This window comes from Lygodium microphyllum, chromosome 16, assembly GCF_053477565.2.
Source record: "Lygodium microphyllum isolate KBCC chromosome 16, Lygodium_microphyllum_v1.1.10, whole genome shotgun sequence".
Lineage (NCBI taxonomy): Eukaryota > Viridiplantae > Streptophyta > Polypodiopsida > Schizaeales > Lygodiaceae > Lygodium > Lygodium microphyllum.
Window position 1 is genome coordinate 125,562,188 of NC_141150.1, and position 72,089 is coordinate 125,634,276.

Sequence of the window (72,089 nt, forward strand, 5' to 3'; positions counted from 1 at the left end):
GAGCGGGAGGATCAAGCTTGCTTGAAGCTTGCACTTGGATCGTGGAGCTACCAGAGTGCGCGCGAGAGGAGGTAACTCGAACGGCACGGAGGTAAGCTCACTACACCTGTAGATATGGATGGCGTGTCGGTTATGTGAGAGGTAGCCATTAGTGCTCGGCTTGGAACGCTTGAAACAATAAGCAGTCTGTGGGTCTTGGCGATTGAGTAAAAGCTCCCTTCATTTTGGTTCCATTGCCGGGACCAACGGATTCAAGCCTTGAGCGCTTGCGCTCTTCGAATCGAGCATTGAAGTAGGGTTTTCCCCGAACCGGTGCTTGAGGTAGATAGGTAGGAAGCGAGGGAGTTTGAAGAGGTATTCGATTTCCTTGGCAAGTAGGTTTTTGGTTTTTTGATTTGGGAAAGCATGTTGGAGTAGTGCAGGTGATTACTTTGTGATTTGTATGCATTTAGGGTAGGAAAAAAAAACAAAGAAAAAGAAACAAATAGTAGGGTTTTCTGTTGCTGCATAACAGGCTAAAATAGGGAAACAGAGGACCAGATTCAAGTTTCTGGGTGAGACAGGGACAGAGAACTGGTTGTAAGGTTCTGCAATGCTGGGAAAGGACCTTAAGGGGCAGGGGAGACCGCGACATACCCCATTTCCTCGGTTGGCCTTGTGAGAGAGAGAGAGTGAGAGAGAGCTTCTGGTTCATAGGACGAGGAACCGCTACCCCGATTTCTAGGTGCCAGCGATTCGTGCTGCTCCAGGTGAGTCCGGTGTTCTCCAATAGTGCTCTAATCAGATCTAGGAAGTTTGTGGTGATTATGTGCAGCAGACAGTAAGAAGGGGTCAAACGTGCCGAAATCGCGACAAATGCGCGAGAATCGCGCTCGCCGCCGACACTGTCGGACCAACTCGCAGTGATCCGAAACCCTAAATCGGACCACTCGTGCTCTGGAGTCAGATCGTCCGACTAAGAGTGAGTCGGATCAGTTTGGTCCAATTACGAGAATCGGACTAGCCCGACCCGACGTGCCACATGGCACTCTGACTGCCTTTAGAATCGGACCACTCGGACCACTCAGATTCGGACCAACTCATCCGACTCAGACACTCAAACACTCAGACCAGTCCGAAATCAGACCAGTTCGAAATCGGACCAATCCGAAATCGGACCACCTTTTGATCCAACTCCCAGAATTAGACGTGACCAAAATTGGACCACTGAGCCGATCGGACCAACCCAAAATCTGACGTCCGATTCTGATAATCGGACTCCTGAAAATCGGACATCTTAGAATCAGACCAAAAACTGTCAAAATCGGATAGGTATCCAGAACACAAATTCTGATGCATCTAAACCCCAAAATTGACCCCAAAGACCACGTAGAGCTAAATGCACATCACAGATCCATCACTGGGATGAAACTTAGAGCAAGTAGTTCAAATTTGGCTATGAACGGTCCTCCAAATTGCACATGGTGTTTACCGTAACGGCCTTGCGGGCTGGGGGGGACTACCCCCCCCGGACCCCCACAGAGGGGACTCCTCCGCACCTCCCCCAAGTAGGTTGGAGAGAAAACACGCGCGGTGACAAGTCCTCCAAATTGGACCCTAGTGTAGTAATGGCTCTACACGAGCATGGATTCTCACCTGCAAAAGAGCAACCAAGAGCCCATACCCAAACAGAGAGAAACAGAGACCCTAGAACATCAATGGGCCAATCTAGCCATCAAGGGCAAAAAGGCCACACCACGAGAACACAAAGACATTGTGTTCATACCATGTCTAGTCAGAGCAAAATGCAACATCAGTAAGCTACAAATGCCAAGATGACTAGACACGACACTCTTGTCAAGAGATATACCTTGAGCAACACTGCACAGACAACCCAAGACATTGGTGGAGAATCCACATCTGGTCATGCACGTGGGGACTCAAGGGCATTTGTCAGAAGGCTTAAATTTACAAGCCAAGACCCGGAAGATGAAGACATATTCGACACGCTGAGTCACCCTATCCCGTGGTCGCTAATGAGAGCTACATTTTAGGAGCCGACTTTAAGCCGATCTAGAAGCGGTTCGAGCTCATTTTAAAGAGAAAACATGGCTGGGACGAGTCAACGAGCCAATTTTCATGAAAAAACAAACGGTGGAGGATGGCCAAGCTAGAGTTTTCCTAGATGCATTTCGACATCAGGAATCCAACGCTAGTCTCGGTTCGTCAATCGGAGGTCGTTTAACTCCCCATTTAACCCTCACAAGGTTCAGTATTATAAACTAGCTATCACATCGGGAAGCCATTAAGTGTGTGGGAGAGGCTAGATTGATGGAGTTTGACGTCACGAAGTCGCTTGTCCAATTAGATTGCAAATCAGAGTTCATTTGGGCCTTCAAAATTGAAAAATCCACACTCAGGACAGTGTGAACACAAAAAGATGAACCAATCATTTTAATTTTTTAAACTTTAGTCTTAATATACATAATGTCACTTCATGAGGATAAGAACCAATTGTAGAACTCGGGGTTGTACTGGAGCGTGGCACATGCATCCAGCACTCGTGGCAGCTTACTTAGTACTGATAGATATTTTGCCACATCGAGCAGCATGGACCCTTGTCCGAGTCTACTGGCAATATGTAACTCCTCCGCTGTGAGAACCTTATCAAATAGAGAGTTTTCTTGGCTAGGTGGTTCAGCCAAGTCCCTACCCCGAATGGCAGTCAACACTCATAGGGAAGTTGGTGCCACATAGGTTGGGTCTCTTTGAGACCGCCATTTGGCCAATCGCTCCTCAGAGACTGTCATGATCTGAGCCCCTAGTTCAGCCATTGCAACGCTGCGTTCGCACCAACGCTGCTCAAATTGACTTCGGCCCTCTGTTAGTCGCTTTAGTTGCTCTATGTCTATGAGATTTGGTCGGCAGAGCACTTCATTGAACATGATGGTTAAGCACAGTTTGTTAGCCTCCTTGTCACAGATGAGTTGCATGCGTTCATGTAAGAGCTTGTTATAGTGCTCGTCAAGATGTTCTTGCTCTTCCCAAGATAAGGGGAATGGCAAGTAGTCTTCAAGCTACTCCTTAGGGCATGCGCCCATGTCCGCAAGGACGTAGATACGTGCGAACACTTTGAGCTTAGCATCCAACTCAATTAAGCATTTTGTGACACTTCTATGTTCAATGAGGGCTTGCTTGGTTGCCATCTCATGCAAGGTTCTAGGAGTTTGCCTGGGCTTTAGCATAGCTGGGGGCTCAGGCCTAGATGAACAAAATTGGTCAACGTTGGAATTGCTCATGCCCTTGGGGTTTCCATGTTTCTCTAGAGGCTTTGTTGTTGCATTATGGTTCTTCTTGGATATGACTAGTGTGAGCTCGTCTCCTTGTTGTGACCGTGTTGTATCCACTCTTGATTGGTTGATGTGGGTTCTATTGTCAATGGATTGAGCGTTGAAAGCAACTGTTGATGGCAACAGTTGCTTTGATTTTTTAGAGCACACGGATGTGTCTGAGGTTTCACCACTATTAGGGGAGACATCTATGGGTTCATTGGTGGATGGACTCGATGCTTTATTCATTAGCTCTCCAACACTCTTCGTCCCAATGTTCTTGGGGTCTGCAACTACCTGCAACAGTTGTTGTTTTTGCTGTTTTCTCCTCTTTTTCTTGGTCAACGCAGGAGAATCTAATGTCTTAGGACCCTGGGCTAGGTTGACCACTGATGTGCTTGGTTGGTCCTCAGCGTTCTCCCTCTCTAGAGTATCCTTACGGGACATGGCTGTGGCCTGCTGAATAGCCTCGCTAGGTTATGAGAGCACAACTACCTCCCTTTTCGGAGAGTCTAGCCCTTTAGCCAACTCCCTTATGTTTAACTCCTCCAACCTAGGCTTTAGGCACTTGGGGAGTGTTGGAGTTGTCAAGGAAGATGGTTGTGACACCTCCTCCACAGGTAAACTACTAAGGACATGTTCCACAATGGGCATTGTCAGGGCCAAGGGCTATGACGGTTGTGATTTCTGATTGGAAGTAGTGGTGGCTAGTTCAGTGGACTGGCTACCATTGGTAGCTTGCGGTGTCAAGTCTTTAGGCAGATTAAAAGTGGTGGTGCCTTTTGTTGCCCTTTGCATATTCACTTGTGCAGATTGAGTAGCGGTTGAGCTAGCCATGGTGGATTGCACAGGCACATCCTTCGGTTGAGAGCTAAGGTTGGTGTCGTGTCCTACCTCTTGGACATTTGGAATCTCTGATGTACGTAGAGATTGGGATTGAGTAGCCTCACTTGACGAGTGTTGTGCTTCATGTGTCCGTTTAGGGGAAGAGGGTGTAGGAGGCTTGGGACTCCTAAGTGGCTTTGACACTGGCTGGGAGATTTGATCATGGCTATTAGATGATTGTGCTATTTGCTTTGTTGAGCATTTAACCTTCCCCTGAGCAATGTTGTGCCTATGATGCTTGCTATCCTCTTGGGGAATCAAATGCTCCTTAGGCACTAGCGACTTCTGCGTATTCTCAACGATTACATCTGACATCTGCTTGTCAAGCATGATAGGCCGAGGATCTACTTTTCGATAGGTCATGTTTGGTTTCTTGACTTCAATCGTGTGGAGCTCAATCACTCCCATATTTTTGGTTCGAGACTTGGATTTTCGTTTAGGTTTCCTCCTACGCCTCCTTGCTTTTGACATAATTTGGGCGTTTGACAGAGGTGGTTTAGTAGGGGGTTTTGGTACCCAAATCCATCGGTTTCCTGCATAATACCCTTGAGCACGAAGCAACGCCTTGGATATCCATCGTGGCATTGTGCTAGCTCTCCATCGATGCCTTCGCCTATGAGGCTTGGGCTTCTTTGGTGGTCTTCTACGATATTTGTGAGTCCAAACCCTATCCTTGGCCTTGTCTCCTAACCTTTTTGTTTCAAGCATGGCCTCACTCACTGGTTCTCGTTGCTCGACCTGTGCTTGTATCAATTCTTCCAACAAGTCCTTACTCTTACTAATGGGCTTGACTGCTACATCAGCACCTTCCTTGCCCTTCCCTCGAGGTTTACTGAGGTCACCCTTCCTAAAGGTCGTGGCTATCCTCACACCTGGTAGTGTCAAGTGTATCCTTTGAGCTACGTAGTCAGCCTCACACTTGGTAGCCTTTTTGAAGGGCCTTCCTAGAAGGATGTCCTTTCCACCATTCTCGCTATTGGGAGGAACATGAAACAGGACTCGCAAGCTTTCTGTTTCAATAGTTACAAGGATTATGCACTTCCCTAGAAGTGCTTGTGGGTGTTCCCCATAAGGGTTAAAAGTTGCATCAGTCGGTTTGAGCTCTAGTTGACCTAGTAGAGTCCCTACTTCATAAGTCAAGATATTGAAATCTACTCCTTCATGAATGAAGCGTCAACACTATGCTCTCTTTCTGTGGTGAGTTTGACCCTAAGATAAGCAGGTGGTATGACAAGTGGATGCAGGATAATACAGGTTCTTGTGCGAAAGTGTTCAATGCCCGATCACCGCAAGACCATTGATCCCACAAAGAGCCGCGACAAAGCCACGCTGCCAAAAGCAAAAATCACCCTTGTTGACCACCCACATCGCATAGCCCAAAGCATATTCATGGGCTACGCTCTCTTTCTGGGTCAAGCTCTATAGTTGGCTCACGGCAGTCGTTACCTCAATTGTACCAACATCGGATGTGTCGCAAGGAGGTTTGCAATATCTCAAGTGTATCTCTTCATCTCAACAATAGTATGAAGGCTGGTGATACAATCATCTTTGTACTATCAATTCTTCATAGCCTTTGAATCCCAACATTTCTCAATCCAAATGAAAGGCTAACAGTCTCAATGTATGGCATTGATTGTATTCACTTTTTCCAAAAAAAAAAAAGCACACACTCACAGCACCGCACCTAGGGGTCCTCAAATTAGGTACGCCCAGTGACCTTGGTCGACTGGCTTCGTCCCTAATTCCCTAGCCCTTTGTACATCCCCCACAATGGTTCAGGGCACGTGAAGGGCAGGACATAACGAGGGAGCTCGCCTCGCCTTTGGTTAGACTTGTCACCCTGAACCACTTGCCATTTCTTTTGCACTCCATCTCAATGCCATTACAATCAACAGTGGTAAGCAAGGCATGAAAGACAGTGGAAAGTACACTATACTTTTCAAGCACTACGAGTAGCCACTAGCTACCACAAGCTAAGACATCATAGAGCTTAATTGTGCTACATTGCCTTGACAAGACCATAATGATGTCTCAAGCAATCTTCAAGTGTACTCCCTGTCTTCATCAATAAATTTTTCCATCAACTAAGCCCTTGCTTCACTGACCCATTGCTATACAAAGAACCAGGCCGACAGTCTTCTAACTAAGTAATATCTAAGTATACACAAGCACTCACATAATCTCTGCACCGAAGTATATACACAGTTTGGGTCCTCAAGTGCAGGACAATTCTCTCAGCTTGCTTAGAGTTCGACATGTCTCCCAAGCTAATCAAACATGTCTTGTGCATGATAAGAAGACTAGCACTATCCCTTAGGGAGAGACCACACGAGAGGTTTTCAAATTGCAGGTATTGAAGCCTCCAATGACATTTCAATCACTCTTTAGTGACACCTAACTCTGAATGCTTATCCCTTACCATCCGACAAGCCTACAAAGACTCGTCATGTGCACCAATGCAATCCCCACACAGAATAGCCCTACCACCAACTCCAACAACCTTCCACCAGCCACCTTGGCCACCAACAGGCCCCTAGGACTTGCTTTCACACCACCACCAACACTCCTCCATGGAAACCACAAGCGTTCTTGTCACCCATATCTTCGGTGCATGCTAAATGCTTGCTACCTACGACGGTGAGTGCCATGGGACTGGCACTCGTCTAGGAGGGGGATAATGTTAACCCTAACATGAAGAAAGAAAAAGGAAATAAAAAAGACGTAGGGCAAAGGCGGAAAAAAGGTAGCCCGACTGAAGAAAGAATAGGAGAAAAGGCCAAAAGCGCAAGGGCAACCTTAAAAGGCCAAGGCAAATACAAAAGGGGAAAGGTGCATTTTAAAATAAAAAGGCGCACCCTGAAATATTGTAAAAGAGCGCCAGGCTCTCACTCGTGCAATTTGTAAATGTAGATGGGCGGTGGAAAGGAAGCTAGGAAGATAGAAGGACAATGGGAAAAAGGGCCTAGGCTACGGCCGGCCATGTAAAGGGGAAAAGGGGATGACTGCCCAAAAGGGATTTAGGGTTTTGTATATAAAGTTGAAAAGTGAATGAGAAGCTCATTCTTGTGTGTGGCCAAAAGTAGCTCTCCTCTTCTTCTTCTTCTTCTCCTTCTTGCTTGCTTGAGCTTGTGCTTGAGAGAGGGAGTGTGAGAGTGTGAGGGAGCGAGTGTGTGAGGGTGAGGGACCATGCTGTGCAAAACTACGAGCTGCATGCATGTCCCACAATCCAGGCCCTCCAGCCCATCTCCATCAAATGGTGAGCTAGCTAGGAGTGAGAAAGCAATTGATCAAAAAAGCACCAAACCCATAGAACCTCAACAAGTCTATCGACCAAAACTTCAGCCTGATGCATCCAAACAACTCAACCTGACACTTCCAGTGTTTCCACTGCTCCACAATTTGCAAGTAGTACATCAACTGAGCTGCAACATGAACCCATCACACGAGTGGTTGACAAGCACCCCACTAAATAGCCCAGAAGATAGGCATCAATAGTGGAGTTATCTAGTCTAGTCAAACCCCAACCTCCCCCATGGGCCTCAGACGTTCCTATAAGAGGAGTTCCATCCTTGCCTTAGCCTTAGACCTAGTCACAAATATGAGGGATGACCTCGTCACATATATCATATGCTTGGATGCCACATTCACCATTCTAGACAAGAGCTATGAATGGCTAAACTTAGGCATCCTCGATAAGACATTGGCAATGAAAGTATACTCCTTGTTATGCACTTAGGAGGAATATGAGTTCGTGTTTGTCAAGATTCATGAAATGGCTAAAGCCTTGATTAATAGCAAGATCTCTTGAGAGCAAACTTGCACACAACGACTGATCACATCCTATCATAGGACCAAAGTCTCTATAATAATGGATATCCCATGAGAAGAGAGCGCTTAACTTGCTTAAATATGAGGTTTACTTGCTTACATTGTATGTTTGGTATATTTGGTCAACATTGGATATTGCATCATTGCTTATAATGTGAGCAAATTATCTAATAATTGCACATGTTATAATTACCAAAAATTGTTATTTTCGCTATTTGGTTTTTGTTTTATATATGGATTCCTTTTCTACTTGCACTTGACACATCATAAGGATCCTTTTTGTATTTCCTCACCATAGTAACATAAAATTTGAGTACAACAAAGAAAGGAAAAAACTATGTAGACCATTGCCATATCACACTCTGTTGTAGGATCAATGGAAGTTATGCCGAAAATTAACATGTGTTTTGGTCTTAACAAGAAAAGTTAGGGATTGTGAATCTAGTCGTACGTAGAGGCAATGAATCGCATGCTTACGTGAATTGTGACGTACTGCAACTAGTTTTCCCCTTTTAGACCAAGTTAGTATCTCTAGGAATGCTTCCTCCTTGTCGCAAGACAAGTAGATCGAATTACCTAAATCACCTAACCCACAAAGGATTCGCATAGGATGGTTCAAGTGATACAATAAATACCCCAAGTTCTAACTAGGTTTTAGCACCACTATAAGATATAGGCCTTATAGCCACGTTAAAAGCGACGAAAATGCAAATAACAAAAATTGCCCCCGTTGTCGCAAAAAGCGTCGTTATTGGCGACGCCATAAAATAGTCGGTATCACCATCGCTATCAGCGTCGGTATTGGAGTCGCTGCTAGTGATGCAAATACCGACGCTGATAGTGATGCCAATACTAGCACCGACGCCAATACCAATGGTTTGCAAGGTAAATAATGATGCCAATAACAACGCAAGTAGAAAAATTTGCGACACTAATAATGACGGTAACAGGGAAAAAAATTTGTGGCAGGGCAACAAGCTACCCTGTCACATATAGCACTATGTGCTTTAGTAGAGCCATACAAAATAGTTTCTGCACTGTGTACAATGCGCTTGCAAACAAAAACAATGTATACTGAAATCATAACACTGATACATAAAATAAATACATGATCGCATAATAAGCGATTGGTATAATCATGAGAAGATATCACTAATACATAGAAAATGTCTACATAGATCAGGTGATCCAAAAATAAAGGTGTGTGAGCTCTAGGGATCCAAGGGCGAGCTACATATCCTCGCCCTCTGAAAGCTCATTCTACTACAAAGAAGCATCGAACGGACTCTGCAAAAAAAGAAACAACACATCAGTCCACCATACAATAATGCATTTTAATTAAACATGGTAACTACGGACAAGAAAGATGAGTGACTTACAGGGCCGCCACGTCTATACAATCGGTCGATCAATGAAGTGAGACCGTGCCTCTCTGCATATCGAGTCTCAAGGCCAGTCGGATCGCGATTTATAATGGAGTGATGCAAAGAAAACAAAATGCTAACTATTAGAAACATGATTGTCAGTACAAAGGATATTGCAAAAAAATAAACAAGCAAAACAAAAGAAAAACTTATAAAGTCCTCCAAATATGTCCTATGGCCGCCACTTCCAAGATGATGGACCACTCCGGCCTCGAGTCGTGCCCTCGCCGCCTTGCACTGTGACTCCAACATCCTGGAGAATCTGTAGCCTCCTCCCTTAGTCGGTGCCAGTCGTCTACATCTAACCACTCGGGCTTTGCAGTCCCACTCTTGATTGCCTTGCATGCGTTGGATCGTCTGTGTGACATATATGCACGCATACAATCCATCATCCAGCCCATAGAGAATCTATCTACTGAGTCTGGAACCAGAAACTCCTCATGCAAGGATGCTACTATGTAGTCCTTTCTCCCCTCCGGTATGTTCTTCCAATGATCTAAGACATTGTGCCAAAAAACTTGTTGGCACAACTCTCTCATGCGAGCCATCACCCTCCTCCCCTCATCATTCATGATGATGGCTCCTGACCTACTATCGACTAGATATCCATATCCCCCTGGCATTTGCCTAAGATGGATCCTCTCCCATCTGCGTCCACGCTCCTGGGTATATCCAGGAGACCCTTCTGGATCCAATGTACTGATCAGGGTAATATCTCTTAGAGTGGCACCCATAGGGGTGCCACCTGCTTATGGCTAAGCAAAAGCCAGAGACACCATGTTCGTGCCTCCACAGCATCCACCTGAGCCTGAGCCACACTTCCTGGAAGGGCCACAAGAGCGAGGAGTCACACCTGTATCCCGTGTCGACCGCAAGCTCACTGCATCCGTATCTCTGCAGCATCACCCTGACCCCGAAGCACTCCCTCCCTCTGGCCCAAGTCTAGAGCATTGAGCTCATTTTCTTGAAATCAAAGCATCCGATTGCGCTGAAATAGATCTAGCAGAGCGCCTTGACGAAGATCGAGACAGCTCCTAGTCTGCCATATCTCTCAATCTTGTGATCTGGTCTAGAGACATGCGTGTGAAGATATCCTGTAACTCCTCATCGCTCATCCCTCGACTCATCCTGAAAATGTCACCTACACAGATAAAAAATGATGTTAGAATAATTAATTTAAATCATACAAAGTATAGTAATATAAATCCTTTTAAAAAAATCTCACTTAAAATGCATATCTTATGTACCCTTATAAGCAATTGGTCAACGAATTGAGTAAGTGGATGCTCCAAGTATAAAGTATCCTATGGTCCCATGTCAATCTCTTAACACAACTCTACATATACTAGAAGGTCGATAGACATATCACCACAAAAGGATGAGTCCACCTTGTTCTCAAAGAATTCTTGGACTCCTGTATTTCCATCATTATTAGGCGATGCTGGCTTCAAGCTTTCCATAGCCTCCACCCCTTGTAATATCAACCCCTCTATTTGCGTATTATCTTCATCTATGCTCGGAACATCGCTTTGATCATATACTCTCACACTTCGGGGAGTTGAAGGTATAACATACCACCATCGAGATTGTCAGGGGTTTGGATAGAAGATTGCCTGCTCACAAACACGTACAAGAGAGTTCAAACCATTGTGACATAAACCATGTCGTAATATAGTTAGCAAACAATTGAGTCCATGCACCTGTTCACAATGGACCGGAAACACAAAGTACCACTTTGAACCACTGCACATCGAATAGTATCATGAAGAAGCTACGGTAATCCACTGTAACAATACTTTACAAGTTTCCAAAATACTCCATCTCATCCACAACCGTGTTTGGATCCGTTGCTCGTCGCCGGCTCCCTTGCTCAAACCTTGCCATGATACCACATTCCATTGTGGAGCGCATTTTGTCAATAGCTCCATGCGAAAATGTCGTCCGTGCGACCATGCTGCACTATATATTTTGTACTGTACATTGAAACACTCAAATTAGATGTCGCATATAAAATTTAGATACAACAAATTCTAAATCCCTAATTACCTTTGGACCACATCCCCTCGAGAATTCCCACTCCTCCATTGAGACCTCTGTCCCTTCGCGAGATGTTGCGATCAAAGTTCCATGCAACCATCGCATTGACATGAACCGTGGCATCTCCTCCATGTCTTCGAGATATCGAGTCGGTCTATGACGCATACTACCTCAGAATTCAGCTCGCGTTTCCTCTCGATCTTGCCTAGCGATTTGGTACTTGGCGAGCCACGTCTCCATAGAGGCATGGTGCAACATTCAAAAGCGATTCACCTTCTCCTCCATTGAGGCATCCATTCTTTTTTCTACCCCATTTCCAACCACCATATCTCCAGTCAGTTTATCATCGTCCTTCAGTGACCATAGCATTTAATTGTCTGGATTCACCGTTGGTAGCCATTGTGAAATATGCACTAGTGCCTCAGACACCAACCAACCTTCAGCCATGCTACATTCTGACCGAGCTCGTTGTCGCACAAAGCCTTTCAGGGTTTTCATGAAGCGCTCCAAGGAGAACATCCATTGTATATGGATAGGTCCAGCAATCTTCACTTCATCTACAAGATGCACAATAAGGTGGATTTGTATCGTGAGCATGCTAGTGGGCAAGTATTTCTCAAAGAGATAGACCGTCTCCACTGCTCCCCGCCTCGATGATTCAATAGATGACGTGTTAATCTCCTTTTGTGAGATCCATTGCACCAAAGTCGACAACCTATAAATGGCCCTGCGTATTTCTGGAGTAAGACATCCTACGATTGCGATCGGTAGTACAAACTGCCACAAATGAGAAAGCATTATGAATAATGGCTACACTCTAAATAGCAAAATGCGCATGTCAATTACAAACCATTCGTAGTACAAACTTGATATATCTTATGCTAGTTATGGGATTTTAGCCCTGATAAAACAGGTCGTCTTTAGAAAATGCAGATCTGAGAGAACATATCATACCCGTCGGAGTGTGGATAGACTTGACTACTTGCTTCACAATGCGCTCTTCTTTAGTGGACAAAACCCAAGGAGTGCGAGGAAGCTACATGCGACTATCAGTACTTGACTGCGGCCAAAGCGCCTCCATCTTACCTACCTCCTTCAAATCCATTCGTGCCCCTATAGTGTCTCTCTTTCCTGTGATGTGGTCCCATAGCAAGCTGCCCACATTCTTGAAAATATGCATGGGATCCAACAAGTGGTTGACCTGTAAGTGGGTCCAATATGGCAACTCGTAGAAAACTGAGAACCACTGTATTTCGTTTGGATGTGATTCCGCGTGGACTATTTTTAGCTTGTACCAGCTTGCGGCATTCATACGTGTTGGAGGTTGTCTAAGGAAACATTTCTTGAGTTCATGATCCTCTGGCAAGAAAGCAGAGTGTCCCTGATATACCATCTTCTTCATGGTTCATGACCTTCGGGAGTTTAACCATGGCCCGCATAATGGACATGCATGATAACCTGAGGTAACCAGACATGTTCTAACACCACAACCCAGTAAATACTTTCTTGAACGAGATAAAATATAGATATTACCAACGAGAACGAAGGCCTGTTCACCTAAGCACTCTCCGAATCCCGAAAATTCATGCATCGTCCATATAAGAATGGCTCGAATATTGGCCAACCGCCGACCATCGCACCTGCTCATGTCTTGCATGGTGACCTCCTCCTCCCACAAAATCTTAAGCTCATCGACTAATGGATGAAGATACATGTCTATATTTTTGACTTTGTTGCGACCGAGGACGAGTAAGCTAAGGATGAGATGTCCTTTCTTCATAGAAATCCATGGAGGGATATTGCAGTTGATAAGGATTATAGGCCACACACTATAAGAAGTTGAGCGTAGACCGAGAGCGCAGACCAAATGGGTTCATGCCATCCATTGCAAGATCGAGCCAAAGATTCCTTGGCTCTCGGGCAAAGCCTAGGAAGGTAGAGTCAATGTAGCTCCATGCGCGTGAATCCACTGATATTCGTTGAACTCCATCTGTGGACCTATTCTATGCATGCCATGTTGTCAAGCTCGCCGTGCTGGACATACGATACATGTGGTTTATGCGGGGGATAAGCGAAAAGTGTCTGAGAACTTTTTGAGGGATGGTTTGGCCTTGCAAGTCCTGTCGATACCTATGAGTACCACACTTTGGACATGTCTCCATAGTCTCATATTCGCCTCAAAACAATATGCAATCATTGATACATGCATGGATGTTATTGTAGTCCATGCCAAGCTTTCGTAAAACATGTCATGCATCATCACGAGACTCAGGCATGGTATTTGTAGGTGGTAATATATAATATTTTAATAACCTAAAAAAATTTATAAATACCTTGAAAAAGCACAAATATTTGTAATAATAGTGTTGAAAAAAAATCAACGAAGCGTATGTACAAGGTACCTAAACAACTTGGTCACACTCGTATCGCTCCACCCGTATTTTGCTTGCACACTCAAGAGTGCAAGCAGTATCTTCAGGCGAGATACTCGGCACCCACCATATAATGGTATGGATGCTTCCTCTCTAAGTGGATCAGAAGTCTCGACATCCATGGAAATCAATGCATCAATCATTGCCTCCATCTCAGGCTCCAAGATTGTAGGTAGGTCTAGAAGGTTGCCTATCTCCTATGGCATTGACGGTATAGATTGACCTTGCAAGTGGTGAATTGGCTCCTACACTCCATCCTTCGCATGCCCATGTACTCTTCTAATTGGTTGCAAAGGGTGCACTCCTCCTTGGGATAAGACATCACCTCCCTGGATATAAAATTTACCAGCGAGACCTAATCTTATTGTATATGGTATTCAATTAGCTTGCCAGTACAATGCATGATTGATATTAACTTTTCTTATCGTTTGCTGAAAATCCGCATGTTGAGATATCGAGCTCCACTCGTGATACGCCAGGGTGACCATTGTGTATTTATGTCACCGACTTGTCAGTTGCAGATGCGGTTGGTACACCGCCCCTGAATAATAGCTACATGATAGCTATCCTTATCTACTCTAGTTCGTGGCTCAGTTAGTATGCCACCTTAGTTAGTTGAGTTTGGTTTGAGACCCATATCTAGGGTTCTTCTATTTCTTTGTACTTGAGTTCTTTTTGGCTTACACAACTAAGAAGAGGAAAACTGTTTTCAGCCTCCACCCTTGTGTGTCTTCCCCCATTGTGCAAGCAAGAAAGCTTCAAGTGAGACTCCTTCCTTCTCTCCCACAATCTTGACATGGTATCAGAGCCTTGTTCGTGGTAAGGAGCTCAAGAAAGCAAGCCAAGCTCGCGGTGTTCTGGTAAGAGGAGTAGTGTTGCTTTCATTTTCTGTTTCGGGAGCAGATCTCTGCAGGTAGCATAGCCGGAAAGTGCAGGAGTGCATTGTCTCAGGTTGAGACGCCTTTCGCAGTGAAGCAAGAGGGCAGTATATGCTGCGGGAAAAGGCTTTAGCCCTCGGCGACCTTGTTTTTTTTATTTGAGGCAGCCATTGTTCTACAGGTCGGTGAATAGTTACTGTAAAAATTGCATTGTATGCTTGTGCACAGAGACATTGGGAGTTACTGAATCATCCCTGTTGCCTGTTGATGCAAAATCGTCACTAGGAAGTGACTGTGTGGTCAAATACCACTTTCACCCGTTTTGCAGATTTTCCCTTGTGAGAGTGAAGCTGTGGTTTTTGCAGTGACAGAATTTTTTGCAGTCTTTTGTAATGGCATTTGATTCTCTTGCACAGATTGTCACTAAAAAGCTTGACAAGAACAACTTCCAAGCATGGAAGTTTAGAATGACGAATTTCCTTATGGGAAAAGGATATTGGGAATTTGTTGCAGGAAATGAAGAAGAACGAGTTCTTCCTGATATTCCCAATCAACAGCAAATGCAGGCATTTAAAGCATGGCATGAGAGAGCCAAGAAAGTTATGTATTGGCTGTCTATCAGCATTTCAGACTCTATGTTTGTGCATATTCAGGATGCAAATACGCCAAAGGAGGCATGGGATACTTTGTCAAAAATGTATAGCACAAATACGCAAGCCAGGAAAATGCAGCTCAAGCAAGAGTTGCACAATGTGCAAAGAGAAAATATGAGCATCAACGACTACCACATGAAGGTGAAGAAGATTGCAGATGCACTTGCTTCCATTGGGTCACCAGTGGAAGATGATGATTTAGTTTCTGTGACCTTGAATGGTCTAGGAAAGGATTATGCACAGTTTCGGACATCCATTTCAGTTCGTGAAAGATTTCCTGATTTTGAGGAGCTGATTGCTCTTCTAATTTCTGAGGAGCAAAGAAATGGTGGTGCATCTTCTTCAGGAGGAACTTCAAAAGAAGCTGTCTTCTACTCAAATGCTGGAAGAGGTAGAGGCAGAGGTAGAGGAGGCCGATATGGAGGCCGTGGTAGAAATCAGAATATGCAGTAAACTCAAGAAAACCAGTCCTATGGAGGAGGACCTGGTAACTCTAGAGGCAGGGGGAGCCAAAGAGGTCGTGGTGGATGGCAAAGAGGCCAAAATGCAAACAGTAATGTTGAATGCTACTATTGTGGTAAAATGGGTCATATGGCTAAAGACTGCTATAAAAAGCAGAATGACATCATGAATGGAAAACTGCAACAAGGAAATTATGCATCCTCTAGTAGACAGGGTGATGACAGAAATGAGCATCTGTTTATGGTGAAACACATGAACAATTCTGTGACAAGTGCAGAAGAAAGCAACGATGTATGGTATGTTGACTCAGGTGCATCAAACCACATGACAGGTCATGCAGAATGGATGGAGGATGCAAGGAAAATGGAAAAACCAGGATTTGTGGAGACTGGTGATGATACTGCACATCCTATTGTGCAAATTGGAAAAATTCCCTTGTCTATGCAGGATGGAAAAAAAAAATACATGTCCGATGTATTTCATGTCCCGAATATAACCAAGAATCTGGTTTCTGTTGGTCAAATGGTTGAACAGGGCTTGCAGGTCAAATTTAATCCTCATGGATGCTTTGTTGAGGATATGAAAAATAAAGGTTGCTTGATAGCAAAAGGAAAGAAGAAGGGCAGAATGTTTACATTGGATGCAGACATGTCTAAATTGAGTGCAGCAATGTTTGCACATGGGACCGGTGTAGTTGCAGATATTGATATCTGGCATAAACACATTGGTCATGTCAATGTACAGCGACTTAAATCAATGCAGGCCCAAAATATTATTGCAGGATTGCCAAAATTCAAGGTTGCAGAAATGCATAAGGTATGTGAAGCCTGTCAGTTTGGAAAACAGGCAAGGAAACCATTTCCTAGACATGTTCAAGAGAGTGAGAAGCCATTGGAATTAATCCACTCTGATGTGTGGACTACTAAAGCTGCATCTCTTGGAGGCTGTCATTATTTTGTCACTTTTATTGATGACTATAGCAGAAAAGTTTGGGTGTATTTTATGAAAAAGAAAAGTGAAGTTTTTGGGCATTTCAAAACCCTTAAAGCTATGGCTGAAAAAGAAACAGGTCTACAAATAAAATGCCTAAGGTCAGATGGAGGGGGAGAGTACCTCTCAAATGAGTTTACAAAGTTCTTGCAGGAGCATGGCATAAAGCAGCAATATTCATGCAGTTATACCCCACAACAAAATGGAATTGCAGAAAGGAAAAACAGGCATATTGGAGAGGTATCTCGTGCCATGTTCAATGAAAAAGACTTGCCAGATTTTTATTGGGCTAAAGCAGTTGCTACAGCAGTCTACATAATGAACAGGACTCCCACTGCAGCAATACATGGAATGACTCCACAGGAGAGGTATACTGGTAGGAAACCAGATATTTCTCATTTGAAAATTTTTGGTTGCATTGCCTATGTACATGTGCCAGATGAGCTGAGATCCAAGTTGGATCCAAAAGCTGAGAAGTGCATCTTTATTGGTTACTCTCTGCAGCAAAAAGGGTATAGATGCTATAACCCTTCTACTCGTAAGTTTACAGTGAGCAGAGATGTTGTTTTTGATGAGATGAGTAGCTAGTATAAACCAGTAAATGTTATTGATGATGTAGATGCATAAAATGGTAATGCTGCACAGAATTTACAGTAGCAGTCACAAAATATTAGTGGACCTGGAGCGTCCTCTAGCAGTGGTTCACATTCTTCGCCATGGACAGGCAGATTGAGATCACGAGAATCTTCTCAAAGCAATGCAGATAGTGATATGCAGGTATCATGAAAAGGAAAAGAGAAGGTTGATCAGCCCATGTTTGATGTGAATGCAGGTCACTCTTATGTGGATGGTGAATCCAGTGGCTCAGAACAGAGCATTGATGATGAGTTGGGTATTCCTTCTATTGTTACACCTCGAGTAAGGAAGACCAGGGATGTTTTGAGGGCACCTGGGAGTGAACCTACTTTGCGCAAGTCTACGAGAGCTAGGTATCCTGTGGATAGGGTGAAATATGATGGATTTACAGCCATTCACTATGCATATATGGTCAAAGTGATACAAGAACCAGAACCCACATCTTTTGAGCAAGCCATGGGAAAAGAAAAATGGGAGAAAGCCATGGATGAAGAAATGGATGCCTTGGAAGAAAATGCTACATGGGAGTTAGTACCTTTGCCTAAAGGTAAGAATGCAGTGGGCTGTAAGTGGGTTTATAAGGTGAAGCACAATGCAGATGGTTCTGTGAACAGATACAAGGCAAGATTAGTAGTCAAGGGGTATGCACAAACATATGGCATTGACTATGAAGAAACATTCAGTCCAATTGCAAGGATGGCAACTATAAGAGCAGTCATTGCTATGGCTGCATCAAAGGGATGGTCTTTACATCAGATGGATGTAAAGAATGCATTCTTACATGGTGATTTGCAAGAAGAGGTCTATATGGAGCAGCCACCAGGTTATGTGCATGTTGTTCATCCTGAGTTTGTTTGCAGGTTGAAGAAAGCCTTGTATGGCTTGAAGCAAGCACCTAGAGCATGGTTTGACAAGATAGGACAGTATCTTGTCACTATTGGCTTTCAGATTTCCAAGGCAGATTTCTCATTTTATGTGAGAAAAACAAAGAAAGGTATTATGCTACTTGTCATTTATGTTGATTATTTGATTATGACAGGTGACAGTGATGAAGATATCCTTCATGTGAAAATGCTATTGAAGCAGAAGTTTGAGATGAAGGATTTGGGAGAGCTGCGTTATTTCTTGGGCATTGAGGTGATTAGATCACCAATTGGGATACAGCTCTTGCAGAGGCAGTATGGATTGGACATGCTGTCCAAATATGGGATGACAGGCTGTAAGCCTATTTCAGTTCCTTTGGAGCAGAATGTGAAGATGAGCATAGATGCAGGTGAGCTTCTAGAAGACCCTACTATGTACAGACGCATAGTAGGAAGTTTGATTTATATGACTATTACCAGGCCAGATTTGAGCTATGCTGTTGGATTGGTAAGTCAGTTTATGCAGGCTCCAAGGAAACCACATTTGGATGCGGCTAGACGCATACTCAGGTATGTGAAGTCCACATTGCAGTATGGACTATTTTATGAGACTGGGGTTCATATATAGTTGCATGGATACACTGATGCTGATTGGGCTGGTAGTATTTCTGATAGACGATCTACCAGTGGATATGTGTTCTCTTTTGGGAGTGCTGCAGTCACTTGGAGCAGCAAGAAACAGCCTACAGTTGCCTTGTCGAGCACAGAGGCTGAGTACAGGGGTGCAGCAATGGCTGCATGTGAGGTAGCTTGGTTGCATAAGCTACTTTATGATATGCATCGGCCTACAGATGGGCCAGTTGTCATTTATTGTGACAACATGAGTAGTATACACTTGGCAAATAACCCAGTCTATCATGCTAGAACAAAGCACATTGAGGTGCATTATCACTATGTGCGAGAGAGGGTTTTACTAGGTCTTATTGATCTAGTTTATGTCAGCACAGAGGATCAGGTAGCTGACATATTCACGAAGGCATTGGGCGCAGAGAAGCTGCGCAAGTTCAAAGACCTGCTTGGTGTGCAGGAATTGGGATTGAGCTCAAGGGGGAGTGTTGAGATATCGAGCTCCACTCGTGATACGCCAGGGTGACCGTTGTGTATTTATGTCACCGACTTGTCAGTTGCAGATGCGGTTGGTACACTGCCCCTGAATAATAACTACATGATAGCTATCCTTATCTACTCTAGTTCGTGGCTCAGTTAGTATGCCACCTTAGTTAGTTGAGTTTGGTTTGAGACCCATATCTAGGGTTCTTCTATTTCTTTGTACTTGAGTTCTTTTTGGCTTACACAACTAAGAAGAGAAAAACTATTTTCAGCCTCCACCCTTGTGTGTCTTCCCCCATTGTGCAAGCAAGAAAGCTTCAAGTGAGACTCCTTCCTTCTCTCCCACAATCTTGACACCGCAATCGCCTGATCAATTATCTCAGATTGAAACTTGCCAAATTTTCATACATGTTCTATAGACAATCGGAGTTTTCGTCTAATTGCAAACTTGCATTGAGAGCAAGGACATGGGACATGCTGATTAAGATACGCGATCTTGAACAAGAGGACCTTCTTCGTTTTCCATTTTGTCTATGTTACAACAAACAATTTGTTTTTGTTATCATTCTTTTTTTTTTCTTAGATTGTTATCCTCTCCTTCCATCTCTCTCTTTTTCTATGACCACGATTACGACTACAACCACGACCACGATCACGACCACGACCATGACCATGACCATGACCACGACCATGACCACGGCTACGTAATACCTAACATATAGTACCTAGTACCTAGTACCTAGCATATGGTATCATAGAACACTAGTATTTAGTACCTAGTACTCAGTACCTAGCACATAATATCATAGCATCTTAGTATCTAGCACCTAGTACTCTAGTATCATAGTGCCAAGTACCCAGTACTATGATACTATGTAGCAGGTGCTAGGGTACCTTAAGCATTATGTAGTAAATGTGAGGTTCTAGGGTACTATGATAGTATGTAATAGGTACAAGGTAGTACATACTAGGGTAGTATGATACTATCTATCTATCTATCTATCTATCTATCTACCTTCATAATACTTGGGTACAATAGCAAATATGGGTAGTAAAGAAGAAGAGAAGTTGTAACACTGACTATTATACCCATATATTATTACATTTGTCTATTTGACTTCTCTTCTGTCTATTTTTATTTGTACCCTTTGTACGTAGATGCATACACAAATATAGAGAGGGGAAGGGTGAAATATGATGGTACCCTTGTGCCAACACAAGTGGAAGCTTCTATAATGTAGTTTCTAGGATAATGTATTTGTACCATTTGTACTTAGATGGACCCATTCTTAGTGAGGTGAATCGCCAATCCTATTCTTAGTGAGATGGACTCATTCTTAGTACACACTATCATAGTACCCTAAGCTTATTGTAAGGTCCTATTTACTTTTCTCTCTTTCTCTCCCTCTGTCATTTCCTCTCCCTCCCTCACCCTAACCCTCTCTTTCTCTCTTTCCCTATTAGGTTTAATGATTTTTATCTCTTGTCTCTCTCTCATATTTCTTTTTATCTCTCCTTTCCATCTCTCATTTCCCTTTCTCTCTTTCTCCCTCTCTCATTTCCTCTCCCTCTCTCACCCTCACCCTCTCTTTCTCTCTTTCTCTATTAGGTTTAATGATTTTTTCTCTTTTTCTCTCTCATCTCCCCCTCTCATTTTCCTTTCTCTCTTTCTCCCCCTCTCTCATTTCCTCTCCCTCCCTCACCCTGACCCTCTCTTTCTCTCTTTCTCTATTAGATTTAATGATTTTTTTCTATTTTTCTCTCTCCTTTCCCTCTTCATTTTTTTCTCTCTTCTCTCCCTCTCTCATTTTCCTTTCTCTCTTTCTCCCCCTCTCTCATTTCCTCTCCCTCCCTCACCCCAACCCTCTCTTTCTCTCTTTTCTTATTAGGTTTAATGATTTTTTCTATTTTTCTCTCTCCTCTCATTCCTTTTTCTCTCTCCTCTTCCTCTCTCATTTCCCTTTCTCTCTTTCTCTCCCTCTCTCATTTCCTGTCCCTCCCTCACCCTGACCCTCTCCTTCTCTCTTTCTCTATTAGATTTAATGATTTTTTTCTCTTTTTCTCTCTCCTCTCTCTCTCATTTTTTTCTCTCTCGTCTCCCTCTCTCGTTTCCCTTTCTTTCTTTCTTTCTCTTCCTCTCTCATTTCCTCTCCCTCCCTCACCCTGACCCTCTCTTTCTCTCTTTTTCCATTAGGTTTAATGATCTTTCTCTCTTTTTCTCTCTCCTCTCTCTCTCATTTCTTTTTCTCTCTCCTCTCCCTCTCTCATTTCCTTTTCTCTCTTCCTCTCCCTCCCTCATCCTCACCCTCACCCACACTCTCTCTTTCTCTCTTTTCCTATTATGTTTAACATCTTATCTCTTTTTCTCTCTCCTCTCCCTCTCTCATTTCCTTTTGCTCTCCTTCTCTCATTTCTTCTCCCTCGCTCTCCCTCTCTCTCATTTCCCTATTATGTTTTCATCTCCCCCCCCTCTTCCTCTCCCTCTCCCTCTTCCTCTCTCATTTTCTTATTATGTTTAATGTCTCCCTCCCTCTCTCTCTCTCCCTCTCCCTCTCTCATTTCCCTATTATGTTTAATGTCTCTCTCTCCCTCTCTCATTTTCTCCCCTCTCTTTCTCTCTCTCTCTTCCTTTCCCATTTCCTCCCCCTCTCCCTCTCCCTCTCCCTCTTTCTCCCTCTCCCTCTCTCATTTCCTCCCCCTCCCTCTCCCATTTCCTCCCTCTCTCTCTCTTTAATTTCCCTCTCTTTCTATCTCTCCCTCTCCCTCTCTCATTATACAAAAATTATACAAAAAATAAATAAAAAAGAGAGAGAATACACTCTCCCTCCCTCTTATTCTCTCATTTTGTCCCCTTCCCTCTTCCATTTCCTCCCTCTCCATCTCCCTCTCTTTCTCTCTCCCTCTCCCTCTCCCTCCCTCTCCCTCTCCCTCTCTTTCTCTCTCTCTCCCTCCCTCCCTCTCTCTCTCTCCCATTTTCTCCCTCTCCCTCTCCCTCTCTTTCTCTCTCATTTCCTCTCCCTCTCTCAATATATATACACAAATCATATAAGCAAAAGTAAAAGAGAGAGAGAATGCACTCTCCCTCCCTCTCCCTCTCCCTCTCTTTCTCTTTTTCTCCCTCCCTCTCTCTCTCCCACTCTTTCTCTCGTATTTCCTCTTCCTCTCTCAATATACACAAATTAAACCCTAAACAAGCAAAAGAGAGAGAGAATGGACTCAGCGTAAAGATTTGGCAAGGATTTGGCGGCTCCTCTTGGCGACAGCGGCTCCTCCTCTCCTTCGCGAATGGCGGGGACGGCGGCCGCAAGCCTTCTTCCTCTCTCACCCTCTATGTAAAACGGTCGCTCTCTCTCTCTCTCTCTCCCTCTCGAAATGTCTCACGAATGTGCGAAATGAAACCTAATCGGGTTTCGGCCCTCTTTTTTCCATGTGGGGCGTCGCTATTTGCGTTAGAAATGCGACACAAATAGCAGCACCACTATTCTTGTGTCGCTACCTGCCGTCGCTATACTTGCATTTCCTTGTACTGCACAATAAAGACTTGACTTAGTTTCACACTTGTTGAAACCCTCATACCCAAAGGTCCTATCCACATTCACGGAATGTAGGGACAATTGGACACTCTTGCGAGAAATGATCTAGGGTTTCTATCCTAAGGATCACTCATTCAAATGATGAAACTTGAATTGAGTTGGAATTCCTAGGCCCATCGGCCTAGTGCAATTAGGATTGGGTTGGGTAAGAAGACACCCTAAATCCTGCTTCTTGTCTAATCATAATTCCTTGACTAGAAAACATTGTTCAATGGGTGAAATGATCCCTTGGAATAGATGCGACACTTGTGCAACAAGTTGCAACGTCACATGGCCTTGTGGTTTGATCACAAGAGAGTTGCCATTCCTTGGAATGAGGTTGGTAGGTTCTTGCGCAAGTTTAACTTGCTAGAGGATGAGTAGTCATCCTGTTAAAAGTTACCAAGTTAAGGGAGTTAGGTATTTGCTTGGGAATAAAGGATCAATCAATAATTGGAGCAACATGGTCGCCAGGATTTACTGTTAATAAAACCTAAGGTATTGGTCAAGTTGGGTTAATAGGATATGGCCCTAACTCAAGGACAAAAGGGTGAACAAACAAACCCTTGAGGATCTTTCCAAGTCGCAATTGATCCCGGATCGAATGTCGAATGCATTCGGAGAGAAGGATTCACTTCTTAGCAATTGGCTAAATAAATGACCACTGGAATTGATTGTGCTTGTAAAAGTTTAGGAGCATTGTTTGCATTGTTTGCTCAAGGAACTAAAGGATGGAAAGATATTTAATGCTTCAAGTTGAAGGCGTGAAGAGAGAGGCAGCTTCAGTTACCCCTGACTGTCTGCCTGACCCTAACCAAGGGAGTTATTAGCCGCGTGGGGAACATGGACCGAACCCACCGCGTGAGGTCTCTCCGTTGAGTGCTACTTGGAGTAGGAGGACGCTTGGGTGCCAGGGGGGACTCTGGCCGTAAATCCCTTGCATTCCGGGCCCTGCACAAGAGGCCAACGTGACTCGGGATTGGATCTCGAGGCCTGCATACTAGTCTACGGGCGGAATCTTGGATTAGTAATCCCTGTGGATTGCTGGATAGCCTTCGGGCGGATTATGGATAGCCTTCGGGCTGATTATGGATTAGCCTGCTGGCTGGATTTTATGGATGTGTTCCAAAGATAAATATGAAAACCTATTGAAAAGGAACTTGTTTGACACTGCTTTTCTATGTCAAGTGCTAAGATTACGTGAAGGAACCAGTGTTTAACTGGCTAATTAATGAAACTGTTTGATGCGTTTCTAACTAAATGTGGTAGGTAATTAGACAACTAAAGCAACCATGAGGAAAGTGTGGTGGATATGGCCATGGGTCCATCTTATGGATGGGTGGTCCCTATTGGCCGGGAACTTTTCTCAATCATAATGGACAACAAGGAGCTCTTCTCAAAGGAAATGAACAGGAAGGGCACTAACCTAGATTTTAGGTTATAAAAATCCTGATTTATGATGTTTTAGGGGAACAGAATGGGACTATGCCTCATGGGTAGACAGGTCGTTTCCCATTCTCCTTGAACCAAGTGCAGCGTGAATCCGCTTTATCCTTGGCGTTTCTGCATAAAGTAGTTCGCTTATGGTTCGATGCTAGCTGTTGTTTAGGAAAGTGACCATTAGGGGAATCCCTGATACAGGTTGGTTCTAAGTGGGAACGGCAGAAATACATCCGCTGCCTGGCAGACCTGGAAAGTCCGAGATCGCAAACCCCGTAACATTCCATGGGAGTGCCGGGCGGAGCTTTCTAGACTCTCTTTCCGATGGACTGCTAAGACGTGTCCTAGAAGGAAATAGGTGGGCACGTTACAGTTGGTATCAGAGTGAACCAACAAAGGATTTGTCTTTACAAGAAATCTTAATAAGAAGAAGTAAAGAAAATGTCGCTATTAATAACATTTCCTTACTTTTGATGATGTCTTGCAGAATTATGAAGCATGGAACATGTTCTTAGTGTATCGAGTCATGTTTATGACTGCGATTTATGACCGTATTTATAATCCATCGCCTTTGTACATGGAATGGAGATGGATGGGTGACTCAGGAATCTACATAGCTGCCCATCGGTTTGCGTACCTTCGAACCAACCTAAAAAGAATCAAGTGGTTGGAGGACCTAAAGATCGTGAAGTTATTCATTTTTGTTGAGACTCACGTAAACACAACTTTACATGTCGAAGGTCGGAGGGTCGAGCTGAACTCATATGTATACAAGGAAGTGATCCGCATAATCCCCACCGACAGGATCAAGGTGTTTGGATGCTACGAGAAGAATGGGTACCAAAGGAAAGGATACCCTAATCTTCCAATGACTTATTGATTCCTGAAGATCCATGACCCAAAACCATACTATTACTCAGTTCCAGTAGCTGAATGCAACATCTTATTCTCCTTGAATTAATATATCAGCTTGTTTCATCCCCGCAAGAATAATTGTACTCTGAAAGGGCTATGCCCATAGGAATAAAATAAGACTCTTTTTATCAATCAGTGTCTTGACTCTGAATATTGATAAAGAAGTTAAGTGATTAGGTCACTTGGCTAAAAGTTGAAGTGGATATGTAATGTAATGTGGAATTCTTACTAGGAGGGAAAGTCGACTTCGGTCAGATTCAGGGTCATGAACCTAGGTATCCATGAGTGGTTGCTTGGAATGGATTGGCGTAAACCCAATGACGCCCACATTCATTGTGGAAAGGGCCAAGTTTCCTTTCGAAACTCTGAAGGGAAATTTGTCACAACTCAAGGAGAGGCTGGAAAGCCGAAAATTCAATTGGCTAAAGCATCTCGGATCATAAGGGGAGTTAGAAAGGAACTACATGTCTACTTAATTAAGCTCAATAAGTTAGATCAGAAGCAGGAGTCTAGTAAAGGTCCTTCATTGCTAAGGGAGTACGCGGACGTATATCCTGAAGAGCTAACAGAACTTTCGCCTCAAAGGAAAGTTGATCATGAGATTAAGCTAGTGCTAGGAGCTGCACGAATTGCAAAGAGGCCTTATAGGATGTCCATCCCGGAAGCAATTGAGCTAAAGGAGCAACTCAAGCAACTATTAGATCAGGGCTGCATCCATTCTAGCAATTCACCATGGGGAGCTCCAGTGCTGTTCCAGAAGAAAAAAGATGGAACGCTTCAACTGTGCATTGATTACAGAGGATTGAATCAATCAATCGTTAAGAACAAGTATCCTATTCCTAGAATAGACGAGCTTCTTGACCGTCTTCAGGGTGCAAAGATTTTCTCCAAGATTGATCTCAGGTCTGGTTACTATCAAATTAGGATCAAGGAAGAAGATATCCCAAAGAGGGCCTTCAACACAAGATATGGACACTTTGAATTCCTAGTCATGTCATTCGGGCTTACAAATGCACATGTCACCTTCAACAAGTTAATGCAGGATATCTTTAGGCCATATCTTGATGACTTCATACTCACCTTCTTTGATGACACCTTAGTCTATTCCAAACAGGAAGAAGATCATGAACCCTAGCTTCAGATTGTCATTGAGACAATGAGGGCACACAGGCTTTATGCTAAGATAAAGAAGTGTGCATTCTTCAAACGTCAGATTGAATATTTGGGATTCATCGTATCAGCGGAAGGAATCTCAATGGATCCGCGAGATATTCTTAAATGGCCAATGCAAACAACTGTCAAAGAAATACACAGTTTTCTTGGATTGACAGGATGGTATAGGGTCTTCATAAAAAACTGTGTGTTGATTGCAGCATCTTTGATGAATCTACTGAAGAAGCAAACATCCATTGCATGGTCAACTGCCAAACAATCTAGCTTTGATAGATTAAAGCAAAGTTTGGTTTTAGCACCTATCCTGAAACTTCCAGACCTCAATAAGAAATTCGAAGTAGTAACGGACGCTAGTACGCTTGCCTTAGGATGTGTGCTCATGCAACAAGGTCACCCTATAGCTTACTCTTCAAGAAAACTGAAGAGCCATGAGAAGAATTATGCTACCCATGATCTAGAATTGTTAGCTGTTATCCATGCTTTAAAGCTTTGGAGACACTACATGTTGGGTAACAAGTTTACTCTAGTGAGACAGATCATAAAAGTCTCAAGTGGATCTTTACCCGAACGAGCTCAACATGAGGCAACATCGGTGGATTGAAGTGCTGGAGGAGTATGATTTTGAAATCAAATACCGACCTGGAAAGGAGAATGTAGTTGCTAATGCACTCAGTCGCAAGGCATTCCTTAATTCTCTAATCTTGCAAAATCCATCAACAGCTAGATTTCTAGCCACAAAGGTATCCATGCCAAATAACCCAATACTTGAGCTAGCTAGAGAAGAACCATGCCATGATCCAACCTATTAAATGATGCTAAGGGAGATCCTTATCAAGGATCAAGACCCGAAGCTACAAGCTAAGTATCATGAGTTCTCTATCAGTTGTGGACTTGTCTACTATAAAACGAGATTATGTTTACCGGCAAGCCAATCACTTAAGTAGAAGATACTTTGGGAAGCTCATGATTCCCCTTTCTCAAGACATCATGGCTATGCCAAGACTCTCAATGCAGTTAGGAAGAGCTACTATTGGGAGAGGCTTAAAGGTGACGTTCTCAAATATGTCACTGAGTGTTTGGCTTATCAACGTATTAAGGCCGAACATGTCAAAATGCCAGGAAAGTTGCAACCACTTGACATTCCCCAAATGAAATGGAAACTCATCAGTATGGACTTTGTTGTTGGCAAAAAGTCGACGGGGACGCTTGTCCTTTTTGGGCATCAAGTTAATTTAATGTGCAAGTGGGTGATTCCATAGTGGATAATTTCACAAAATACATATTTAAATTAATGGACATTTATGAGTTTAGAGTGTGCACTCGTATTAAATTAAAGTTAGGATAGAGTTCCAACCAATTTATTTATGTGTAGCTAAAGAGTGCTAGGTATTCACTTTTGTTGGTTTAATTTTATTATTTTCTAACAATTGTGAATGCTTTAGTTTATGTGTAGAGCAGGTGGCACTGGCATTGGCACTGGGAAGCATCGGGCGATAGTGTGTATTCAAGTTATTTAGAAGAAATTATCATTTTTTATGGGCGTGTCTTAGGTGTGGTACTAATATTTATTTAGGCACGCTTATTTATTGAAGCGCTTCATACATATTTATTATTTTGAATGTGCATGGAGGCACAGTTTAAATATTCATTATTAGACATTGTATTTGGATACTTCCCGACTCTTGGACTGCCTAATCGCTTTATTCTTTATTTGGATAAAAGAAAATACAAAAGATAAAGCATGCTAATTATAAAATTGGTCTATTTTTTAGCTTGGAGATCAATAAATTATTAAATACATACTTGGCTCACACAAGGCATGGGTAAGATTTTACCCAATTGGACTTAGCTTGTGCACTCATTGTTGGTTCATCAACTTTATCATCCCCATTCTCAATTTCAATTATGTTATAAATTTTAGCCTTAGCATTCTTGAAAGTACATTTTGATGCATGATCAACCGAATACATTTCACCATATTTGAAGCATAGACATTTTCTCTTTCTTTCCTTGAAAAGATCCATAGGTATAAACTCGACATTATTTGTCGAACTAATTCATGGTCTATTGTCACCTTGCCTAGGATCCACATTATGGCTGATTACTGGATTTGACTTTGCTAACTTGAGGCATTGAAAGTAGGGTATATTGATGCCAGGAGGCATATTCCATAGTGGATTCCGTGCAATCACAGTGGATTCCATGAGGTTTTTGCGGTGGATTCAGTAAAAATATATTTATTTGCTAGGTTCGTACACAAGGTGGATTCCTTGTATGAAAAGTTGACGGGGACACTTGTCCTTTCTGGGTGTCACATTAATTTAATGTGCAAGCAGGTGATTCCAAAGCAGGTGATTTCATAAAATATATATTTAAATTAATGGACGTTTATGAGTTTAGAGTGCACACTCGTATTAAATTAAGGTTAGGACAGAGTTCCAACCTATTTACTTATTTTGTAGCTGAAGACTGCTAGGTATGTACTTTTGTCAATTTAATTTTATTATTTTCTAACAATTGTCAATGCTTCAATTGATATGTAGAGCAAGCGGTAGTGGTGCTGGGAAGCTCTAGGCGATAACGTGTGTCTTAGGCGTAGCCCTAATATTTATTTAGACGCACTTACTTATTGAAGCACTTGCATACAATTATTATTTTGTATACACATGGATGCACGGTTTAAATATTCATTATTGAATACCATATTGGAGAATATGGAAATTTTCCATAAGTTTGGGACACGTGGTCAAATCTTTGGATTTGCCATAACTTGAACATTCTAACTCCAAATTGAGCGCTCTATAGCTCAATCGTCTCCATTTTTCAAGTGCTTTCCAATGATAGGTCACATCATATGGTTTTGAGAAACTTATGGGCATGTTACCCGGGTGCCACCTTTTTAATATTTAAAAAATGGAAATTGGGAGATTCCCAAACTCACTAATATTGTGTTATTGGACATTATATTTGGACACTACCTCAACTCTTGGGTCGCCCAACCGCTTTATTCTTTATTTGGACAAAAGCAAACACAAAAGCTAAAGCATGCTAATTGTAAAATTAGGCTATTTTTGAGCTTGGAGATGAATAAATTATTAGTTACATGCTTTGTGGAGTGCACTCATGGAAGGCATGGGGGGAGATTATACCCAATTAGTCTTTTTGCCTCATATCGTGCAAGTCTATTCTCTTGAATTTTGAGCTTAAAGTAGTTTTCTTTGTTCTTGGGGACCTTCCAGCGCTCAATACGTATGCATATAGCATCTGATTTACATAGGATGCGTATTCCACGATGGATTTTGTGAGACCACAGTGGATTTCGCGAGGCTTTTGCGGTGAATTCCGTAAAACTATATTTATTTTCTCAAGCTCGTACACAAGGTACTTATCCCCGCATTTAAAGCACAAGCCTTTAGCCTTGTGATCCTTGACAACTTCAAGAGGAATGAATTTTTAACCATTAGGACTGAAGCCATTCCACGTCTTATTTTCAGCATACTTTGGGTCACTTTTGGAGGGGGTGCTGTCCCAAAACTGCCATATTTCCTTTCAGCCCACCCTAAACATCAAATAAACAATACCTCCAGAAAAAGTGAAGACATAGCTAGAGATTGACTTTTTTACTGTTTGTATATCTTGTGCATAATCAAAGTCTATGTAGCCCACAACTCCAATATCTTGGCCACCATAACAAATATAAAAATCTATAGTGCCCTTAAGGTATCTCATGATATCCTTCACGGTGTCCCAATGTCATCGGCTAGGTATTACCATATTATAAGCCACAACTCCCACTACAAATCCTATGTCAAATGATCAGGGCTCGGGCTATTCCATCAAATGTACTTTCACTTGCGATAATCTTTGAGCTCCAGATCACCGGGAGGTGGGCAAAGTCTCCCCGGGGTCGGGTTGTGCACCCCTTCAGGGTCCTTTATGGCAAGGGGGGTCACCCCTCTTTTGTCTTTCCACCTCGCCTGGCATCGAGCTTTTCCTCACCCGGAATATACATGGCAGACATTTATTATTAAGCAACCAACATGATATGCATTTACTAATTGAGGATTGGGCCTTTCATGATATGCATGATCAATAAGGAAATGGGATGGGGAAGGGGTTACCTCAGCAATTCAGTGACTCACTGATTGCATGACTTACCCTTCTTACAAATTTTTTAATCAATAGGAATCAAACAAGAGCACGGTTAAGGATTAGAGTAAAATCTTGATCAATGGAAAAGAATTGAAAGATTATCCAGCTATGCATGCATTCCCAGGGTGTGGGCTGAGGGTGGGAATCCCATTAGCAATCTCAACCCAAGCATTTCTTCCATCTCTCTCATCAAGTGGCTGAGCTCAACAATTGGATGTAAAAGAGAGAGGAGGAATTGATTGACATACATTGTTCAAGCCTGGGGAAGAGTTATTGGCTACCTCCTTCAAGAGCTTTGTGGTTGCCCATCTTCTTGCTACGCGTGGTTGTATGGGGGCCTTCAATGTCGTATATCTTCACTTGTTGAAGCTTGTGGTTTCTCCCAAGGCTCCCAAGAAGAGTAAATTGAAGGGGATTTAGTGTGCCATGAGCTGGGCTGAAGGTTCCATGTATGCCAGGGCTACTGCCCACAATAGGGTTTGAGGTGTTGTCAAGAACTGATTGGGGGGGGGGGGGGGGGTCAATACCCATGCTCAAGCTTGCGCAAGGGTGTGCCAAAGCTAAGAGATGAAGCAAGGAGGGCTGGGACTGAGCTGGAGCAAAGGGAATGAGCCAGGAAGCTCGGCGCAAAATGCACCACATTTTTTAGGTTGCTCCCTGGAGGCTCTAGACAAGGCCAGCAGGGCTCAATTCTGCTCTAGATGCTGAGCAAGATGAAGGGGAAGCATTGGGACAAATCATTCCTGCTGAGGAAGAGGAGGGAGCAAGATTTCTGAGGTTCTTGGGCTGAAGGTTCCATGGCAGCTTGAAGGAAGGAGGAGAGAGAAGGTCCTCTTGAAAAGTAACTGAGCTTTTGGTCTTCTCTAACTCTGCTACACTCCTTTTTGCCCAAAACCCTCAAGAAACTTACATGAAAATTAGTGACGACTTGTCAAATTTGTCTCCGCACCTCTAGATGTGTCCATGGTTCTTGGGAAAGATCTAAGAAAGGCTGGCATAGTCTTCAAGAGGGCTGATAGCCTGCCTGAGTACTCCTGTGTACCTGTGAGAGAGATGTAACTGGGGTTTTCTAATTGTGAGAAAACTATAAGAGTCCTAAATCTATGGGAAAAGAAAAGAATCAAGGACAAAGCTCTGATACCACTTGTAATGAAAGAGACCTAACTGTCCTAACTAAGGGAGAGAAGGACTACAAGAGAAGAGGAAGAGGAGAGAGAAAGAAAGGAAGAAGAGAGAGAAAGAGAGGAAAGGGAAGAAGAAGAAGAAGAGAAAGAAGAAGCCATGGAAGCTTGAGAAGGTAAAAAGAGAGATTCTTGATAATTTCTGTGATGCCTCAAAATACCCTCTTACACCTTATATACCGTCAGTGTGACTGATATGTTCCCATGCCATGTTCTTGTGATCCCCACTCATTACAAAAGCATGATAATTGTAAAATTGGGCTATTTTTTAGCTTTCAGATGAATAAATTATTAAATACATGCTTTATGGAGCGCTCGTACAAGGCATGGGGGGACATTGTACCCAATTGGTCTTTTTGTCTCATGTCGTGCAAGTTTACTCTCTTGAATTTTGAGCTAAAAGTAGAGTTATTTATTCTTGGGGACCTTTCAGCGCTCAGTATATATGCATACAACATTATATTTACATAGGAGGTCTTTGTAGCTAAAGAGTGATAGGTATTCACTTTTTCTGGTTTAATTTAATTATTTTCTAATAATTGTGAATGCTTCAATTTATGTGTAGAGCAGGCGGTGGTGGCACTGGGAAGCACTTGGCGATACTGTGTATTCAAGTTATTTAGAAGAAATTATCATTCTTATGGGTGTGTGTCTTAGGCATGGCACTAATATTTATTTAGGTGCACTTATTTATTGAAGCGCTTGACATATATTTATTATTTTGTATGCACATGGATGCATGGTTTAAATATTCATTATTGGACATTGTATTTGGATACTTCCTAACTCTTGGACTGCCCAACCGCTTTATTTTTTATTTGGATAAAAGAAAACACAAAAGCTAAAGTATGCTAATTGTAAAATTGGGTTTTTTTAAGCTTGGAGATGAATAAATTATTCAATACATACTTGGCTCACACAAGGTAGGGGGGAGATTATACCCAATTGATCTTAGCTTGTGCACTCATTGTTGGTTCATCAACAACTTTATCATCCCCATCCTCAATTTCAATTATGTTATAAATTTTAGCCTTAGCATTCTTGAAAGTACATTTTGATGCATGATCAACTGGATACATTTCACCACATTTGAAGCATAGACATTTTCTCTTTCTTTCCTTGAAAAGATCCATACGTATAAACTTGGCATTATTTTTCGAACTACTTCATGGTCTACTATCACCTAGCCTCCTAGGCTCCACATTATGGTTGATTACTCGATTTGACTTTGCTAACTTGAGGCATTGAAAGTAGGGTATATTGATGACAGGAGGCATATTCCACAATGGATTTTGTGAGATCACGGTGGATTCTGTGAGATTTTTGCGGTGGATTCCATAAAACTATATTTATTTGCTAGGCTCGTACACAAGGTAGATTCCTTATATGAAAAGTTGACGAGGGCACTTGTCTTTTTTGGGTGTCACATTAATTCAATGTGCAAGTGGGTGATTCCAAAGCGGGTGATTCCACCAAATACATATTTAAATTAATGGACTTTTATGAGTTTAGAGTGCGCACTCGTATTAAATTAAGGTTATGACAGAGTTTCAACCTATTTATTTATTTTGTAGCTGAAGACTGCTAAGTATTCACTTTTTTCGATTTAATTTTATTATTTTCTAACAATTGTCAATGCTTCAATTGATGTGTAGAGCAAGCGGCAGTGGCTTTGGAAAGCTCTACGCGATAGTGTGTATTCAAGTGATTTAGAAAAAAGTATCATTTTTGATAGATGTGCGTTATAGGCATAGCCCTAATATTTATTTAGGTACACTTATTTATTGAAGCACTTGACATACATTTATTATTTTGTATACATATAGGCAGACGGTTTAAATATTCATTATTGGATATTGTATTTGGACACTACTCGACTCTTGGACCACCCAACCGCTTTATTCTTTATTTTGACAAAAGAAAACACAAAAGCTAAAGCATACTAATGATAAATTAGGCTATTTTTTTGGAGATGAATAAATTATTAGTTACATGCTTTGTGGAGCGCTCATGTAAGGCATGGGGGAAGATTGTACCCAATTAGTCTTTCTGCCTCATATCATGCAAGTCTATTCTCTTGAATTTTGAGCTTAAAGTAGAGCTCTTTCTTCTTCGGGACCTTCTAGCACTCAGTACGTACGTATACAACATCCAATTTGCACAGGATGCATATTCCACAGTGGATTCCGTGAGACCACAGTGGATTTCGTGAGGTTTTTGCAGTGTATTTCGTAAAACTATATTTATTTTTTCAAGCTCGCACACAAGATGGATTCCTTATGCGAAAGATTGACGGAAACACTTGTCCTTTTGGAGTGTCACACTCATTTAATGTGCAAGTGGGTGATTCCGCAAAATACATATTTAAATTAATGGATGTCTACGAGTTTAGAGTGCGCACTTGTATCAATTTAAGGTTAGGACAAAGTTCCAATCTATTTATTTATTTGTAGCTGAAGAATAGTAGATATTCACTTTTGTTGGTTTAATTTTATTACTTTCTAAGAATTGTGAATGCTTTAGCTAATGTGTAGAGCAGGCGGCAGTGGTACTCGAAAGCACTGGGCGATAGCGTGTATTCAAGTTATTTAGAAGAAATTATCATTTTTGCTGGACATGCGTCTTAGGCATGGTACTAATATTTATTTAAGTGTCTATTTATTGAAGCGCTTGATATATATTTATTATTTTGTATGCGCATGAATGCACGGTTTAAATATTCATTATTAGACATTGTATTTGGTCACTTCTCGACTCTTGGACCGCCCAACCGCTTTATTCTTTATTTGGATAAAAGCAAATACAAAAGCTAAAGCATGCTAATTATGAAATTGGGCTATTTTTGAGCTTTGAGATGAATAAATTATTAAAATATACATGCTTTGTGGAGCGCTCATACAAGGCATGGGGGGACATTGTACCCAATTGGTCTTTTTGCTTCATGTCGTGCAAGTCTATTCTCTTGAATTTTAAGCTTAAAGTAGAGGTCTTTATTCTTGGGGACCTTCCGACGCTGAGTATGTACACATACAACTTTATATTTGCGCAGGAGGCATATTCCACGATGGATTTCGTAAGAACATGGTGATTCCATGAGGTTTTTGTGGTGGATTTTGTAAAACTATATTTATTTATCAGGGTTCATACACAAGATGGATTCCTTGTGCAAAAAGTTGACGGAGATGCCTGTCTTTTTCGACCGTCAGGTTAATTTAATGTGCAAGTGGGTGATTCCATAGCGGGTAATTCCATAAAATACATATTTAAATTAATGGACGTTTTTAAGTTTAGAGTGTGCACTCATATTAAATTAAGGTTAGGATAGAGTTCCAACCAATTTATTTATTTGTAGCAAAAGAGTGCAAAGTATTCACTTTTGTTGGTTTATTTAAATTATTTTCTAACAATTGTGAATGCTTCAGTTTATGTGTAGAGCAAGCAGCGGTGGCACCGGAAAGCATTGGGCGATAATGTGTATTCAAGTTATTTAGAAAAAATTATCATTTTTGATGGGTGTGTGTCTTAGGCGTGGCACTAATATTTATTTAGGGGCGCTTATTTATTGAAGCACTTGATATATATTTATTATTTTATATGTACATGAATGTACGATTTAAATATTCATTATTGGACATTGTATTTGGGCACTTCTCGACTCTTGGACTGCCCAACCGCTTTATTCTTTACTTGGATAAAATCAAACACAAAAGTTAAAGCATGCTAATTGTAAAATTGGGCTATTTTTGAGCTCGGAGATAAATAAATTTTTAAATACATACTTGCCTCACACAAGGCATGGTTGGAAATTGTACCCAATTGGTCTTAGCTTGTACACTCATTGTTGGTTTATCAACAAATTTATTATCCCCATCCTCAATTTCAATTATGTTATAAATTTTAGCCTTAGCATTCTTGAAAGTAGATGTTGATGCATGATCAACCGGATACATTTCACCACATTTGAAGCATAGACATTTTCTCTTTCTTTCCTTGAGAGGATCCATAGGTATAAACTTGGCATTATTTGCCAAACTAATTCATGGTCTATTGTCACCTTGCCTAGGCTCCACATTATGGCTGATTACTGGATTTGAATTTCCTAACTTGAGGCATTGAAAGTAGGGTATATTGATGCCATGAGGCATATTCCACAGTGGATTCTGTGAGAACACACTAGATTCCATGAGACTTTTACGATGGATTCCATAAAACTATATTTATTTGCCAGGCTCGTACACAAGGTGGATTCCTTGTATGAAAAGTTGACGTGGACGCTTGTCCTTCTTGGTGTCACATTAATTTAATGTGCAAGTGGGTGATTCCAAAGCGGGTGATTTCACAAAAATACATATTTAAATTAATGGATGTTCATGAGTTTAGAGTGCACTCTCATATTAAATTAAGGTTAGGACAGAGTTTCAACCTATTTTTTTATTTTATAGTTGAATGCTGCTAGGTATTCACTTTTGTCGATTTAATTTTATTATTTTCTAACAATTTTCAATGCTTCAATTGATGTGTAAAGCAAGCGGCAGTAGCACTGGGAAGCTCTAGGCGATAGCGTGTATTCAAGTTATTTAGAAGAAATTATCATTTTTGATGGGTGTGTGTCTTAGGCATAGCCCCAATATTTATTTAGCCACACTTATTTATTGAAGCACTTGACATACATTTATTATTTTATACACACATGGGTGCACATTTTAAATATTCATTATTGGATATTGTATTTGCACACTGCTCGACTCTTAGGCCGCCCAACCGCTTTATTCTTTATTTGGACAAAAGCAAACACAAAAGCTAAAGCATGCTAATTGTAAAATTAGCCTATTTTTTACACTACAACAAAAAGGCCTCTTAGATGCACTTTTAGATGTGATTTTTGAATATAGAGAAAATCTTACGGGTGCGTCTATCCGCCCGTCTATTTGCGTGTCTACAGCCTCGCATCTATTATCGCATGTATAAAGGAATTTACACGCAAAAATAGACGTGCAACAGACGCACATATACACGCGTAAATACAAGCACATAAAAAACTAAAATTTTTATTTATTTAATTTATTCTATGCGTCTACCAGTGCGTCTATATGGAAAATTAGACGGGCATATAGACACGCCCATAGATGCACTTTTACAAGCACTCATAGACGCGAACGGAAAACAAAAAATATCATTTTTTAAAAAGATATTTAATTTCATTTTTAAATTTGAATTATCTAACGCGTGTACTCTGCATTTTAGATGCGCTTATAAACGTGCATTTTCTGCAATGTAGACGCGCGAATAGATGTGCAAAACAGAACTAGAAAAAAAAAATCAGAAAGCATATGGTTGCCATGTGGTTTTGCAACCACATGCTCTCCGGTTTTTTTTTTTCCCCTCCCATACATTAGATTGTGCATTTGGGAAAAAGACAATGGATCTAAAAGCACGAGAATTGAAAATAAAAGTCCATGTATTCATTATAGATCAAAAGCATTTACATGGGGAGTTTAAGTGCTTGTGACCTAAAACGTGGCCGCAAGCAGTAGGCTCAAAGATAGATAATACATATACAAGAAAACAAGGCCATAGAGGAGGTATGGTGCTCCTCTACGAATCTGAAGAAGAAACATCTTCGCTAGCACCACCATGGCTACTAGCGTCGCTATCCCCCTCCTCGCTATGCTCCACATCCGGGTTCGCCTACACACACGAAAGATCAAGGTTGCTTATGTAAACATGGTGGAGAAAAAGTTATAATTAGCTATACTTTTAATAGGAAAGTAAGAAAAACATACCTCCTCTGGATGTTGAATCCTCATAGCTCGGTTGTATTGGTCCTCAGTGATGAGACCTTCCTCATAGAAGTGAAGCCATGTGGCTGCGCAGTTATGGCCTCGATGGTAACCTACCTCTCTAGGAGTAGGTATCCTACCAACGATAGTAGTCTGCAAAACAATCATGATATATACAAACAATTATGAGACAGAATGTATTAGAACAAATTATATAAAGAATTGAAAGAAATATAAATTTTAAAAAACCAGAAATCAAAATACACTTACAAACTCTGCCTCCCACGACTCTCTGCCGCCCGATCCGTAATGCGACGATCCCATGGTTTCCATTTGGATCTGTCGCGCCTCTGCATGCTGGCGACTCTTCACTTTCTCTGCTACTTTCTTCTTGGCTTTCTTCCACTCTATGTAGTGGCAAATAGGTGGTTGGCTATAGGCTCCACGCCCCTCCTCCTACCTCCGCAGTGAGTTCTTGGTGTGTGTCATGAGGTGGGATCTTTTGTTGTGAAGCAAATCCCTCACTTTTGTGCATCCCCAATCATCCGAGAATCGCTGACCCTCACGATTTGGATACCTCCTATGGACTGCCCTCAACACCTCCTACCACAAGCCGCTTTTCTGATTTTTGAAGTAGATGAAACAATCTTTATACGTCGCATGCACGACGCTCCTCATGTACGCCATTACATCCCTTCCTTCATCATCATGGAAGATGCCACCAGTATCTGTAACTCTATAGTACTGGCATACAGGCTCCTCTACATGATCTACTAGGGAGGGTGATCGCTCGCCACCTCCTAGACAACCCCCACACAAGCCTCGTCCTCCCCCTAGACTCTCCCTCCTCCCTCTATGTGGACTATCCTCTGCCTCGCTAGATGCACGTGCTTTTGCAGATGCACGTGCGTTAGCTAATGCTTGTGCTTTAGCCGATGCATGTACAACTGCTGCACATGGAGTACCTGCACGTGGAGTACCTACAATTAGAGTCTGGGAAGTAGTGCAAGGCAAAGACGTCAGAGGTGTTCCAAACATGACGCTGAACACCTCGTTTGCTGTGGGAGAGCGGCCAAGGTGTCTAGTCATCTCTCCCATGAAGTCTTTCCTACTAGGAAAACCTCCAAAAAATGCATTGACCCCCTACCAAACAAGGCCAATGTATCATTCATGTGATCCAAATCCGGGTCATTGCTAGATGAACCAGGATGCAACATCTGCAAAAAAACCCAAGAAAAAGACATCTGTTTGCATACAAAAAATCATATATTACCTTCATCCACACCTAAAATTTTTCAAAGAGCCATAATCCTTGATCCAATCCAACATTAATTATGAAAAATCATTCAGTGAGCCTAGAATCATTATGTAAGAGAAGGCTTTTGATGCTCACACATAGAAAAAATACATGGATGCTCATGGCACTTGAAAGTGCTAATAATCTAGCTTTCTTTAGACATTGAGCATAAAACTTAAGTGCTAATGCTTCTTATAAACAAGAAAACTGATAAACACAAACATGGGATTGGTCACATTCATCATTGCAAAAATATATTGTTTAGGCAATGAAAATTGTTTTTTATCAGAGCTGGTGCTGATGCATGTATAACCGCGTCTAAATTGTAGGATAGACGCGCTCTCAAACGCGTCCCTAAAGTCAACCCTCTGTCTAGAGCGTGTTTATATCCGCAGCTGAGATGCAGTATAGATGCATTGTCAGACACGGTTTGTAGGTCAATGCTTCTGGCGCGCGCGTGTATCATCGCGTGTAGGCTGCAGAGTATACGCGCCTAGAGACGCGACTCTGAAGTCAAAGCCTCTGTGCAAAGTGTGTGTATTCTTGCATCTCCGACGCAGAATACACGTGCTCTTAGACGCAGCCTCAGATGCAATGAGAGAAAACATTTCTTCGCATCTATCCCTGCGTCTAAACTGAAATGTAGATGCGCTAGCAGACGCGCTCAGTCGGCTAATTTCAGTCCGATGACTGCCATTCATGATTTACAAAATGCAATACTTCATGGAATCAGAAATCCTAATACACACAGAGAGAGAGAGAGAGAGAGAGAGAGAGAGAGAGAGAGGACTCACCTTGGGTGTTTGGTGTGGCGGGTGGTGGCGCTTCTTCCTTCTCCTTCTTCCTCTCCTTGGTAGGTTACTCTCCCTTGATGCTTGCTTGCTTGCTGCTTCTTCTTCCTCTTGTTCTCCTCTCTATTGTTCTCTCTTTCTTCCTCTCCTTGGCTTTCATTTTTCCCTTCTTGTGTGTTTGAAATGAAAGAAGAGGTGAGTCATGAGGAGGTGAGGCATGAAGAGACTGCATGTCGGCTAAACTCGAGCTTCAGAACCGCAAAAAATGCACAAAAGAAAATGCGCAGTTTGAAAAGAAATGATTTAAGTATGTTTTGAATTTTGACATGTGCATATATTTTGGTGTGTATATGCACGTCTAAGTTTACGTAAACACGCGTATAGATGCGAACGTAGACGCGCAAATAGACGCAAATTTAGACGCGTACGTAAACACATATATAGACACGCATTTAGGTTTTATCATAATTTTTTTAAAAAAAGATAAGTTTTGATAGTGAATTCTTATCATAAGTTTTAATGTATTTATGATGAGTTTGGTGTATTTAAAATTGAGATATTAGAATAATTAATACGCTAGCTTGAAGTTTTTATATAAACATATGAATGACAAATATTTTGATGTTGTCATGAATTAGGTTTAATCATGTCGTCGTCATCACCTAGTGTAGTGCATGCTGATGAGTCAACGAGCATATCCTCAAGTGAGGATGAAACATTACCTCTTCATAATCGAGATGCATGGCTATGACAAAAAATTAAAAGCATGTGTGATCGTTGTCGAGGGTGTATTTTTTGAGCATGTCAAATTGCAATGTCACACCTCAACTTGTATGGAGAATGGGACTGAGAAAAATCACCGGTATTCATTGTTTTTTTTTTACACTAAGATTGCTAGTCTATGTTACTCAATATATATCAACGTACATGAAACTCCCTTTTGTGGTTGAGCAGGATGCGGTGCCACATCCTCACATGCTCCCTCCCGGGCGTCGAGAGGCTGCAAAACATCGACGTGAGGAGATAGAGTCTTCGAGAAGAGTGGAGACTCACAACCATGATAGTAGTCCTCATGAAATGCCCCATCAAGTCCTAGAGGATGAGATTTTGGACAACATGGTACACCATCTATTTTCAAAATCGGTTCAGGGAGAAGGTCACTCTATGAAGCCAGATGATCCACTATACGTAGCATCATCTACTCCGTTGTATGAAGGCTGTACGTACTCCGTTCTTCGTGTGTCCCTCGAGATACTTAACTTGCAAACAATTTATGGATGGAGTAATGTCAGTTTGGATGTGTTATTGAAGTAGGTATCAATTTAGTTTGGCTTATAAATCATAATATTAATTGTTCTATTTTGAAATCAGACATAAATATATGTTGGTGGTTTTTTAACTCACTTTTAAAAATATATATAGGTTATTATTACAAATGCTTCCAAAAGGAAAAAATTTGCCAACTAAGAGAGAGCAAGCAAGACATTACTTGACATCTCTGGGAGGCCTCGATTATATCAAGATCCATGCATGTGTCAATGATTGTGTCTTATTTCGTGGGATTCATGAGTTTGCACGAGAGTGTCCTGTTTGTGGCGAATCAAGATACGAAGTGTAGATGAAGTCAATGGATGTGCCTCATAAGGTTTTGCGACATTTTCTGATTGTTCCATGTATAGAACTTATGTTCAAGTGTAAGTCTATTGAAAAGCTCATGTCATGGCATGCTAGTCAATCGTTCAAGTGATGGAAAATGGAGAATCCCTGCAGGCACACCGGCATGGCAACATATAGATAATTTGTGGCCCGTTTTCAAAGAAGAGCCAAGAAATTTGAGATTTGGTTTAGGTATGGATGGAATCAATCCAGTTGGCATCAAAAGCACATCATACAGTGTATGGCCAATGGTATTGGTAAACTATAATATTCCTCCATCCATGGCAATTAAAAAGGGACATGTAATGTTTTCCCTTCTGATTCCTGGAAAGCACAAGGTAAAAAACATGGACATTTACATAGATCCTTTGATTGAAGAATTAGAAATGTTATGGGAAGGTATTGAGGTGCATAATACAAGCGCATCTGCATCCTCTAGAGATTTCACATTGAAGGCCATGTTGTTGTGGACCATGCATGACTTTCCAGGATACGGAGAGTGTTCAGGTACATGTATATAACTCTATATTTGAATGTAATATATCAAATATTTATTTATTTTTTCTCCTTCTCATGCGGCGGCGCATCGCGCTGGAGGGGTAGAGGGGGGATAGAGGAGCCAGCAAGCTCCTCGCTGGAGCTTGCTCGGCTCCACGAGCATGCACAGGGATACGCATGAGGGGAGGATTCCATCCCCTCCCCTATATAAATGAGGGAGAGTAGGCTTGGGACAGGGAGGATGAAACCATTGCCCTGCTCGTGTCGTGTCGAGTATGTGGAGGAAGGAAGAAAGGGGAAAGTTGGAGCTGGGCCTAGGGAGACTTGCGAGGAGCTGCGGTCAGAAGGCGGCACCCTACGCCTGTGGGAGGAAGGACGCAATCTCGACGCCAGGCGGACTTTCACCTCCTGTCGTCGCCGTCAGAAATCCCCCCCCCCCATGTGGCTACAGAAGCTTCAAGAAGTTTCTTGAAGCTTCTAAGGGGGGGCTCCTTAAGCCCCCCTTCCTATACTTTCATAAATCCATTCACCCCCTCCTCTGGGTTTTACCCTTAGAAATCCTTTCACCCCACCCCGGTCTTAAAGCCTTAACCCCTTCCCGTGGACCGTTAAACCCCCACACCTCTTGGCCTCATAACCCACAAATCCCTTCCACGTGCCTAAATTTATAAAGTCCCTTCTTGTGTTTCTTTGAAACCGTGTTACACCCCCTCATATTCCTTTTTTTTAAATATACTTCCCCCCTAAACCCCTTACCCCTGTGTTCCCTTTTTCTTACATACCCTTTTCCCTCCCCCATACTATAAGCCTTCACCCTTCACCTTTTCCTTTCACCCCAGTTTTAATCTATAAAGCCTTTACTACTCCGTGTCCTAAAACCTCTCTAAAAATCCCCCTTCCTATACCTTTCACCCCAAGCCCAAAGTTCTCCCAAGGTTCATACAGTTGCGAAGCCACACTCGCCCATAACCTTTTTGTCGTGTATATACCCTATAGGGCCTTTTGAGGCTTTATAAACCTTTCCCTCTCCGAAGAAGCTAAGACCTTAAAGGTCTTATTACCCTTCTCATGGTCAATCCTTTAAATGGCTCCTTGCCTCGAAAGTGAGACAGTGGAAATCCGAAAGGGAGGGTAAAAGCTGCCTTCACGTTCGAAGGATTGCAACTGCGATGCCGCCTAAGAAAGTCCAAGGAGTACCTGCGGGAGGGTCATCTCCCAGTATCCATGTGGATATCTCACCCCAAAACTAGGTTTTTCTTTGGTTTTTTTATACCACTTTTAATTCAATTATGCAAGAGGAATTGTTAGGATAAGATATAGTTGTCCTAGCTATTTAAGATGAAGGAATTTAGTTTAATTAAACATGCAAAATGGATAATGTTTAAAACATAGTTTTCCTTCAAATAGCATTATGCATTGAAATGAATTATGAGCAAGATTATTTACCACTAAAGTAGTATATTTCGGCTAAATCTTGAAGGTATAAAAACTGCATCTTGCGCCATTAAACCCTATTCTTTTTTACAACGAATCATCATAGAAGGTGAAATTCATGAAAGGTTTCTTACGTTGCTTGAACACTAGGAAGTTATCATTGCTAACTGCATATCTTAGCAAGGAAAAGATTGTTATTTGGCATGAGTTTCGTTTGCAAGGAAAAAGTAAGTTTAATTGAAAAAGTTTAGGACTGAAAAATCAATTGTCACAAGGATAACAAATCGTGCTGAGGTGATCTCAATATTACCTTCTAAAATTTAACCGAATTAATGTAAACCTAGAAATACCTATGCTGCGAAATATGTCTCGGGGAATGATTTAAAAACTAAGAAACATTTATATCTTAAACACTTGACTACCTTCCCTAATTGTAGGATCAATAAATTGTAAATAAAAAAGAACTAGGGTTTGTCCCTGAGGTTCTTAAAAAGAGATCCTAGGTCTAACAAGCTTCAGCTTAAAGAAACTAAAATGGATTATTTCATCGTATATTACGATGCAGGACTTGCGCAGCAAAACGAAGTCATATGGTCTTGTGATTGATTCACAAGAAGGAAGGTTAAATACCCTTAGCAAGGATGGCGAATCCTTACACAAGTTATCTTGCAAAAGGATGTATTCTTTGATATCCTTCTAAATAAGGAAAGTTAAAAAAATCAAAAACTAAAGTATCCAATGAACTTTAGGGTTGACCAAGTTGGATTAATAGGGTATGCCCTAACCCAAAATATAAGGGACCTTACTAAGTTGCAAGATGCCCTAGAATGAGTGCTGATGCATTCGAAAGGAAAGAATCATTCCTTAGCAATTTGCCAACAACAAGATCGATTAATGGAAATGTTTATGCTTGCTAGAGATTTTAGAGCACTGTTTGATTTATGAATTTCAAATTAAATGAATATCTATACTTCAGGTTGAAGGCCTGAAAGGAGAGGCAGCTTCAGTTACCCCCGACTGCCTGTCTCACCCTAACCAAGGGGGTTGTTGACCGCGTCGGGAACGTGGACCGAACCTGCCGGAAGAGGTCTCTCCGTTGAGCTCTACTTGGAGCAGGAGGACGCTTGGGTGCCAAGGGGGCTCTGGCCATAAATCCCTCACCTTCCGGGTCCTGTACAAGAGGCTAATGTGAATCGGGATTGGATCTTGAGGTCCGCATACTAGTTTACGGGCGGAAGCTTGGAATAGTAATCCCTGTGGATTACTGGATAACCTTCGGGCGGATTATGGACAAGCCTATAGGTGGAACTCCTTGTATTTCAAAGATAAATATGATGATATGTTAATAAAGAACTTGTTTGATATTGTTTTTCTATGTCACGTGATAAGATTACGTGAAGGAACCAATGCTTAACAATTTAATTAAAGAAGCTGATTGTTACATGTCAAATTAATGTGTTAGATAATTACATAACTAAAATAATTTGAGAAAACTACGGAGGATGGGCCATGGGTCTCTCCTACGGTTGGGTGGTCCCGGTCAATTGGGAACTTTTCTCAAATCTTGAAGAACGGCGGGATGATTGTCAAAGGACATGAACAACAAAAGCGTTGACCTAGAGTTATGTCTTAATCGATTTATGCTATTTTAGGGGAACGGAATGGGACTATGCCTTATGGTGGCAGAGAGGTTGAGCTTTGCATCCCTCTCATTTCCCATTCTCCTTGAACCAAGTGCAGCGTGAATCCGCTTTGGACCTGGCATTTCTGCATAAAGTAGTTCGCTTGTGTCCGACGCTAGTTGCTGTTAGGTAATGACCAATCAGGAAAATTCTAATTCCGGTCGATCCTAAGTGGGAACGGCTAGAAGTATGAATACTTCCGCCACGTGGCAGACACGGGAATCCCTAGATCGCAAATCCCGTAACATTCCATGGGAGTGCCGGGCGGAGCTTTCTAGACATCCTTCCCGATGGACTGCTAAGACGTGTCATGGATGATGCTAGTGGACACGTTAGAGTTGGTATCAAAGCCGACCAATAACGGAATTGTTTTTATGAAATCTCAAAGAAATAAAGTAAAGCAACTGTTGCTATCCAAAAATTTCATTACCTTCAATGCTCTCTTGTAGAATTACGAAGCGTGGAACAAGTTTTTGGTAATTCGAGTCATGTTTATGACTGCAATGCATTCTCCACTTTATAGACAAAGAATTGGGATGATGAACATCCTGGAGCAAATTTATAATCCATCACCTTTATACATGGAATGAAGATGGATGGGTGCTTCAAGAATCTACTATATAGCCACCCACCGGTTTGCTTATCTACAGACCAACCTAAAAAGGATCAAGTGGTTGGAAGACTTGAAAGTCGTGAAGCTGTTCGTTTTTATGGAAGCTCACGTAAATTCGACTTTACATATTCGAGGTCGGAGGGTTGAAATGAACTCATATTTATATGAGGAAGTAACTCGCATAATCCCCGCTGACAGGATTAAAGTGTTGGGCTGCCATGAGAAGTATGGATTCCAACGGAAAGGATATCCTGAACTTCCAATGACTTATCGATTCCTGAAGATCCATGACCCAAAACCCTACTATTACACAGTTCCTGTAGATAAATGCAATACAACGTTGTTCTCCCCAAACTAAATGTAACAATTGGCTTATCATCACATGAAACATTGTATTTGAAAGGGCTATGCCCATGTATATACAAATAAAGACTTCTTTTTATCAATGTCTGGCTGTGCATAAGAATTGATAAAAAGTTAAGTAGCTACATTGTTTATGAGATAGCTAAATTAAAGATGTGCTAACATCGATTATCGTATAATAACGTTAAGAAAACCTTTATTCAGGCACAACCCCAGGTACAGGTTCCTAATTCGGCTCCTACATCAAGTACTGTTGTGATCCAGGAGAAGAAGTTTCTTCTCAAACAGATTAAGCCACCCGAGTTTGATGAGAGAGGCAGATTCGTCCAAGCTGATGCTGAAATTTGGATTGAATCCATGGAGGATTACTTCAAAGCAGCTAGTATTGCACCCACCAATCAGGCTATGCTCGCCAAATTAAAACTCACCGACGAAGCCAGACTTTGGTGGAAGCAATGGTGCAGGGATCAAGGGATTGCAGAGGGATCCGTTACCTGGGAGAAGCTGAAGAAAGCCGTGCAGAGAAGATACTTACCACCTGCATATCGCATGCAGAAAGTGAACGAGTTAGGACTCACTCTTGACTCATACTACTCTAAATTCGTTTCACTTTTAAAGTATATGCCACAGATGGACATGACACAATAGGTGTCCGAATTTTGTGCGGGCTTAAATCCTCCAGTAAATACCTGTCTCGAATCTATGCATCCATCAGATCTTCAGGATGCACTCATTCGAGAGGCGCCTATAATTCAGGAGGTGCAAACTAGACCAAGGGGTAACAAAACTTGGTCTTATAGTGACCCGAACAGAGGAGCATTCAGACCTCAAATGAAGAGAGTTCAAGGTTATAATCAGGAACAAAGAAAGAAAGCAAGGACGAATAACGTCAACAACTTTGTTCCTACTCAAAGTAATGGCCGAAACCTCCGTTGTTTCCACTGCAACGAACCCGGTCACTTCAAGAGGCAATGTCCTAAGCTCAGCGGAGGACATCACCAAGCCCCTTTCCAAGGAACAGGCCGTGGTCAAGGAGCCGCTACCCGAGGAAGAACCGCTTGCATTGCCAATAGGCAAGGATGCGAAGAAGAAGAGGAAGAAGATCCGACCATGGAAGCAGAATTCGTAAGAGTGACAGTCCATGCCGCTTTACACAAGAAAGGGCTGAATCGCCAGTTCTCGATGATTCAGACACCGTCGGACTATCAAGGTAAAGGTTTCAAAACCTTGATTGATTATGGAAGTACACATTCCTTTATCTCACCAGCATGTGCAAAAAGATTAGGAATAGCCACAGTAGAAGCACCTACCCTGCTTGTGGAATTGACAAATGGTCGTGAGGTAACTTGTACCAGGCAAACTGCTAAGGTGGAATTCTTTCTGGGAGGAAAGAAGACTTCAGTTAAATTCAAAGTCATGAATTTAGGTATCCATGAGTGTCTACTCGGAATGGATTTGCTTAAGCCCAACGATGCCCACATTCATTGCAGAAAGGGTCAAGTTTCCTTTTGAAACTCTGAAAGGGAATTAGTCACAACTCAAGGTGAGGCAGGAGTGCCAAGAATCCAGTTGGCCAAAGTATCTCGGATCATAAAAGGAGTCAGAAAAGGATTACATGTTTACTTGATCAAACTCAATAAGTTAGATCAAAAGCAAGAGTCTCATGAAGGACCTTCTTGGCTAAAGGAATACGCGAATGTATTCCCTGAAGAGTTGACCAAACTTCCGCCTCAAAGAGAAGTAGATCATGAGATTAGGTTAGTACATGGAGTTGCGTCAATTGCCAAGAGACCTTATAGAATGTCCATACCAGAAGCAATTGAGCTAAAGGAACAACTCAAGCAACTCTTAGATCAGGGCTACATCCAGCCTAGCAATTCACCGTGGGGAGCTCCAATAGTATTCCAGAAAAGAAAGATGAGACACTTCGACTATGTATTGATTACCAAGGGTTGAATCAATCAATAGTCAAGAACAAGTATCCTATTCCTAGAATAGATGAGCTTCTTGATCGTCTTCAGGGTGCAAAGATCTTTTTCAAGATTGATCTCAGGTCATGTTACTATCAGATAAGGATCAAGGAAGAAGATATCTCAAAGACGGCCTTCAATACAAGATATGGGCACTTTGAGTTCCTGGTTATGTCATTCGGGCTTACAAATGCACCTGCCACCTTCAATAGATTAATGCAGGATATCTTTAGGCCATATCTTGATGATTTCGTGCTTGTCTTCTTCGATGACACTTTAGTCTATTCTAAATAGGAAGAAGATCATGAACCTCAACTGTGGATTGTCCTTGAGACAATGAGATCACATAAGATGTATACAAAAATGAAAAAGTGTGCATTCTTCAAGCGTCAAATTGAATATCTGGGATTCATAGTATCATTAGAAGGAATATCAGTAGACCCAGCCAAGGTCAGAGATGTGCTTGAATGGCCAACACCAGTATCTGTCAAAGAAATACGCAGCTTTCTTGGATTGATAGGATGGTATAGGGTCTTCATCAAAAACTATGATTTGATCACAACTTCTCTGATGGATTTACTGAAGAAGCAGACTTCCATTATATGGTCAACTCCCGAACAAAATAGCTTCGATGGATTGAAGCAAAGTTTGATATCAACACCTATTCTAAAACTTCCAGACCTCAATAAGGAGTTCGAGGTAGTAACTAATGCTAGCATTCTTGCCTTGGGGTGTGTACTTATGCAGAAAGGTCATCCAGTAGCATATTCTTCAAGGAAACTAAAGAACCATGAAAAGAATTATGCTACGGATGATCTGGAATGACTAGCTGTCATCCATGCCCTAAAACTTTGGAGACACTACCTATTGGGTAACAAGTTTACTCTAGTAACCGACCATAAGAGTCTCAAATGGATCTTTACCCAGAACGAGCTCAACATGAGGCAACGTCGGTGGATTGAAGTGTTGGAGGAATATGACTTTGAAATCAAGTACCAACCAGGGAAAGAGAATGTAGTTGCCGATGCACTTAGTCACAAGGCATTCCTAAATTCCCTAATCTTGCAGAATCCATCAACGGCCAGATCTCTAGCTACAAAAGTATCTATGCCAAACAACCCTATACTTGAGTTAGCTAGAGAGGAAGCATGCCATGATTTGGCCTACCAAACAATGCTAAAGGAGATCTCTACAAAGGAGCAGAATCAAAAGTTGCAAGTTAAGTATCAGGAATTTTCCATTAATAATGGACTTGTCTACTACAGAACAAGGCTGTGTATACTAGCAAGCTAGTCACTTAAGCAGAAGATAATGTGGGAAACTCATGATTCCCCTTTCGCAGGACATCCTGGCTATGCCAAGACTCTTAATGCAGTTAGGAAGAGCTACCATTGGGAGAGGCTCAAAGGTGACGTTCTCAAATATGTCACTGAGTGTTTGTCTTGCCAACGTATCAAAGCCGAACATGTCATGATGCCAGGGAAACAGCAACCGCTTGACATCCCCCAAATGAAATGGGAATTCATCAGCATGGATTTCGTTGTAGGCTTACCCCAAGTCCAGGGAGGATACAACTCCATCATGGTTGTGGTTGACATGCTTACCAAGGTTACACACCTTATTCCAGTAAAGACAAACTATAAAGCCTCCGACATTGCAAGATTGTTTATCAAGGAGATATTCAAGCTACATGGTTTACCCAGAAGAATCATTAGTGATCGAAATTCTCTCTTCACATCACACTTCTGGAGAGCTATCTTTGAAGCTATTGGGACTCAACTCTGTTTTAGCACCGCCTACCACCCCCAAACGGATGGCCAAACAGAGTGAGTAAACCAAGTCATCGAGAATATGCTTAGGGCATACTGTTGTGGAGAGCCGAAGAGGTGGATTCAATACTTGCCATTGGTTGAATTTTCCTACAATGTTTCTTACTAGTAGAGCATTCAGATGACCCCTTTCCAAGCATTATATGGTCATGATTGTCGAAGTCTCCTAAACTTTTCTGATCCAACCCTAAGGGTTGAAGCGTCAAGACAGATGTTGGATGAGATGAATGATCAAATAAAAACAATAAGGCAAGACATACAAGCGGTCAATGATAGACAAAAGGCATACGTGGATTTGAAGCGTCAAGAAAGAGTCTTCGAAGAAGGAGACATGGTCTTCATTCGCGTATGCCCTAAAAAGAGTTGTCTATCCCTAGGAGATTGCAAGAAGCTAAGTCCAAGGTATTGTGGGCCGTACAAAATCCTCAAATGCCTAGGACCCAATGCTTATAGATTGCAACTCCCTGAGAACCTAAAGGTTCACAATGTATTCCATATCAGCCTATTGAAAAAATATATACCCAACCCTAACCATGTACTTGATGACCAACAAATTGTAATGCCTAGTCAAGGAGTCCTTGAACTAAGGCCGGATAGGATCTTAGATGTTAGGGAGAGACAGTTAAGATCCAGAACCTTGAGAGAATGCCTCGTCTAGTGGAAAGATTATCCCGAAGAGGATGCCACTTAGGTAGCTGAAGGCACTCTCAACCATCAATATCCCTAGTTTATCTCGAGATGAGGACATCTCGATTCCTCTAAGGGGGAGAGAATGTAATATATCAAATATTTATTTTTTTTCTCCTTCTCACGCGGCGACGCATCGTGCTGGAGGGGTAGAGGGGGGATAGAGGAGCTAGCAAGCTCCTTGCTGGAGCTTGCTCGGCTCCACAGTCATGCACAGGGACACGCATGAGGGGAGGATTCCCTCCCCTCCCCTATATAAATGAGGGAGAGTAGGCTTGGGACAAGGAGGAAGAAACCATTGCCCTACTCGTGTTGCTGCCAAGCATGTGGAGGAAGGAAGAAAGGGGAAAAGTTGGAGCTGGGCCTGCGGGAGGCTCGCGAGGAGCTGCAGTCAGAAGGCGGCACCCTGCGCCTGTGGGAGGAAGGACGCAATCTCGATGCCAGGCGGACTTTCACCTCCCGTCGTCGCCGTTAGAAATCCCCCCCCCCACATGGCTATAGAAGCTTCAAGAAGCTTCTTGAAGCTTCTAAGGGGGGGCTCCTTAACCCCCCCTTCCTATACTTTCATAAATCCATTCACCCCCCCTCTCGGTTTTACCCTTAGAAATCCTTTCACCCCACCTCGGTCTTAAGGCCCTAACCCCTTCCCGTGGGCCGTTAAACCCCCACACCTCTTGGCCTCATAACCCACAAATCCCTTCCTCGTGCCTAAATTTGTAAAGTCCCTTCTTGTGTTTCTTTGAAACTGTGTTACACCCCCTCATATTCCTTTTTTTTTAACACTTCCCCCCTAAACCCCTTACCCCCGTGTTCCCTTTTCCTTACATACCCTTTTCCCTCCCCCGTACTATAAGCCTTCACCCTTCACCTTTCCCTTTCACCCCAGTTTTAATCCCTAAAGACTTTACTACTCCGTGTCCTAAAACCTCTCTAAAAATCCCCCTTCCTATACCTTTTACCCCAAGCCCAAAGTTCTCCCAAGGTTCATATGGTTGTGAAGCCACACTCGCCCATATCCTTTTTGTCGTGTATATACCCTATAGGGCCTTCTGAGGCTTTATAAACCTTTCCCTCTCAGAAGAAGCTAAGATCTTAAAGGTCTTATTACCCTTCTCGTGGTTAATCCTTTAAACGGCTCCTTGCCTTGAAAGTGAGACGGTGGAAATTCAAAAGGGAGGGTAAAAGCTGCCTTCATGTTCGAAGGATTACAACTGCGATGCCGCCTAAGAAAGTCCAAGGAGTAGCTGCAGGAGGGTCATATCCCGGTATCCATGTGGATATCTCACCCCAAAACCAGGTTTTTCCTTGGTTTTTTTATACCACTTTTAATTCAATCATGCAAGAGGAATTGTTAGGATAAGATATAGTTGTCCTAGTTATTTACGATGAAGGAATTTAGTTTAACTAAACATGAAAAATGGATAATGTTTAAAATATAGTTTTCCTTCAAATAGCATTATGCATTGAAACGAATTATGAGCAAGATTGAACTATTCAAGAAAGAGCATGTAGGGTGCTTAGCCATATAGGCTTACCATATACATTTTGGGCTGAGGTGGTTAGGATTGCTATTCGCTGGATGAATAGATCCATGTGTGCTGCTCTTGGTGGTAGAGTTGGATTGGAGATCTAGTCTAGAAAACCTCCCCCATACGCCCATTTGCGAGTCTTTGGATCTGAGTCATTCTACCATATTTCCAAAGGCAAATGCAACAAGCTGGATCTGAAGGATCAAATGCATCTTTCTTGGATATGGTGATGCAGATGAGATGGGCTATCGCCTTTAGAATTCGCAAGCTCGGAATATTATTCGTAGTCAAGATGTTATCTTTCATAAGGACAAGATGTATAATCAACTAGAGCTAGTGATTAAGGTACGTAGGGTGATCTTTTAGGAGGAGCCTTATGTTAATGTTTGCCTCAACTAGATAGCTTACAACAACAACAACTAATGATGTAGTGGTCCAACATTAGCATGTTGTGTAGGATCATGATGTTGGATAGAAAGGACATGACATACAAGTCCCCTAGCTAGGTCTTGAGATGCTCTATTAGAGCCTCACGTCCTTCTAGTTATTATGAGCCCTCTATGCATTATATCATGGTGATAGATTTTGGTGAATCCCTTACTTATGAGGAGACTATGTGCAGAGGTAATAGTCACTCTTGGGAGAGGGGCATACAATTTGAGTTTGATTCACTACCTAAGAATCATATGTGGGATTTGGTTCTATTGCCTAGTGAAAAACATGCATTGCCATGTAAGTAGTTGTACAAGTTAAAGAGCACACTTTGTCACCCTAAGCTAGTATATAAGACACATTTGGTTGCTAAGGGTTTTAAACAAGAAAAGGCAGTTGATTTTGATGAGATATTTGCATATGTGGTCAAGATGATACCCTTCACTTGTTTTTGGCCTTGGTTGTGCAGATGGATCTGGAAATGGATATTAAGACGGTTTTCTTACATGGGGACCTGCATGATGATATCTATATGTAGCAGATTATGGGTTTTGTGGAAAAGGGTAGGAAACACCTAGTGTATAAGTTGAGGAAGAGTCTTTATGGACTTAAGCAGGCACCTAGGGAATGGTATCCATGTAGGCATCCATAAGGTTATTCATGTAGTGATGTGGATCTATGTCTTTATAGAAAGAAGGCCCATGATGGTAGGGTACTATATGTTAATAACATGTTGATTGCTAAGAGTGCTCAATGATGTTGAGTTGGATACTTTGAAAACTTATCTCAAGAAGAGCTTTAAGATGAAGGACATGGGGCTCAACTCTCATATATTCAATCTGTGTGTTATGCACAATCACTTTAGGGGAGTCCTCTACTTGTCATAGAAGAAGTATATTCATAAAGTACTTGAGCGGTTCCATATGCAAGGTAGTAAGATGATTGGTTCCCCTTTAACTTCTCTTTTGAAAGTTAGTCAAGCCAATTGTCCCAAGTCAAATGATGAGAGGGCCGAGATATCCAATTGTCCCAATTGTCAAGTGATTGCACCCCTTTACCTTCTCTTTTGAAGGTTAATCAAGCCAATTGTCCCAAGTCAAGTCCCAAGTCAAATGACGAGAGGGCCGAGATAGCCAAGATCCCATAGCATTCGCAATAGGTAGCTTGATGTATGCCATGATAGCTCTCAGACCTAATATAACATTTGCAATGGAAGCTATAGCTCATTATATAGCAACAATTGGCATGTGACATTGGGGCACCATGAAGGATATCATGAGATACCTTAAGGACATTGTAAACTTGTGCTTTGCTATGATAGCCAAGACTTGGAGTCATGGCTTACACAGACTCTAATAATGCAGGACATGCAGATAGTAGGAAGTCCATCTCTTACCTTTGTTGGTGGCATTGTTTCTTGGATGTCTAGAGTGCAAAAATGTATTGCCTTGTTTACTACCAAGGTTGAGTACAGTGCAGCCACTAAAGCTTGCAAAGAGGCTCTATTTTTAGGATGCTTGGTTGGTATACCTTGGTATCATAGATATGTTTCCTACATTGGATTTGGACTCTACAAGTACCATCTAGTTGGCACGTAATCCGGCCTTTCATGTGAAGACAAGAAAAAATTGAGGTCCATTACCACTTTATTAGAGAGATGATTGAGGAAAGTAGACTGAGCTTATCAAGATCTCTATAGATGAGAATCTTGCAGATCTTATCAGTATCTGATGGATGTAGAAAGAGATCATGTCTATTCCTCATCTAATTGTACTTGTATGTACGCATTGTACCTTGTCACTTTTATCTTATTTCCTTCTCAGTTAGGCACATTTACCTTTAAGTGGGAGGTTGTTCGGGCCTAAAGTCTCGGATTTATCTAGCCATCCACATTTACTTTGTACTTAGTGTTTGCACACCTATACACTATAGGTGGCGGTTGTCCATCACTATCACTTTATTATTTAATCTTTCTATGATACTAGAATAAGGGAATGTGGGTCATACATTATGAATGTTATAGTTCCCACATATGGTATTGCTCTCTTTTCTTGCTCCAACCTCCATAGTTGTTGCTTTATTTTTCCACTTGTGCTCTCATTCTTGCTCAACTCTTCCACCTTTCAATAGACGCTCTATCACTCTTCTCATCATATCAAGTGTGAAGAATGTGGACATGGCAGAATGAGGCTTCAATGGGTGAGGAATTGATGGCTAGTGTAGTACACCATACGGTCTCCCTCCATAGGATTGAATATCTCTAGATGATGATGGGTATTCAGTGGTGTGACTCCTATAGTCAACGCCATATCTCTAGATCATATCTTTGAGTTACCAATGGGTTTGGGGTGGTGTGCCTCTTGCAATAAATGCCACATAGTCTCCATGTATAGGAGTATCATATCTTTGATTTGTGGATGGGTGTGGGGTGGCATGACTCCTGTAGTTAGTGCCATGCTATGGCCACATCTCTACTTAGATCCTAGTACTATGCCCTCTCATATGCTTGCTATTAACAATGAGTTAGGGTCCTCATTTGCCTCCCTCTCTGTAATATATCCTAGCTCTCTTTGGATTTGAAGGTGTTTGGTATAGCTCTTTACACTCGTCACCATACCATCTATTTAGGGTCATGGTCCTAGGTTGGGTGAGTCTAGTGTACGGAGAATGTGGGAAGCTTTGGAGGGCAACTGAGTGTAGGATGCATGTGAACTAGGAGGTGAGCCCTAGGAGAGTAGTGTGTTTAAACTATGTGAGCCCATTGTAGATGTGATGGTTATATATGTCAGCTAGCTCATATGTGAAATAAAAAGTGGTGGGCTGGGTGTGGGTAGTGTTGATGGAACTTATGGGTGTGGAGAGGTGGATATGGTGAGGGAGAGGTAGTTATGATCCACTTCAATTGGGTTGGGGGGAGGGGGATGTTGAAGGATCTAACTAGCTCCATTGTCTCAATGGAGCCTAGTATGTAATCCACTATGCTAGAACTAATGGGTTGGAAGTAGGTCAATGCTTTGGGTCCATGCCACTTCTTCATTTCATTGTAGATAATGAGATGGTGTCACGACCTATTTCTAGTAAGTATTAGCCATATGAAGTGCTATTTCCTCTAGTATCGAGTGATATCCTACGTACGCTTATATCCTCTACATCCATCACATGTAATCATATGAATCCTCAAAATCATGTGTCACACTATTTGCTCTTTGTGCTAGTGGGCAAGAGGAGTAGGGAAGTACGTGGTGGGACTAGGGTAGGTAAATAGGTGGCAAGAGGGAGTAGAGGAGGTGGCAGGAGAGAGAGAGAGAGAGAGAGATAGAGAGAGAGAGTTGCATAGAGAGAGAGAGATCTTACAACACTTTATATGTTGGTGTTTATCGCAGCACAGAGGAGCAGAAAATGGAGCAGAGGAGTAGGAAAATGGAAGAAGGAGATAACCAAAAGGGCACAGGAAAAAGGAAGGAAAAGGCACCTCGAATGAAAGTCAGACCCTGAAAAATTTGAATGACGACCTCTCCAAAAGGCCTCAATGTCGCCTTGAGAAAAGAAAAGAGTAAAAGCGCACCATTAATTGTGAAAGTGCTCTCGAATCCTTGTAAAAGAGTGCCAGGCTCACTCCTGTGCAAATTGTATGCACTAGTTGAGAATGGGATAAGTTAGAATGGTGGGAAATAGGAAAAGAGGGCCTAGGCTAATGGCCGGCCATGTAAAAAGTGGGGATGACCGCCCAAAAAGTAGGGCATGTATATAAAGTTCAAAAGTGAATGAGAAGCTCATTCTTGTGTGTGGCCAAAGCTTCTTCTTCTTCTTCTCTTGTATCTTGTCTTCTTGCTTGTGCTTGAGTGAGGGATTGAGGGAGTGTGAGGGAGGGAGGGAGTGAGTGTGTGAGAGTGAGGGATTATGGAGAAGAAGCTCCCCATCTTCTCTCTTCATCTTCTCTTCTTCCCTTCTCTTCTCTTCTCTTGCACGGCTATGGATGATGGAGCTTGCTGGAGAGGGCTTGAGGTTGCTTGAGCTTGCCACAAGGATCGTGGAGCTACCGGAGTGCAAGAGAGAGGAGGGAACTTGATCGAGCATCAAGGTAAGCTCACTACACCCGTAAGGTAGGCATTGCACATCAGCTATGTGAGAGGTAGCCATGGTCACTCGGCTTGAAATGCTTGATCAATAAGTGGTCCGTAGGTCTCGGGGTAGAGCTCTGTAGCTCCCCTCCATTTTGGTTCCGTTGTTGAGACCGAGGGAATCAAGCCTTGAGCACCACATGCATCGAATCAAGCATAGAAGTAGGGTTTGCAACGCGAGCCGGTGCTCGAGATAGTTAGGAGATTTAGGAGGTTTTAATCCTTGGAGCAAGTAAGTATTTTGATTTGTTGTTGAATATTGGAGTAGAACCATTCATCTCCATCTCTAGTTTTGATTTTTGTTGCATTAGGTTAAGATTAGGATAGGAAAAAGAAGGAAAACAAAAAGAGTTATGCTGCTACTAGAAACATGAAAATAGGGGCACAGATTCAGATTTTTGGCTGGAAGAGTGTGAGGGATTAGCTTATGAGGTTACAGCAGGCTCGGATGGGGCAATAAGAGGCCCAGGGAACCAGGAAAGACCACATTTTCTGCCTTGTGAGAAGAGAGTGATCTTGATAGCCAAGGAGATCTTTGGAGTGTCGATCGATTCGAGCACCACAATGATTCCAAGTATTGCCCTGCATTTCCTTGTATTTTTTTACACCTATTTGGAAGGAACGGGATAATTCCATGGATTAGGCGTTGGGCTTGAGGCATCGCACACAACCCGTGGGCCGTCGTTCGTGCAGTTGCGACCAACCTGTCCAACTCCTAGAATTGGACCACCCAATTTCTGGAGTCGGACTGTCCAATCCGATTCCCAGAATTGGACCCAGTCTCAAAATCGGATCACGTATCCTAGTCCCAGAATCGGACCCAGTGCCAAAATCGGACCGTTGGTCCTAGCGCCACAATCAGACCACTCAACCCATCGTAGTAGTCAGACCCCCCTGTCCGACTAGGAAAATCGGACCAAAGTAAAATCTTACCACCCTGTCCGAGTCTCAAAATCGAATCAACTACGATAATCGGACCACTTTTCCTAGTGTGAAAATTGGACCAGCCCGTCCGATTCCCAAAATCAGACCAGCCCGCCCAATTCCTAGAATTGGACCAGCCCGTCCGATTCCCAAAATCGGGCCACTTCACCAGAACTTAAAATAGAGGGTTTTTTAACCTGCCTGACAGTCATGACCATCCTGTTCATATCTCTGATCCCCTTGAAAACCCAATTTAGCCCTTAGAAGCTAGAGACCAGACAAAATAACCGAGGATTCACCCCGAATAACTAGACATTGAGCAGACCGAATTTAGAATTTGACTTGACTCTCGGTGACCAACCAACCAACCCTGAAGCAGAATAGAGAACACAGCATGGACTTTCAATAAGACCTTAGATCAGCCAGAACCTACGCTTAGAGCCATATCAGGCTATGAATGTGAGGGAAAGAGTGGAGTTTGCATTGCGCATTGCCTGCATCCGCACCTCATTTTTTATTTTATCACCAAAGGTGCACTACAAGAAAAGAGAAAGCCTGTTTTCGCATTGAGCACTAGAAAGTACGAAGCACAACTTATGAGTAAGATTGACAACTGCTTTCAATAACAAGGAACTCATCAAGAGATATAATAACATCAAGGAACCCACTATTAGGAGAAGATCCCAAAACATAGTTGGGTGCCTGAGAGCCCCATCAGTAGGACCCTAAGAGGACACGAAGATCCAGAAGGCGACAACATAGAGGATCAGACGCTTGGTCTTCTGATTTGCTGATAGAAGTTGTCCGTATGGTCGTGGAAGATTCTGTGACGACGAATACCATGTTGCTGTCTTACATGTATCTAAGAAGTTATCTATTGATTTCAAATGATGTAGATCTGGGCTGGTATGTGGGGGATGTGGTTTTACAAGCTACCTTATATGTCAACTATTTGGAGTTGAGGATAGATGACATGTTCCAGTGTTATTCTTCAAATGTGGCTACTTGCTCTGACAATTCATGGCATTCAATGATTGAATCTGTGGTCCTGAATCAATGTCAGAATACAGCTTTTACTTATGTGCAGAGCACTAACCAATTGAGGGTGGATCTCCTAGTTTATCTTTCTAAGAACCATCCATTTGATTCATCCTTCTTTGATGCCTATCAGAGACGATCTGTTTTAGGTCCCTCTGTTCCTAGCCTATTAAACTACCAACAAATGGCCCATCGCTATGATACTTATCTTTCCCTTTATAAAACCAACTCAGCAGCTATCTTAACTCTTCTTTTCCAACCTCAAGGTTTTTCTCAAATTCCTATATTTACCTATTGTTCTTTCATCGAAGATCGAGTATTTTCCCCTTCTCCACCATGCCCTTCTCCATCTATCCATATACCTTCTACTTTTCCTACTTATCAGTTGACACCTTTCCTAACTAATTCACTTAAATTTTTAGTCACTCCTTTAGTTTATTCCTCCTTTTATGATTTTACCTACCCATCTCTTCATCCTCTTTTACTTATTCCACTTCCATCTCTTGTCACTTCTATTTCTCAACCCCCTCAGTTGGTTAGTGGGTACGAAGGATTTGATCAGCAGATTTCGAGAAGAAGAGAATGGAGCTTGACTGATTCTCTCACAGGACCACAGATTAATTAGCCATTAATTCGACGGGACTGGACAATTGCTAGTCAAGTATACCAGAATTACCTCCATTTTGCTCACCAATATTCACAATCTCTAGATCCTTCAGTGAGATTGACAGCTCATTTTTCTTGGTATCTAGCATATATGCATAGGCATTCCCATAACGATCAAAAGGCCATTCCAAAGCTTTATATGAATGTCAATGTGAACATTGATTCCCAACAGTTGGATGCCCTATATTTTCATGCCCTATGTCTACCTAGCAGATACCTTGTTTTGCTAGAAAGGATGTGATGCCTTCAGTTCTTTCAAAATCCTCCAAAGAAATTTATGGATGAGTCCTTCTCCATGGATCATTTTTGAAACCACCAAGCCTTCAAAAGGGATTACCTTCATTGGTGCCTTTGCAATGTATTTTGGATGATTCTTAATGATATATATCTCTCTTTTTGGAGGTGTCATTCAGATGGTTGTGTTTTGTGTGTGTGTTGTAATAATTGTATGTGATGAGTTCGTGCTAGTTGAATAATTTGTTCAAGAGCTCTTTTCAAACTATTGATGGTGGATGGAACGCCTATGGTGGAAAGCTCAAGAAGAACCTCTTATATCCTTTACAAAATTTTTATGATTTTTAATTGTTTATAAGATGTGTTAATGAATAACGAAGTTTTCCTTTAGAAGTAGTTTTTTCTAGAGTACAGGTGATAAGTTGGGGTCGTGGTTTGGCAAGATTATTGAAGATCCTGAAGAAGATAAAATTGAGCTCTTTAGTGAACTTATATTCTTCTTTTCCTTAGATCTCGAGGATGCTTCCTTTCTAAGTGTGGGGATATGTTGAGAGTGGAAAAATATTGAATTTTGACTGATTTTTGTTGTTTTTGAAGTCTGAATGATTGATTTTTGATGGATTTAGAGTGATGTATGGTTATTAATGGAAGTGTTTGAGAGTGTTTTGGATGATATTGATTATGTTTTGGAAGCTCATGATGATTCTTAGTAGAAATATGAAGCTTTTTGATGTTCTGATAGGTTCTGTTGAGGTTCTGATTGGTTCTGTGTACCTTTTGTATACCTTCTGTTTTGTTCTGATTTTCTTCTGTATGAAGCATGGATTGATGTTTGATGAAGATTGAAATATTTTGGAAGCTTATTGAATAGTTTTTGATAGTTTTAAATGGTTTTAGTATGAGTTATGAGGTTCTGATAACCTTCTATAACCCTCTGTAAACCTTTTGTAGAGCCTTTGTCTCTGCTCTGTATCTGCTCTAGTCCTGTACTGTACTGTTCTGTAGATCTTCAGTAAGTGTTCTGTAGAATGTATGTGTGACTTTGGGGACGTTTTCTAACTTTTGGAAAGGATGAATTTAAGTTCAAAAGAGCTAAATAAAATGGAAGAAGCAGCTGTTGAAGACTGAAGAGAAGACTGGAGTGACAGTGACAGTAGTGAGCTATGAAGAGACACTGTAATGGCTCTGGTACCTCTTCACATCATACATACCTCTTGAGAGATGCATCCACGACCTAAGAAGGATTATTGAGAGTCATTATGAGAGTATTGTAGTGAGGATATGATGTACTATTAAGAGAGAGAGAGAGAGAGAGAGAGAGAGAGAGAGAGCCAGAGATAGAAAAATCTATCAAAACAATGTAAATGTATATGAGAGATTGAGAGAGAAAACTATGAAGACATTGAAGATGAATACTATGTGATTGATTTCCATTCAAAAATGGTGTTTTCTTTTATTTTCATTGTTATATTGGTAGATTCTATGAAGATGTTGAAGATTATGATTGATTCCATCAAATTCATGGGAGATATCTACTATGATGCTGTGAGAAGATTTGTTGTTTTCTTTGTTTTGGTCCTCAAAAGAATGAAATAAAATCTTGTTGATGCTACAAGATAGATTTTCTTGCAGTAGAATCCCCTTTTCCTTGGTGTTCCTCTTGGGGCTCCACAAATTGTGATTGCATTGGCTATAGCAAAGGGCTAGAGATTACAACAGATTAATGTAAAGAATGCATTTTTGAATGGTGACCTAGAAGATGATATATTGATGGACCAACTTGAGGGTTATGTACACCTACAATTTCCTAATTATGTTTGCAAACTAAATAAGGCTCTTTATGGGCTGAAACAGGCTCCAAGAGCTTGGTATGCACGCATTAGCAGTAACTTGCAGAGTCTTGGGTTTACAATTGGCAGGGTTGATTACAGTTTGTTTACTAAAAGGACAAGTTTGGTTGTGACTGCGCGGAGTTTGTCTAAGTGTTCGATCCAGGTCGAGTGGACACAGAGGTCATCGATAAAGACTTCCAACTGTCAAGATTTTGGGAGAGAAGGAAGGAGTCTCACTTGTAGCTTTCTTGCTTGCACAATGGGGGAATACACACAAGGGTGGAGGCTGAAAACAGTTTTCCTCTTCTTAGTTGTGTAAGCCAAAAGAACTCTCTTACAAAGAAATAGAAGAACCCTATATATGGGTCTCAAACCAAACTCAACTAACTAAGGTGGCATACTAACTGAGCCACGAACTAGAGTAGATAAGGATAGCTATCATGTAGCTATTATTCATGGGCGGTGTACCAACCGCGTCTGCAACTGACAAGTCGGTGACATAAATACACAACGGTCAGCCTGGCGTATCACGAGTGGAGCTCGATATCTCAAAACTCCCCCTCGAGCTCAATCCCAATTCCTGCACACCAAGAAGGTCTTTGAACTTGCGCAGCTTCTCTATGCCCAATGCCTTCGTGAATATGTCAGCTACCTGATCCTCTATGCTGACATAAACTAGATCAATAAGACCTAGTAAAACCCTCTCTCGCACATAGTGATAATGCACCTCAATGTGCTTTGTTCTAGCATGATAGACTGGGTTATTTGCCAAGTGTATACTACTCATGTTGTCACAATAAATGACAACTGGCCCATCTGTAGACTGATGCATATCATAAAGTAGCTTATGCAACCAAGCTACCTCACATGCAGCCATTGCTGCACCCCTGTACTCAGCCTCTGTGCTCGACAAGGCAACTGTAGGCTGTTTCTTGCTGCTCCAAGTGACTGCAGCACTCCCAAAAGAGAACACATATCCACTGGTAGATCGTCTATCAGAAGTACTACCAGCCCAATCAGCATCAGTGTATCCATGCAACTGTATCTGAACCCCAGTCTCATAAAATAGTCCATACTGCAATGTGGACTTCACATACCTGAGTATGCGTCTAGCCGCATCCAAATGTGGTTTCCTTGGAGCCTGCATAAACTGACTTACCAATCCAACAGCATAGCTCAAATCTGGCCTGGTAATAGTTATATAAATCAAACTTCCTACTATGTGTCTATACATAGTAGGGTCTTCTAGAAGCTCACCTGCATCTGTGCTCAGCTTCACATTCTGCTCCAAAGGAACTGAAATAGGCTTACAGCCTGTCATCCCATATTTGGATAGCATGTCCAATCCATACTGCCTCTACAAGAGCTGTATCCCAGTTGGTGATCTAATCACCTCAATGCCCAAGAAATAACGCAGCTCTCCCAAATCCTTCATCTCAAACTTCTGCTTCAATAGCATTTTCACATGAAGGATATCTTCATCATTGTCACCTGTCATAATCAAATCATCAACATAAATGACAAGTAGCATAATACATTTCTCTGTTTTTCTCACATAAAGTGAGAAATCTGCCTTGGAAATCTGAAAGCCAATAGTGACAAGATATTGTCCTATCTTGTCAGACCATGCTCTAGGTGCTTGCTTCAAGCCATACAAGGCTTTCTTCAACCTGCAAACAAACTCAGGATGAACAGCATGCACATAACCTGGTGGCTGCTCCATATAGACCTCTTCTTGCAAATCACCATGCAAGAAGGCATTCTTTACATCCATTTGATGTAAAGACCATCCCTTTGATACAGCCATAGCAATGACTGCTCTTACGGTTGCCATCCTTGCAACCGGACTGAATGTTTCTTCATAGTCAATGCCATATGTTTGTGCATACCCCTTGACTACTAATCTTGCCTTGTATCTGTTCACAGAACCATCTGCATTGTGCTTCACCTTATAAACCCACTTACAGCCAATTGCATTTTTACCTTTAGGCAAAGGTACCAATTCCCATGTAGCATTTGCTTCCAAGGCATCCATTTCTTCATCCATGGCTTTCTCCCATTTTTCTTTTCCCATGGCTTGCTCAAAAGAAGTGGGTTCTGGTTCCTGTATCACTTTGACCATATATTCATAGTGAATGGCTGTAAATCCATCATATTTCAGCCTATCCACTAGATACCTAGCTCTCGTAGACCTGCGCAAAGTAGGTTCACTCCCAGGTGCTCTCAAAACATCCCTGGTCTTCCTTACTCCAGGTGTAACAATAGAAGGAATACCCAACTCATCATCAATGCTCTGTTCTGAGCCACTGGATTCACCATCCACATAAGAGTGACCTGCATTCACATCAAACATGGGCTGATGAACATTCTCTTTTCCTTTTCGTGATACATGCATACCACTATCTGCATTGCTTTGAGAAGATTCTCCTGATCTCAATCTGCCTGTCCATGGTGAAGAATGTGAACCATGCTAGAGGATGCTCCAGGTCCACTAATATTTTGTGACTGCTGTTGTGAATTCTGTGCAGCATTACCATTTTGTGCATCTACATCATCAATCACATTTACTGGTTTATACCAGCTACTCATCTCATCAAAAACAACATCTCTGCTCACTGTAAACTTACGAGTAGAAGGGTTATAGCATCTATACCCTTTTTGCTGCAGAGAGTAACCAATAAAGATGCACTTCTCAGCTTTTGGATCCAACTTGGATCTCAACTCATTTGGCACATGTACATAGGCAATGCAACCAAAAATTTTCAAATGAGAAATATCTGGTTTCCTACCAGTATACCTCTCCTCTGGAGTCATTCCATGTATTGCTGCAGTGGGAGTCCTGTTCATTATGTAGACTGCTGTAGCAACTGCTTCAGTCCAATAAAAATCTGGCAAGTCTTCTTCATTGAGCATGGCACGAGATACCTCTCCAATATGCTTGTTTTTCCTTTCTGCAATTCCATTTTGTTGTGGGGTATGACTGCATGAATATTGCTTCTTTATGCCATGCTCCTGCAGGAACCTTGCAAACTCATTTGAGAGGTACTCTCCCCCTCCATCTGACCTTAGGCATTTTATCTGCAGGCCTGTTTCTTTTTCAACCATCGCTTTAAGAGTTTTGAAATGCCTAAAAACTTCACTTTTCTTTTTCATAAAATACACCCAAACTTTTCTGCTATAGTCATCAATAAAACTGACAAAATAATGACAGCCTCCAAGAGATGCAACTTTAGTTGTCCACACATCAGAGTGGATTAATTCCAATGGCTTCTTACTCTCTTGAACATGTCTAGGAAATGGTTTCCTTGCCTGTTTTCCAAACTGACAGGCTTCACATACCTTATGCATTTCTGCAACCTTGAATTTCGGCAAACCTACAACAATATTTTGGGCCTGCATTGATTTAAGTCGCTGTACATTAACATGACCAATGCGTTTATGCCAGATATCAATATCTGCAACTACACCGGTTCCATGTGCAAACATTACTGCACTCAATTCAGACATGTCTGCATCCAATGTAAACATTCTGCCCTTCTTCTTTCCTTTTGCTATCAAGTGACCTTTATTTTTCATATCCTCAACAAAGCATCCATGAGGATTAAATCTGACTTGCAAGCCCTGCTCAACCATTTGACCAACAGAAACCAGATTCTTGGTGATATTGGGAACAGGAAATACATCGGACAAGTATTTTTTTTTCCCATCCTGTATAGACAAAGGAATTTTTCCAATCTGCACAATAGGATGTGCAGTATCATCACCAGTCTCCACAAATCCTGGTTTTTCCATTTTCCTTGCATCCTCCATCCATTCTGCATGACCTGTCATGTGGTTTGATGCACCTGAGTCAACATACCATACATCATTGCTTTCTTCTACACTTGTCATAGAATTGTTCATGTGCTACACCATAAACAAGTGCTCATTTCTGTCATCACCCTGTCTACTAGAATATGCATAATTCCCTTGTTGCAGTTTTCCATTCATGATGTCATTCTTCGTTTTATAGCAGTCTTTAGCCATATGACCCATTTTACCACAGTAGTAGCATTCAACATTACTGTTTGCATTTTGGCCTCTTTGCCATCCACCACGACCTCTTTGGCTCCCCCTGCCTCTAGAGTTACCACGTCCTCCTCCATAGGACTGGTATTCTTGAGTTTGCTCATATTTTCTTCAATCTTCTTCACCTTCATGTGGTAGTCATTGATGCTCATATTTTCTCTTTGCACATTATGCAACTCTTGCTTGAGCTGCATTTTCCTGGCTTGCGTATTTGTGCTATACATTTTTGACAAAGTATCCCATGCCTCCTTTGGCGTACTTGCATCCTGAATATGCACAATCATAGAGTCTGAAATGCTGATAGACAGCCAATACATAACTTTCCTGGCTCTCTCATGCTATGATTTAAATGCCTGCATTTGCTGTTGATTGGAAACATCAGGAAGAACTGGTTCTTCTTCATTTCCTGCAACAAATTCCCAATATCCTTTTCCCATGAGGAAATTCATCATTCTAAACTTCCATGCTTGGAAGTTGTTCTTGTCAAGCTTTTCAGTGACAATCTGTGAAAGAGAATCAGACGCCATTACAAAACACTGCAAAAAATTATGTCACTGCAAAAAACACAGCTTCACCCTCACAAGGGCAAATCTGCAAAACTGGCGAAAGTGGTATTTGACCACACAGTCACTTTCTATTGATGATTTTGCATAAACAGGAACCAAGGATGATTCTGTAACTCCCAATGTCTCTGCGCACAAGCATACGATGCAATTTCTATAGTAACTTTTCACCGATCTGTAGAACAGTGGCTGCACAGCATAAAACTGGGCCTTTTCCTGAGTGCGTGCAGAAAACTTCCGCCTCCAAAACAGGCCCCGAAATGGCCTCAAATCAAAAAATCAAGGTCGCCAAGGGCTAAAGCCCCCTCCCACAGCATATACTGCCCTCTTGCTTCACCGCGAAGGGCGTCTCAACCTGAGACAATGCACTCCTGCACTTTCCGGCTGTGCTACCTATAGAGATCTACTTTCAAAACAGAAAATGAAAGCAACACTGCTCCTCTTACCAGAACACTGCGAGCTTGGCTTGCTTTCTTGAGCTCCTTACCACGAACAAGGCTCTGATACCATGTCAAGATTTTGGGAGAGAAGGAAAGAGTCTCACTTGTAGCTTTCTTGCTTGCACAATGGGGGAATACACACAAGGGTGGAGGCTGAAAACAGTTTTCCTCTTCTTAGTTGTGTAAGCCAAAAGAACTCTCTTACAAAGAAATAGAAGAACCCTATATATGGGTCTCAAACCAAACTCAACTAACTAAGGTGGCATACTAACTGAGCCACGAATTAGAGTAGATAAGGATAGCTATCATGTAGCTATTATTCAAGGGTGGTGTACCAACCGCGTCTGCAACTGATAAGTCAGTGACATAAATACACAACGGTCACCCTAGCGTATCACGAGTGGAGCTCGATATCTCAACACCAACTCCTTGCAAAGCATGTCTTTAAAGATGGTGCATATGAGGTGTTGGAAGGTGGTAGGGGCAGTAGTCAACACAAAGGGCATGACTATGTAAGCAAAGACGCCCCACTCAGTGGCGAAGGCAGTCTTGTGCCTGTCTACAGGATGCACTTGCACCTGGTTGTACCCTGAGAAGCCATCCAAAAAACTGTAGGCCTCCTTGCCTGCCACTCTCTCAAGCATGTGCTCGGTATACGGCGATGGATAGTTGTCCCTCTTAGTAGCATCCTTCACCTTCTTGTAATTGACACACACTCGGATTTTTCCATTCTTCTTCATCACGATGACTATGGGCGATACCCAGTCTGTGTGCTCAATTTCGTAAATGAATCCTGCTCTCATCAGCTTATCAATCTCCTCTTTGACAGCATGAGCATGTTTTGGATTCATAGGGTACGGTCGCTGCTTGACCGACATGATGGGTATGTTGTGAGTCAGGACACTTGGATCTACCCTGTTAAGCTCTTCTAAGGACCAGGCGAGCACGACTATGTACTCTCGCAAGAGAGCGACAAGACTTGTTTCTTCTTCCTCAGTTAAGTCATCGGCAATGAAGACTGGTCAGGGTGTTTCCCCTTCCTAGGCTAGGTTCACCTCCTTGATGGTCTCTCAATCGGTTCGCTCGTTTGCCCTTGATGCTTGGCACCTAACAGAACTACTACCCTATCCCCTTTTTTAAATTTCGTAAATCGTTTAGAAAGGTCCTGCGGTTCTCGTTATTCTTCCGTTCGTGTATCCTTGGGTTGTTTTGCATTTTTCTGCCTTAATCGTCTGCGCCTCAGGTGGATAGGTAGGTCCCCCTTGATGCATCTGGCCGTGGGCGGCCTAGGGATTTCTAGATCACTATCCAAACTAACCTCCGACTCAGAGTCGAACTCCCCATCCTCGCTAGAAGAGGTGGTCTCCCCTGGTGGGCACAGTTTGACTTTGTCCTAAGCATTGATGTCATTCCTGGTTGGGCTATGCCTACTTGCTCAAGGTCTATGGCTCCTACATGTTCCAACTAGGCACGATCACATTCCATGCGTATGACTCCTCGCAATCCTGAAGATACTCTTTTTCTGTGGCTTGGAGTCTGCTTGTATTTGCTCTATTTCTTGTCCTTCAGTGTCACATTCCACAGTATCTACCTCGCCCTCACTTTCGTCACTGAAGGATTGATAGTCTTCGTATTCGTCGTTAGAGTCCTCTTCGTCAGACTGCTCGTGTCTCCTAAGGCTTGGTATATCTCTTGTCATTGGTTAGGAATTAGGGCCCAATTATACATGAGGTTTAAGTCATGCACTATGGTCCATTGCCACTTAGATTCATCTAAGAGATCCTGGAGTGGTTTGAAGTTTGCAGCTGGATTGCAAGCTAGCTTGTTCGTTAAGTATTCAATATCTCGTGGAGTTGCCTTTTGTTGGTTGGGACTTGGAAGTTGACAAGCTTAGGTTTCCCATGAAGGGTTCCTGCCATCATGCAGACTGGTACGGAGGTTGTATCGTTAGACTTGTCGATTGTTTTGATGGCTTGCTCATACGCCTCATGATCTGAGAATGGCAGGTCGATTGTAGCAAGGACGTGCATCCAATCCCGCTCGTCCTCTGGGCATGGGATATACTTGGTCAAGGGTCCATAGGACTTCTTGACCTAGGTGTTACCCTTGAGCATAGCAGAGATGGCATCTAAGTCGACTGGTGAGGTCTTCCAAGTGTCCATCTCTATTCTCACGGCTTCCGTTCTATTGCCAAGGAAGATCAAGCCATTACCCCAATCTTCAATGACTCTAGCATTGCGCATCTAGGGTCGGCCTAATAGGATATCGTAGTCCACTCCCTTCATGAATATAAAGTCCACAGAGAATTGGACACCTGCGATCTTCACTGGCCAATTCTTAAGCACCCCGAATGGCTTGACTCTCATACCGTTTGCTAATGTGACATTAAACCTAGCACTTTCGACAGGCAGGTTTCCCCAAGTCTGAAGCACCGCATGGCTAAGCACACTAACCCTAGCTCCCGTGTCCATGATTCCCTTTCTCGTTGTATCATTTAGGGCTAGAACCGGTAAGACCACATGCATCTCGGAACCTTCCCAGAAGGCATTGACGTGTAAGGATTTAGGCATATTGTGCAGCATCAAACTCGATATTTGCGTCTTTGCATCATGGTCATGAGGATCTACCGTGACCTGCTCTCGTGACCCTTAAACCCACTGCTTAAGATCTTGCCATAGGGTGGGATGCTGCCTAAGGAGATCTCCCAGGCTAAGTGTTACAAGGGTAGTCACCAACGTGGTCAGGAGATTGTTGGGTGCTCGCGTCTTTCTCCTAACTTGGATTGTCCTAGCCAATGGTCGTGATTGATCTGTGGCCCTGTAGCATCATGTCTTGGCCATAGCGGCACTACTTGTGGTGCAGTTGCTTCTCTTGACCTTGGTTGAGGAGGTGAGATTGACGTGCTTATGCTAGAGTGATCATTGATCTCGTCCTCTATGATGGGCTCAGCATTTTTTAGATGCTCTTGAGCCTCCACCTATTCCTTCACTTTTTCTATGGCCTCTAACTGTCGTTTCGGATGTGGGTATTCCCCTACCTTAGCACTTCCCTTTTAGGCCGTTTTAGGGGCTGAAGTCTCTGCCTCTGCGTCAGAGACCTTCTTTCCAGCAGGCAGAGTTGTAGCACTCTCCATTTTTAGTGTGATTTTAGCTTCCGACCTCTTCTTCTTCCACCTGCGACTTTTCTTCCCTATCGAAGTTGCATCAAGGTTGCTAGGTCCTGGCAATGATATGCCGGCCTACTTTGTCTGGGCACGGGTCATGACCCACAATGGGATAGGTGTAGCTTCCCCATCGAGGTTCTCGACACCAAACAATCCATTAGGGGAGTTTTGAGGTCTCGAAAATGCCTTTTAGGATGTGGAGAGAGAGTTCTCTAGACCAATAAGAGCAAAGCCTCCGTAATGGAACTTCTATTTTTAAAAAAATAAAAAATCATTTTATGAAAATATATAAATATAATAATATTACGAATTTGTATTTTTATTATGTATTTTTAGTCTCTTATATTCATGATTATGACATCTTTTGCATTAATGGCATAGAGTCTTGGCTACTTTTATTTAATGATATTTCTAGATTAATGATAATGACTGATGCAATCGAAATTTAAATTGGTGAAAAGCATGGCGCTTAGTTTTTTCCCTCCTTTCTTTTATTCCTCTATTGTTTTTCCCTCCGTTATGGTAGCCTAGTCCTCTCTCTCTCTCTCTCTCTCTCTCTCTTTGTGCATGAATCTCTCTCTTCTACCATGGATACAGAAATTCGACATTCAACAAGGTGTCCAAGCTCCCAAATCACATCCATATCAGTGTTTAACTCATTCTAAACTGATGGAAGATGGATTCCTACTATCATTAGCAAAGGTAGTTGGATCACCATGCAACAAGCAAAATGTGGAAAAAGGCAAAGACATGAGAGCTCATTTATCTCTACTTGAAAGGGCAGAATCCGAGATTTTAAGCTTGGAGCAAATAAGAATAGTATCAAAGAGGTACTAGTGCAACATGTGTTCATGCATAGAGAGCTGTGTTTGAAACCTGGATCTTCGAAGCTTCCAACGCATAGACCAAATTGTAAGAATTTGATTCTTAAAGTTTTTACTTTCTTAAACATGGTTTAGGTTTTTCCATTATAATATTTGTTTTTCTTGTAGATGTCTATCCCTCTAATCTTGAGGAATGGCAACCAGTGGAATCTATTATTGATGTTATTGATGTTATACATGGTTCAATTGGAGAAGAAATGTATAGAGGCAAAAAGAAGACAGAGCTTGCAGAGAATGGAATATTCTTTTATGACCATTCTTATGTTATTCCTATGCGGTGTTGCTAATGGGGATCAATAAAACTCCTTCCTTTGCCAGAATTTTCAAGCTTTGAGTGGCCTTTGCCAAGTCCAGCTACTAGTGAGGGCTATAGATGTAAGATATTTTTTGAGATCCAAAAAGCACTAAAATCTAATATCTCAAGTAGGCTAAGCAAAGTTACTTTATTTATGCCTATTAAAATATTTATTGATTTCTTCTCTAATATGGAGATAAGAATAACAAAAACCATGCTTTTAGTGAAGAGACTAACATATGATCATATCATACAATTTGTTGATCAAGGATGGGATACAATGACAGAAGGAAAAATTATATGTAAGATAGATCAAGACTCTATAGCTTGTAAATATATGATTGCTACTCAAAATTTTATCCTTAGCTTTTACTATAGTCGATGGCATTTTGTTGGTAGTAGTCTAGTTGCTTTAGACCGGAATCTTAATGATTTCAGCAAAGATCCTATAGTGGATCTTGATATTTGGTTCAACGAGGATATTATTGCAATCTTAAAGATCAGAAAATCATCTACGCTACATCAAGTGAGGATGGATTTACAAAATGAAGACATTGAACTACCATGCTCCTTTGTATTCCAACTTGACAAGAAACGAGTAAGTTTTCACATCATATTATATCTACTTAGATGTATATCAAGATCTCACTCTCTAACTAACAAACATTTGTAATTTATTTTTTGCAGATATCGAAAAGGAGAGAAAATAATATACACTGCAAGGACATTCAAGAAAAGATATCTTTACTTTTGAAGGGAAAATTTCTATATATGAAGGCTTACAAGGCGATATGGCAAACCTATTTCTTTTTTGGATAACTATCCTTTCTAAGAGTCCTTTTGCCTTTCTTTGATGTCTTGGGTATAGAAGGTGTTGAAGCTGTGGCTTTGCCTTCCGTGGTTATAGGCACCACATCTCCTTCATGGTGCAAATCCCCACCAATCTCTGTTGTTGGTTGTATACAATTGACCATTATATACTTTAAGAGCTTTGCCCTGACATACTAAACATGCTCAGATGTATAGCAATCCTTCAAAAACTATCACACATTTATAGAAAAAAGAGTTTTATTTCATTATTGTTCTTACAATAGACTATATTTTTATCATCAATGGACTATTTGTAATTAATATCTATCTTAAAGTTTAGCATCTTTCATATTACCTTTACATGTTTATCATCATTAAGATAAACAAAGTTAACCATTCTTCTAGCATTTGCAATCACCCTCCAACCACAAGAATGGCTATCATCCTGATGGGGACACTGCAACCACCAACACAAAGTAAAACTATAAAGAGGACAGATGGTAGTTCATAGAATAAACTCATGTTTCAATTATTTTAATGAATAACTTACC